Genomic DNA, 72089 nt, shown 5'->3' on the forward strand with positions numbered 1-72089 from the left:
TCTCCCGCCCCGGACACACAAGCACGCGGTTTGATTGGCTAGCGCTTGTACTGGCATATGATTTGATTGGCTGGCGCTTCCGTCGACGCTTGAAAAGTTGAACTTTTTTAACTTTTTTTTTATTCAAAGTGACGCGACGGAACCACAATGCAGTTCGGCAAAGTGTGACGTCACCCCATTCAAAGTGAATGGGAAGCGTCTCCGTTGAAGCACACAACGCTGCCGTGTGGACGTTGTAAGAAATTAAAATCAATGTTGATATGGCATAATTTAAATTAAATATAGGATTTTAATTTTAGTTTTATTCGGAAAAAAACGGAAGTTCACACTAACTATTAACTTAACACTTATTCTGAAAATTCTTCATTTCCGGTTAGCATTGTGGCTAACGTTTTCAAACCGTGAATTAAAGTTGAAATGACGTGATGTTGTACCCTAAACACACTGGGTTTAACACTCATGTATCGACGCTGAAATCACGTTTATTAGGGAATGTTTAAATAACCACAGACACCGGAATGATGTAATTTAGCAACAGAAAAAGGTAGGAATTTCATTGGACCCGCCCCCCGAGGACGCCAGCCAATAGGAGAAGACCTCGGATGACCACAGGAAGGGCAAGCCAAGAATCGATCTCTTTTCCCTGACCTCGGCTGACCGGACGCATGGGGAGAGAGCCTGCGCTTGCAATTTCATTTGTACACCACCGCATCTTTTGTTTAATTAAATGCTGTTAACTTTTAGAAGCTTCTCTTGACTCTTTTCAGTCTGTCCTGCTCTCAGGGTTCAAGAATTACTAACAACGTACCGTAACAGTGGAGGATAGGAGGTAAAGAAAGGTGAACTATTCACATCTCACACTGCACTGTAACTTTTATTCATGTACCCGTGTTATTCATGTTTCTAATGTGTTTTATGCTTTTAATGTCTTTCATTTTTGTAAAGCACTTTGAATTGCCTTAAGGGTTATATCAATGAACTTGTCTTGTATGTGGATAAAAGACAAGAATAGAAAGATAAGAGGAAGTTTCTGAGACTCTGCGATCGATGGAGACACAACAGCAGAACATGCAACACACTCAGGGAAGAGACCCTGACAGAATAAATGGATTAGCTCGACATGACCGGACAGGAAGTCAATGTGAGAATGAAACACCCGAGGTGAAGTCTTGATCAGGCCGTCTGTTGTCACTCCGGATAATCCCAATCCCCCAGACTGCAGGGCATTACAAGCAAACAGCCAATTGAATGTCCCGCAGGATTAACCTTTCAGTCCTGGTTTAGGAAGCCTTTGGGGCAAAATTAAAAACAAGTAGGATTCGTTGTGACGGTCAAATGTTGTGCTTTTTCTTGGGTTTAAATCTTCAGAAATGTGTGTTGGGAAAATACTGAATGTACTCTTCCAATCTCAGAGTAACATGATAACAAAGGTATCCCAACTGTAGCTTTGAACATGACAGGATGTGTGATTACCTAGAAGAGCATCAGGACTGTTTGAGGCATATGATAGCTCTGTGATTAACATGATGATTCAGCCTCTATGGAGAGAGACATATGACAAGCATGATCATTTCTGACGTGGAGCTAATCTGAAGTAAACATTGAATACTGCTTTCTATTCCTCCATCTTGTGACTGTGGAACTCCCTCTCTTGGATATCAGCATGTGAAGGACACTGTTCAGGAACTAGTTGATGCTCTGTATGTGATGACTACTTCCATTCTGGAGAGGATCACAGATACATGGATCCTGAGATTCAAGCTCAAGCCGGAGACCAGGGATTATTAACATTTTTAAGTATTCAGAAAAAGTAAGAATTTTGAGAAAAAGTAAGAATTTTAAGGAAAAGTCAGAATTTTGAGAAAAAGTCAGAATTTTAAGGAAAAGTAAGAATTTTAAGGAAAAGTAAGAATTTTGAGAAAAAGTAAGAATTTTAAGGAAAAGTAAGAATTTTAAGGAAAAGTAAGAATTTTAAGGAAAAGTAAGAATTTTGAGAAAAAGTCAGAATTTTTTAGAAAAAGCCAGAATTTTGAGATTTTGAGAAAAAGTCAGAATTTCTAGATTTTGAAAAAAAGGTCAGAATTTTGAGGAAAAGTAAGAATTTTGAGAAAAAGTAAGAATTTTGAGATTTTGAGAAAAAGTAAGAATTTTGAGAAAAAGTAAGAATTTTGAGGAAAAAGTAAGAATTTTGAGAAAAAATAAGAATTTTGAGGAAAAAGTAAGAATTTTGAGAAAGAGTCAGAATTTCTAGATTTTGAAAAAAAGGTCAGAATTTTGAGGAAAAGTAAGAATTTTGAGAAAAAGTAAGAATTTTGAGATTTTGAGAAAAAGTAAGAATTTTGAGAAAAAGTAAGAATTTTGAGGAAAAAGTAAGAATTTTGAGAAAAAGTAAGAATTTTGAGGAAAAAGTAAGAATTTTGAGGAAAAAGTAAGAATTTTAAGAAAAAGTAAGAATTTTAAGAAAAAGTCAGAATTTTGAGAAAAAGTAAGAATTTTGAGATTTTGAGAAAAAGTAAGAATTTTGAGAAAAAGTAAGAATTTTGAGGAAAAAGTAAGAATTTTGAGAAAAAGTAAGAATTTTGAGGAAAAAGTAAGAATTTTGAGGAAAAAGTAAGAATTTTAAGAAAAAGTAAGAATTTTAAGAAAAAGTCAGAATTTTGAGAAAAAGTCAGAATTTTGCACATGACAGGATGATTACTAGCTGCATCTTGAGACTGTGTAACTCCCTCTCTTGGATATCAGCATGTGAAGGACACTGTTCAGGAACTAGTTGATGCTCTGTATGTGATGACTCCTTCCATTCTGGAGAGGATCACAGATACATGGATCCTGAGATTCAAGCTCAAGCCGGGGACCAGGGAGAGTTTTCTAACACAGGTATACAATCTGTGCAATCAGCTTTGGCTAAACCTGGCACATTTACATGATCAAGTTCTCATAATTAAGTGCATTGATCGTTCTTAAAGGGGTCCTATTCTGCTCATCGTCAGGTTCATTTTAGTATGCATCTCCTCTACTGTGACATGTCTCCATGCTGTAATGTTCAAAAAGCTCTTCTCATACTGTTGGAGCGCTAGCCAATAGGAGCGCAAGTGTAACATTGTGGTGTCCGAAGTAAACAAAGAAGTCTAATGGAGGTGATTTCAGCCTTTTGCAATCCATTTACACACACATAATAATAGGCCCAAATCATCTGTGTTCTCTGAATGCACTTCTAGTAACGTCGTGTTTTTATCCATTCCCACGGTTACCCTCCAAGCTATCAGGCAACGACCCAGTCGAACCATCAGTGTTTGTTCTTTACGGGACTCCACGTAGTCTCTGTTTTGTTTTTGTTAACCTTACATTTCTGCCTCATGTTGTTACTGTATTCTTGTTTATGTGGTCTTCATTTTAACTGTTGTTCTTTCTTGTGAGGCTCTACTAAATAAACGTAATATTATTATTCATAGACCAACTGGGGTTAAGTGTCTCGCCGAAGGACATGTAGACGGGAGGCAGCGCTGCAATTAGTGGACAATCTGCTGAGCAACAGCCACCAGCAACAACAAGCCATGTTGGTGGTGCATTTAAAGAGAAGAGACACCAGTTTAGGGCTGTACCCGAATATCCGAATATTCGTTCGTTGAAGAACTATTCAGGTTTCAATTTCGTTGTTTTTTTTTTTTGGTTTATGGAAAACTCCAATATCAACGTAAGAGCTTGTGTCTCTTTGGGCGGTGCTAACACTTAACCATAAACTTCATTGTTTACTTTCTCCGTCTTTATATGTAGATATGACTTTTCTCCGTTAATCTCTGTCAAGTTGTTTCCATAGCAACAACAACTTCCTGTCAACAGCGCTAACTCTCCTTCAAAATAAAAGCATGTCCATACAAAATAGGAAGCCAAGCCAAATTACACTTAAGACATATACAACTACAACGAAAGTAACAAACACAATGCGATATCCTTTTTGATTTCAAAGAACACAAATTGGGTTGTATACATTAACAAATAACAATAAAACAACGATATCCTTTCCGAATATTCGCTGCCGATTACCGAATATCGAAAAATGGTATTCGGGACAGCCCTACATCAGTTAATGTGCTTCCTTCTCCGTCTTTTTTTTTGTGTCGTCTACCCGTCTACTGTGTCCTGGTTTGACCGTTTATAACTTTACTTTAATTGTATGGACAATAAATTTAAATTTGCGTACAGTTATAGCTTAGTTTTGAATTAAAAAAGGTAAACATTTGAGGTATTTTTTCCTATAAGACGAACATTTCTTAATGGATAATGAGTATACGTTTAGTGAGGACACTGTTTTAAAACCATTTCTAATATGTAATGGCAGCACATAAGGACACCAGATGCTATTCATTAAACAAAACAGACAATTTGATGATAATTATCTTGATTTTTTTGTCAATTTGATGAAATAAACCTCTATTCTGACATAAAAACACTTCTAAATGGATTAGATTTGACCCAAAGAGAGTAGGAAGGTTAAAAGGTCAGAATCATGTTATATGATATAATGTCTGCGTCTCTGGCTCATACGCCTCTTTTTAAGCCACATACAGCCTTGGTTTGATTCCTTTGAGGGAAACACTGATCGATTTCTACATGTTTGACTGACGAGCATCGAGAAATGCGATGACGCAAAACAAAAAATCCTTTCTATTGAGAAATTAAAACAGCAATTGGCGACTATCAATTCCCCTGATTGACGTGCCGCCAAAATAAAACTCCTTCCATGTTATAAAAACAAATGCAAGAACAGCTTGTATTCAACGCTTCCATTTTACTCCAGACAAGATAGCATATCAGTGTTTCACCAGCATCATTCCACACACACACACACACACACACACACACACACACACACACACACACACACACACACACACACACACACACACACACACACACACACACACACACACACACACACACACACACACACACACACACACACACACACACACACACACACACACACACACACACACACACACACACACACACACACACACACACACACACACACACACACACACACACACACACACACACACACACACACACACACACACACACACACACACATAAATCTCCATAACAGCGTAGAGATAACAAACAGAGAAGGGAATGTGTGTGGACAGTGTGTGTGTGTGTGTGTGTGTGTGTGTGTGTGTGTGACGTATTAAAGGGCCAGAAGATCGTAATGATAGCTCACAAATGCAATTACTGGGGGCTTCACTTTAATGGGCAGGTGGACGAGTGAGTCAAAGAGACAGAGGAAACACGAGAATACACACAGGAGAAAAGATCAAAGCCTTCACGGCCAATCAAACATGGGATATTCATTTATTTAATAAACGTGAACAGAAAAAAAAAAAGCACAGAATACAGAGGGTTTTTCAAGGTGTCCGTGCTGGTGTGTCTGTATTTGTAAAAAAGCACGGGGTGATTAATTGGATTATTAGTGCTAACAGGAAAGTGACAGGTGCAGCACGAGGTGCGCCATTATTCTTGTTTAGAAAAATTGACTAGGCTAATGGAATTATGCAAATGAGTGTGTGTACCTGAGCAGGAGTGTGTAAAAGCATAAGTGAGAAAACACAGAGAAGGAAAAGGCATTTTAATTTCCATGAAAACAGAATTAGGAAGAGTGGCGGCCATTATGCTAGTTATACGTTTAGTCCAGCAGGATCAGCTCCACATATTAACAGCACTTTATGATTTCTGAACTAAATAGCTAACGTTGGGCTATAAAGGAACTACAGCACGGTCACATGACTTCACGTCACCACCGCTAAGCTAAAGGTGGCTAATGTTGGGCTATAAAGGAACTACAGCACGGTCACATGACTTCACGTCACCACCGCTAAGCTAAAGGAGGCTAATGTTGGGCTACAAAGGAACTACAGCACGGTCACATGACTTCACGTTGCCACCGCTAAGCTAAAGGTGGCTAATGTTGGGCTACAAAGGAACTACAGCACGGTCACATGACTTCACGTCACCACCGCTAAGCTAAAGGAGGCTAATGTTGGGCTACAAAGGAACTACAGCCCGGTCACATGACTTCACGTCACCACCGCTAAGCTAAAGGAGGCTAATGTTGGGCTATAAAGGAACTACAGCCCGGTCACATGACTTCACGTCACCTCCGCTAAGCTAAAGGTGGCTAATGTTGGGCTATAAAGGAACTACAGCAAGGTCACATGACTTCATGTCACCACCGCTAAGCTAAAGGTGGCTAATGTTGGGCTATAAAGGAACTACAGCACGGTCACATGACTTCACGTCACCACCACTAAGCTAAAGGTGGCTAATGTTGGGCTACAAAGGAACTACAGCACGGTCACATGACTTCACGTCACCACCGCTAAGCTAAAGGAGGCTAATGTTGGGCTATAAAAGAACTACAGCACGGTCACATGACTTCACGTCACCTCCGCTAAGCTAAAGGTGGCTAATGTTGGGCTACAAAGGAACTACAGCACGGTCACATGACTTCACGTCACCAGCGCTAAGCTAAAGGAGGCTAATGTTGGGCTACAAAGGAACTACAGCACGGTCACATGACTTCAGGTCACCACCGCTAAGCTAAAGGTGGCTAATGTTGGGCTATAAAGGAACTACAGCACGGTCACATGACTTCACGTCACCACCGCTAAGCTAAAGGTGGCTAATGTTGGGCTACAAAGGAACTACAGCCCGGTCACATGACTTCACGTTGCCACCGCTAAGCTAAAGGCGGCTAATGTTGGGCTATAAAGGAACTACAGCACGGTCACATGACTTCACGTCACCACCGCTAAGCTAAAGGTGGCTAATGTTGGGCTATAAAGGAACTACAGCACGGTCACATGACTTCACGTCACCACCGCTAAGCTAAAGGAGGCTAATGTTGGGCTATAAAGGAACTACAGAACGGTCACATGACTTCACGTCACCACCGCTAAGCTAAAGGAGGCTAATGTTGGGCTATAAAGGAACTACAGCCCGGTCACATGACTTCACGTCACCACCGCTAAGCTAAAGGCGGCTAATGTTGGGCTATAAAGGAACTACAGCACGGTCACATGACTTCACGTTGCCACCACTAAGCTAAAGGCGGCTAATGTTGGGCTATAAAGGAACTACAGCAAGGTCACATGACTTCATGTCACCACCGCTAAGCTAAAGGTGGCTAATGTTGGGCTATAAAGGAACTACAGCACGGTCACATGACTTCACGTCACCACCACTAAGCTAAAGGTGGCTAATGTTGGGCTACAAAGGAACTACAGCACGGTCACATGACTTCACGTCACCACCGCTAAGCTAAAGGAGGCTAATGTTGGGCTATAAAAGAACTACAGCACGGTCACATGACTTCACGTCACCTCCGCTAAGCTAAAGGTGGCTAATGTTGGGCTACAAAGGAACTACAGCACGGTCACATGACTTCACGTCACCAGCGCTAAGCTAAAGGAGGCTAATGTTGGGCTACAAAGGAACTACAGCACGGTCACATGACTTCAGGTCACCACCGCTAAGCTAAAGGTGGCTAATGTTGGGCTATAAAGGAACTACAGCACGGTCTCATGACTTCACGTCACCACCGCTAAGCTAAAGGTGGCTAATGTTGGGCTACAAAGGAACTACAGCCCGGTCACATGACTTCACGTTGCCACCGCTAAGCTAAAGGCGGCTAATGTTGGGCTATAAAGGAACTACAGCACGGTCACATGACTTCACGTCACCACCGCTAAGCTAAAGGTGGCTAATGTTGGGCTATAAAGGAACTACAGCACGGTCACATGACTTCACGTCACCACCGCTAAGCTAAAGGAGGCTAATGTTGGGCTATAAAGGAACTACAGAACGGTCACATGACTTCACGTCACCACCGCTAAGCTAAAGGAGGCTAATGTTGGGCTATAAAGGAACTACAGCACGGTCACATGACTTCACGTTGCCACCACTAAGCTAAAGGCGGCTAATGTTGGGCGTGATGACGTTTAGTTGTCTCATTCCCCCTTGAAAACAACTCTAAGATCGCTGTCTATGTTTCCTGCCTTGCCTCTCTAAACTCAAGACAGTTACCTCTCTATTAACACAGCAAAGAGTCAAGAAAATCACTTATGAGGCGATGTTTGGAGTTAATCCAAACATGTGTGATAACCTGTGACCTGAAGGGAGTAATCTATGTAGAGCTCCAGGATTTTTAGCATACTTGTTATTTCCCTTACTGACTCCATCGCTCTCCTGTCTCCCATTAGACATGGAATCGCTGACACTGGGGATCTTGAAGCGTGATAGATAAGGTTTTCTCAGAACACACTGCAGCTATATCAGAACGGCTGATGTCTCCGGTTAAAATAGGTCAAAATATATTAAGTCAAACGGTGATATGATAATGAAGCATATGCAATGTGATGAGCTCTGTTCTTCCTACAGCCTTGAAGTATCACAAGTGTTTGCATAATTTACACGAGGTGCCCAGTGGCAATGAAACTTGTTACAGCTTAAGAGCCTTCCTTTGCACACAGACAGAAAGTCACAAAGAAGCAACGATTATTATGTATAAAAAAAAATGGAATAATTGGACGCAGCTGCATTTTCCTATTTTTGAAGTTTTTGATGTCCTAGTTTGGCTGCTGTCTGTTCAAAACAACATCAAAATAGTCGATTCAGCTTGATGCAGAATCAAAAAGGACTTCACTCAATAATGTAGTACACTAGTTTCTTGTTTTTCTGCATTGCTTGGCTCTTTACGAAGGATATGAAGCCAGGTACCACTGTGGGACTTCCATAGAAAACCCAACAGCATCGGTTGATTCAGCAAAGAAACATATTTTTACTTTCAAGTCACAAATCCCTCGAGTGGCAGTGGACATTATGAATCTGGAGCAACATATTAAATAGTTTCTCTTTGTTATAGAGCCACAAAGTCAGGAGAAGCATGTCATGTTTTCCAGTTTGGTGTGTTTGCTACGAGGATAACTGTCCTGATGTATGAATATAGTGGAAAGGGCAAAGAAAGAACCGAATAAATGTGGGAATTGAGCCAAATCAGTGCAGATACACCATTTTTGTATACGTATCGTTACGGTTTGTGCTTTCTGAGTGCAGTAATGGTTTGATTATGATTTCTGTGTAAATGTAGCTGCTATTTCAGATCTCCTTTGATACATCTTGGTTGTTAAGCTGTTTCAAGACACCGGAGACATGCACTTGGGTCCCTCTGCTACAGCCATTTTACTATTTTCAATTTAAACTTGTATGTAGTACGTCTACATTGGTTTTCCTTTCTGATCTGATTGGACCCATTTACCAACAAGAGGCTAATGAGGCTACTAAAGTAAAGTAGACTAAAACTAAACTTCATCACCGAACATTAGCTGCCTTTAGCTTAGCAGTGGTGACGTGAAGTCAACCTGGACCACCGTTTTGTTCCAGGTTTGCAGACATTTACATGTATTTGGTGTAAAAGCATAATTCCTGTTCAAGTGTACATGGGATCGAGGAAGTTCTTTGATCACTACTCGTTTATTTGCTCAAAGATTTTGGTTACAAGCCTAAAATAAGGTCTGTGGTTAAAACAAGCCTGAAGAAATTTAGTTCAACGGCATCAAATATGTCAGTAAATACAAAACTACGATTTTCATCGACATAACTACACTGTAGCTATTGAGGCTGTACCCGAATATCCGAATATTCGTTCGTTGGAGTACTATTCGGGTTTTAAATTTTTCTTTTTTTTGCACTGCGGCTCCCAAATTGAATTTATTGAAAACTCCAATATCAACGTAAGAGCTTGTGCCTCTTCGGGGGGTGCTAACACTTAACCATAAACGTTATCGTTTACTTTCTCCGTCTTTATATGTAGATATGACTTTTTCTCCGTTAATCTCTGTCACGTTGTTTCCATAGCAATAACAACTTCCTGTCAACAGCGCTAACTCTCCTTCAAAATAAAAGCATGTCCATACAAAATAGGAAGCCAAGCCAAATTACACTTAAGACATATACAACCGCAACGAAAGTAACAAACACAATGCGATATCCTTTTCAATTTCAAAGAACACAAATTGGGTTACATTAACAAATAACTATAAAATAACAATACTGTAGAATAACAAAAAGAATGCCGTGAATAAACCCAAATACACGTGTTGACGCGGTTCGCTGCTGATTACTATGCACCCCCCCCCCCCGGGCCGAATATTCGCTGCTGATTACTACCGAATATCCGGAGCCCGAAAAAGGGTATTCGGGACAGCCCTAGTAGCTATGTACGTGTGACAAATAAAAGCCTTGAACCCCAAAGAGCATAATGTGGCCTTGTTAAGCAATATATACAATAACCGGCAGAGACAGATTGTTAATAATGGTACAGAATATAATTTCAAATCTGTTACAGGGCGCAGACGTTGGACTTCTACACAAACCACCTTCCAATCTAACACCTTATCATTTGAAATCCTTACTTTTTTTTTTACCCTTTTCATCAGAACACTACTTTGTGTAATGGCACCGAACCTTAGCATTGACAACTTTTGCATTATATATAACCTACACGTGTTTCTTTATGCTTCACCAATGCCCCGAAAAAAGACAAGAGGTGTCACAGAGCAGATGTTGTTGTTGGGCTTAATGGTGAAATGGTCAACCAACCTAAAAGTGTGTTCAGACAGAACGAGAGACCAATTTTGGAGATGGTGCAATTGCAAAGTCAATGGGGCAATTGTTGCATCATATTTCTCTCATTTCCTGTCTCCCTTTTACATGTCTAATATTGAACACAAAATGTATCTTTAAGAAGAACAAGAAGACAGGCTTTAAAAAACGTCCCTCACGTAAAACAAGCTCTGACCTTCAAAATACCAGACTAGAAAAAATACATAATTCGTTGTCGTAGTTAATCACGTTCTGTAACATATTAAAATACCCACGAAAGACTTGATTCAATTCCCCTGTCTCAGATCATCTCCATCAATCAAAGCCCAGTGCAACGTAACAAGGTTGAAAGGGTGTGTCAATCACAGCTAGGTGTTAAAACAATTAATAAAAAAAAAAACATAATTGCTTCATTATGCATCCATATAGCAGCGTGCAGTAAATAAGCTGATTATATCCAAACTAGGATGCCAAGGGGATTTAATAAAACCAGCTAAACTCATCGCAAGGCTGATAGTGTGTTGTCGGATTAAGAATTGAGAAAAAGCAACAAGGAAAAGTAAATGTGGGCAATGTTTGTTCAGCATTTGTTTCCAAATTATGTTTGAAACAACCCAACAAAGAGTGTGTTTATTTACAGTTTCCCAGAAGGCTTTGCTTCCATTTAAGCCAGACGTGCTTCAATGGGCCTCAAATAAGAACTTTTAAAGTCCTCATCAAACACAAACATGCTCTTGCTTCAAAGGGATTTGAACACATTTGTCCAACACACAGTATATAATACAGTATAATGACATGGGCGACTACACACACTCTGGACCTGGCAGATAAAGAAAGCCTCTCTCTCTGAACTGCATGGTCCGATGGTTTGAATAGACATTTGCTCAACTCAGCACGGACCCTGGCCTCAGTTATGGAGTCCTGCTGACCAGCTGATATGAGGATAGAGAAATGAGTGTCCTGATGTTAGAAAAGCAAGGCAGGAGAGACAACGACAACAGTCCTCGAGTCGCCTGCCTGACGATTGAATAGGGAATGACAAGAGGTTTTGTCATTTCTTCCTAGGTAATTGAAATAGGTGATCGAAAAGACAGAAAGATACATTGGTAAACAACACATTTGATCAAAGATGAGAGCAACCCATCCAGGTACTTTCCCTCTACGTCACATGTGTCGAACTCAAGGCCCAGGGGCCAAATCAGGCCCTTGGTGGATTTAATTTCGGCCCGCAGGATAATTTCTAATTCCTATTAGATCTGGCCCTCCGGTATATTGCACCTTGACTCCATCCTGAGGGTCTCCTCAGCTCAGAGCCTGAGCCCAAACATTGATGACCTTGCACCCAAGATGAGATGCCAAGTATCTGAGCTAGCATCACAGAGCAGCACACTGAGTTTAATGGATGTTTCCTTCTGCACTTTCTCTCTCACGACAACAGGGCATGTTTGGTTTCTCTTTGAGGGAAATAGTTTTGTTGAAGCTGTTGATGGCCTGTGGGAAAATGTACTCATAAGAAATGACTCTGGAAAAGCTGCAGATAGAGCCATAAGAAATGAATGAACTGATTATTTAATGTTTAATGTTGTTTTTATAGACAATCATTTAATCTTTGTTAGTTCCAGGTTTAATATGTGCAATAAGTTCATTTCAATAAGTTCTGCAATAAACCTTGAACCAGTCCGGCCCTCCACTAGTACCCATTTTTAAATGTTGGCCCCCTGTGTGATTGAGTTTGACACCCGTCATGGCAGCACCCCTTTTTGATGGGTGGTAAATACAGATTCAGAGGTCTTTACAAATCACATTAACAACAATTGAGAAGAACATGCATGTTTAAATCTACAAGGACCTTTACAACAAGATAACTACCTTCTGCTATGGCACAAAACCTGAAGACGATAATTAAATAATGCTTAAATCTATATGTTCGTGTCCTGTATCTCTAGTATGAACTTCATTTTATTCACCTGTGCAGTTAAAGCAAGTGATTTAAAAGGTAGCAAAGTTTAAGCTTCTAAAAAACATTCTGTTGGTTTAAGTCGAGGTGTTAAACGGTTGAGTCTCTTCCCTGGTAACCATGACTAACCATCCCAGTCCTTCACTGCTGTGAGGCCTCCATTCAGCAGACATGGTAAACAGTAAAGATGTCATGTGTTTGCCGTGCTCTGGTCATTGTACTGCTGTCCGTTTGGATAAGTATCTCCGGTAAAGTGTGGACAGGAAACTCAGACCTGGTGATATATACTGTATAACAAGATGCAACACTTCCCTCGATCACTATTTGTTGTTATGGTGATGCTCGTGGGCTACAGAGAGATAATAAGGTGAGAAAAAATAGCATTGTGTTTCAAATCGAGTGCGAGCCGACACTCGGCGAGTACGGGCAATCTTCACGGGTATTATCAGAGGAAAACAAGGGAGAGTTTGAATAGATCTCTAGAGTAGTGATTTACTGGCCTTCAGTATTCATGCTTCTCAAGAACCAGTTATCCACAAGACTTTACACACACACACACACACACTTCATTGGTTCCTCAGCAATACACCCACCAAGTGTAAAGTCTGACACACTCGGATAAGTGGAACTCACCGTTTCGTTAATTTGTTCAATTTTCTCCCCAGCATCCACTATTTCTATCTCTTTCTCCATCTGTCCTTCCAAGAAATAGCACTCTTGCTTCCTAAAAAACACTTAAACCTGAAATAGCTTTGCCTCTTATCATCTGTCCTCTCAATAATTGGTATCCTCTTCCTGATAATTGTTTGCAAAGTCGAGTGCTCTCGAGACCAGATCCAGATTAGTTTTCAACAAGTAAAGTAAAATGGTCAGAGCCATAACTTTCCCCCCTGGGTTGAGTGTCCCAGTAGAGTAGCTTTGTTGATGTCAGAGTATTTTAGATTGAGGTTCCTTTAACAGTTTGGTGTGTCTGTTCTGAGCTACTGGTGCAACATGACTCTATGAAGACGTCCTGCTCCACATGTAGAGATATATCAGATCATTAGCCGACAGAAAACACAAAATTGTCGATTTCAGGTGGTTTTACACGAGTGAAAACATAGTTACATCGACATGCTTTGCTACTAGTACAGATGTAGCACGTCATTTCAGACGCCTACCTGTGCGGGTCCGTGATCTGCACGGGGTGGGCCCATACATGCCAACCTTGAGACCTCAGAAATCGGGAGCATTTCAAAATGCAAAATGGGGGGGGGGGGGGGGGTGCTAGTGGATCACCGGAGCTGTTAGAACTACCATATAAGCATGTTAATGTTAATCTAAGTGCAATGCCTTGCGGCCTGTAGCACCGTCCTTGATGGAGCATATGTGTGGGCAGGAAAGGAGTGAGCAGAGAGTAGAGTAGTTGTCGATTCTTGTTCTGTTTTCTGTGACTATCTTCCTCACCCTCTCAGACTTTCAGTTGCACGCGCTACTAAAGAGACGTGTTACCATGGAAACCAAACAATGGTGTAGCTGTATTAAAGTCCGAGTGGAAACAGTCCTGAGTAAATCTGATTTTGTCAGAAATCCGGAGAAATACGACCCCGGGAGGAAACCGGGAGAGGGCAATGAAATCGGGAGTCTCCCGCGAAAATCGGGAGGGTTGACAAGTATGGGGGGGCCCCTGCTGAAAAGGAAAACCCCCCCGCAGGACTTGATACGCCCCCTTGATAAATAAATGTAATTTGAATGAAACCAGCTGCAATGGATCATGGATCCACCAGGGGGAGCCGTGAAAAGCTGCCACACTGGAACCCATGTGAAATAAACAGCTGATAGATCTACAGGTGTCTGATATAGCGGATATTTGTTAAGATCCATATGTCACGGATAGGATCATATTCTGTGCTAAATAAGAGAAATGTAATCGTTTACAAAACATCACCATGTTTTTATTTAACTAAATAATGTTGTTTAATTCACGTAGGTGTAAGTACAAAACCATCGCTATGTTTCTTCATCAGGAAATGCAGCCCGGCTCAAACAAACGATTTTGAATCATCATCCTCACGATCATTTCATGTATAGGTTCGTGAATTGAAATGAATGCACTAATACATGTAGTTTAATCCACGTGAGTTTACAACAACAAAAATAATCGCTTTGTTTTTATAATCACATCCTGTAGATGCCCCTTAATACCACACACTAGCTCTTTATGTAAATTAAATATAAATTAAATATTAAATCAGTCGGTCATTCTTTAGGGACTTGGCTTGGGAACTGAAGGTCCCAATCTGATGCATGCTTTTGTATGTAAATATGTTGTTAGTCCTAATATGAAAAGATCCTGTGAATGACTGTGCATTATAATATGTATATTTAATAGCAGACAGAACTACATGTCCCCTAGGGCAGGGGTGTCAAACTCAAATTCATCACGGGCCACATCAGCATTTTGGTTGCGCTCAAAGGGCCGGTTGTGACTTTTAGACTATATGAAAATACATATGTAAATATTTAATATAAAATAATGTATTATATGATATTATTGCTTCTGCATTGGAGCATTATCGGATAGGGTAATAACTTCACAATTAACTACGTCTGAAAGCAGAAGTCTAGGGAAAATCATTGGAAGTCTCTTCAGTGAGAATGTCACAAAATGATTTTTTTTTTTTTTTTTAAAAAAGCCAAATTCTGGGAAAAAAAAGTGAAAATGTAAAAAAAGTGAAATTTTGAAGAAAAGTCAAATTCTGGAAATAAATCGGCATGTAACCGTATAATAAACTTATTATTTTCTTTCAGAGCTTTTGTGGGGCCGCATCAAATGAAGTCGTGGGCCGGATTTGGCCCCCGGGCCTTGAGTTTGACACCCCGGCCCTAGGGGATTAATAAAGTGTCTCCTTCTTCCTAATCCCCCTAATATGTTAAACCTGCAAACAGGAAGTGGAAAGTGTATTTCAAAGCGATTTTTTCACTCAAAAACACAGCTAAAATCAACACTGAGATCAAATAGAGTAAGGCTGCAATACGACAGCTAAACAATAAACTGAAACTCACCATGACGCTCTGTAAAGCCAAGAGCTGCATATCCATAACTATAACACTGTGTGTTCATAAGTGTGTGGCGTGTGGCGCAGTGGATAGAGTCTTGGTGTTCGGATCAGGTTCAAACCCCACTGCAGTCGGGGGACATCTTACTTCTTCCTTCTCTCTGTCTATACCTGTGTACTCTCATGTTCCGATTAACCCAGCTTCCCCAAATGTCTTTCTTTTTGGTGTCTATATACGCCGGGATCCGGAGTCATGGATGATCCTGCGGTCCTGTGTCATGGATCGCGAGTCCTGGATCTTGAGTCGTGGCTGTGGTCCTGGATCATAAGTCCTGGATGGATATCCTCGTGGATTCATCTTCCTATTATACACACATGCATTTCCAAACATTTGGACTACCTATGTTGCAAATGTATTATCTTTTCAATTTACACACGGCATCTATTGCACGTCTGTCCGTCCTGGGAGAGGGATCCCTCCTCTGTTGCTCTCCCTGAGGTTTCTCCCATGTTTCCCTTTAAACTGTGGGTTTCTCTGGAAGTGTTTCCTTGTACGATGTGAGGGTCAAAGGACAGAGGGTCTAAGGACAGAGGGTCTAAGGACAGAGGGTCTAAGGACAGAGGGTGTCGTATCGTCATACTGATATTCTGTACAAACTGTGAAGTCCACTGAGAGAAATGTAACATTTGTGATATTGGGCTATATAAATAAACATTAATTGATTGACCGCAGTCAGCATGTCGTTGTGTCCCTGAGACACTTTGCTCCTGATTGCCCACAGTATTGAGTATGGAAGTCGCTTTAGATAAAAGCGTGCAACATGTAATAAGTACGTCTCTCACAATTGTTGTATTGGAGTTGTATTTATTAGAAGTGTAAGAGAGACAGAACGTGGTGGGAGTTCCTGGTATATGAACACCATTATAAAATAAATCAATGGAAAAACATTGGAGCATATTTGCCGTGTTATCAACGTGCACCATGTATATACATAATGTCCCTAGTTAGAGAAGCTGGTCTTTATAATGAGTGAATAAAACAAGGGCCGACAGTATTGAGGATAAGTGGGTGCATTGTGCCGAGTGCCATGAAGAGACATGACCCTCATTATGGTTTTCTATGAATCTCTGAGAGCAGATATGATGAGGACTGATTGTTTGGTACACTGTGCATCTCTTGTTATCTTCTCCTACTTGAACCAATCGCTGAACAATTACATTGCAGGTGAGAAGGGCTTCCAATATTCCAGCTCACATTCAGATGTTGTCTTTGGGAAATCTCATACATATGTAAAATAGGGTGGTCCTTGGTGACATGTAGATTTTCAAATTGATTTATGTTAAGCTCCAACAACCGGAATTTGTTATGATAGACAAGAAAACTCTCCTGGTGAATTTTATTCAAATTCCAGCAACATGTTCCCCCCCCCCCCCCTCGTCAACCTTGAAGTTCAGCCTCACCTAGGGTGGTCTAAGCTCCAACCCCCAGAATTCTTTCTATGAGAAGACTCTCCTGGTGAATGTTTTCCTCAATCTGACATCATGTACCCCCCCCCTCATGCCACACCAGCAACTGCAACTGAGGCTAAACTTCAAGGTTGATGAGGGGGGGGGGGTAAACGATGTCAAATTGAGGAAGACATTCACCAGGAGAGGTTTCTTGACTAATAGAAAGAATTCTGGGGGTTGGAGCTTAGACTTTCTGACTTCATGTACCCCCCCCCCTCATGCCACACCAGCAACTGCAACTGAGGCTAAACTTCAAGGTCGATGAGGGGGGGGGGGGGGGGGGTAAAGGATGTCAGATTAAGGAAGACATTCACCAGGAGAGGTTTCTTGACTAATAGAAAGAATTCTGGGGGTTGGAGCTTAGACTTTCTGACTTCATGGGGGGGGGGTTAACGAGGGGGGGGTAAACTTTCAATTTTAAGGACCACCCTAATGTAAAATTAATTGATTGCCATTTTCTACATTACATCTACATTACAATGTTATTAGAACACCATCATACCCCCCCCCTATTAAACCGTAATTACACCCGTATTACATCATTATTATACCAAAGCTACCCCCATGATTACACTGTTATTGTACTCATATTATACCCATATTACTACCATTATAACACCCTTATTATACCCATATTACTACCATTTTACACAGTTATTACACCCATATAACACCCAAATTATACCCTTATTGCTCAGTTATTACAACCATTGTACACATGGACACAGCCTTTAAAATGACTATAGTATACATAGACCATTAAGGGGTTAACCTGCATCACATGGTTCCAATACAAAACTCAATCTACAGTTTTACGGCCCTTTAGATTTCCTTCTTGTACGAACAGATAGAGGTGTGGGAAGAAAGAGGGCCATTGCAGTGGTGATAAAATGTCTTATTGGAGCCATTACACAGTGTCATGGTAACTTGGTTTTTTCATCACCAAGCTGGGAGTTTCCCCTCGCTCAGCTTCTCTTGTGTCCGTTATCATATCGCTTTCAATCTTACTCCCTCCCTCCCATCTTCCTTCTGCATTCGTTCTTCCCATTCAGTTCCAGTGTTTGTTAAGGAGCCAGTAAAAGTGGCACCAGCAGCTGTCCAAACACTGATGACCCCCCGCTGTGTGTGGAAGACCCCCCTATGGTCCCGGTTGATTTCTTGCTATTATAACAGCTTGACGTTTGATTTTTTTTAAAACACGACTGTCACCATGGCACCAAGGAATGGAAAGGGCAGAAGAAGTGGAAGATGGTGGAAGAAGAAGGTGGCAAATTAGGAGATATCTAAAGAAAGCGTGCTGTAAAATAACTAGAAGATAAAACTAAAAGCGAGAGGATGAGTAATGTAGTCAGAATTTAAACTAAAATAAATGACATTCAAAGGATAAGTGGCTCCTTATTTTCATCTAACGTAATAGACAGAGAATCAGCACTTTTGAAACAGGGATGAAACAGAGGGGATTATGGGTAATGCTGCAATGATCTGTTTGGTGTTTCAGCCAATCAGAGACAGGCTCTGGATATATCTGAGACCTGTGATATATTGATGAGAAACAGTATAACAGGAGACCTTAAGGATAAAAACACAAGAATGTGAGTAAAGAAAAACAGTAGTGAAGTTATTCATCAGCTAGCTCTCAAACAAAGCTAGCGTCAATGAAACGGTGAAGTATGTTCCCACAGCTTCTTCTCACTTAGGATGTGAACTAACGATTATCCAATTATAGCTAACAAAAAAGCATTGAGTCACAGCAATGTTGAGGCAAAGGACACCAAGAAAGTATGGAAGCAAGAGTGAATGAAAATATATAAAATACAGAAGAAGTAGTCTCAATATTCAGGAAGTGTATTTGGCAGACTGATACCAAGAGGAGATACGATTCAGACAAGCATCTCGAACGCAGAAAAGTCTAAACGGAAACTATTAAAACTATATTTCAAGACTTGTCATCACCAAGTTTCTGGACTTGTAATGAATGGGTGCTTACTATTTAGGGTTATTAAACATGTGGCGAACAACTCCCCATTGTTTATGGAACTAGATGGTGGACATTATGCAAGAACAACTCAAGCTAATAACATCCCTCCTTTAAGACATTGTATTCATTATTCTCTCTTGGGTGAGATGGCCTTGTGGTCGCGAACACTTAAGGCACGGACACACCAGGCCGATTATCGGCGTCGCTGGTCTTCAGGCCGACGATGAGCGTCGACACGCCCTACTCAGATTGGTGTGTCCCGCACCGTCGGGTCTTTCAGCCGTGCCGATGCCTTTCCGGCCGAAAACTCAGTCGGCAAAAGAAATCACTCTGATTGGCTGTTCAGCTTAGCTAATCAGTGCATGAGAAGCGAAACGGAAGTGAGGGACCCAAACAAACTATTAAGAAGGCAAATGTGAGATTTCCTTTAACTCCAGCTCTCGACACAGGTTGGGGAAAGCCCCATGAGCTTCTCGCTGTAGAGTGAAAATGGAACACGCTATTTGTTGTTTGTTAATATCTCTCGGTGTATCACACAGTCTGTCTTCCGGTTGTTGAATGACGAATACACACTACCGCCGCCTGCTGGTGAGGAGAGTTATTGCCACTCACGCATCTCGCGCAGCTCGTACGTGCTTCTTGGCCGTCGGCTGAAGTCTTTGCGGAGAGCGGTGTGTGTTTTTGCAGACCAGAGAGTGGTTCTTTTTTGGTATTTTTAGAATGTATTTAATAAAACAAATGTCCTATTCTGCCCCGCCAGTTATGAACGCTTGTTATTAAGGAACTGGGTCAAGAAAACAAGATTGCATCAAGGGTAAGGTGAGGTTAAGTCCTTATCTGCCATTATAACTGACGATTACAAGCCAATACACAAAATAAGACAATGGAAATAAAGGGGACAGTTCAGTAGGAAATGGACTATATAGAAGATACAAATAGTATCCAGATTTTGTAGTAAAAAGTGTTAAAATCCTAAAAAGTGAATTCAGTTTTTGATGACATCGCTAACCACATCTGCACCTCGTTGTCTTGGTGCTTGTTCTCTGTGTAAAGACAATACAGTTACATCTAATCAGAAGGTACAATTCATACAAAAGGTACAATTCGTACAAAAGGTACAATTCGTACAAAAGGTACAATTCGTACAAAAACTACGTATTGCTGAAATGTTCCAACTCCGACGGGCCAATTTAAAATAGATCTTCGCATCACTTGCAACCATTTCTCAAGGTCCAATCCCCAAAAGAAATTATGCTAATCAAACAAAAGCGATACAAATGCAAATGAAGTCTTGCAGGTGAGTGCAATTTGCCCTTTCTTTGCTTATCTGATGGAAATGATCCATGTGGTAAAGTATACAGGAAGCAGAACAATGTACAAATATCGTTTTCAGACTTGGTCGTAAACCGACTTGTTGCAGAGGTATTCCTCAAAAGTAAAAGGATTTAACTTCGACAGAGAATAAACTTCTAATTTAATATCCCAGTCTCTCAGAGCTCTCGTTGTTTTGAAACGAGCACCCTCAGGCTATAAGAGTCGAGCTGGGATACCACCAACTCCTCAAAGACCATGTCCATTAGCGCTGATCTTCGTGAATTGGACCGTTTTTCCAACGAGACTCATTTACATACAAATAGGGAATTTCCTCAGCAATTGTATTCATATTCTCTTATTACAATTCAAATTGAACAGGAGCACTGAGGCAATATTAGCTTGGCAGGAGTCAGGGATTCATCGAGCATTACACGTTTCTTTCTAGTCTTAGTGTTCTCAAAGTCAGTATCTTTTCACAGAGTTGATCGTGATAAGTTTAAGTATATGATCCTTTTGAAGGAAACGTCCTCACCTTAAGGGAAATATAATAATTCCTTACATTTATTATTGCGCTTTCCCAGATGCTTTACAAATACACATTACACAAATATCATACATGTAAAGTCTGTCACATTGACTTCTACACATTCACATGGGTTAAAAGACTGATAACTGAGAATAAGTACTTGAGTTTGAACTACTGCTACACCTTTTACAGTGTAGTAGTCTGGCACTCTGGGGTGTAATGATATGTTATCCAAAAAACATCATAATCAGCCTCCAAAATCTTAGCTTGTGCTGTAATTAAGGATGGGTACCGAGAACCGGTACTAAGTCAATACCGGTACCTGATTGGACGGTATCGGTATACCGTTAAGCCGCTGGACAAACGGTGCTGCTATCGGTATATCTGTTACGTCTACTTCCTTAGTTTAACTTTAAACCATTCTGGTTGGTTGGGAACCCTCATCCCGTGTGATGTATCCGGTTTGAGACCCCTCTGATTGGCCACTGTAAATGCCACTCCTCATGTCTCTCAACAGCGCTCTTATTATTGTTGTGAGACTCCCGCAGGCATGGCGGACAGAGCGAAGCGATCGAAGGTCTGGGCGCACTTTTAAAAAATGTAGTGGCGATAGTGTAAGGTGCAATCTATGTACTCAATTAGTTGCTTGTAAAGGGGGTGACACAAGCAACTTAATGAAGCATTTGCAACCGAGACACTCATTGAATCTTAAACGGTGCTAGCGATACTGCTAGTGCTAATAGTGCTAGCGGGCTTCAGCCGCGCCGTGTGTAAATGTGACCTGAGCGAAGGCTCGCAGGCAGGTTAGCTGCTGCGCACGGGGAATATGTTTTGTTTACCTGGGTGCAGTCTTGCAGGCACATCGCCTTGTCTTTTTTTTGTTTATTAACACAAAATTATTGAAAAGTATCGATAAGAGTATCGAAAAATACCGATACCGATAAGCAGTACCGATACAGGTATCGATAAAATCCTAACGATACCCATCCCTAGCTGTAATTAATTAAGATTGAACTGTAGGGCATGACCTTTAGCACTGGACTTTTCGAAGAGGAGCCGATGACCTTTTTACATACTCTAAATGTAAATGTTTTGATACACAAGTCATCAAGTTTCTCTTTAATCTCAATTCTCTTGAACTCTGAGGTATTTCTTTTATTTTCAAAGAAGCCATTTTATGCTTTTTTGGGTTTGAGAAATGGAAGGAGAGAGATAGAAAGAAAGAGAGATAAAGACAGAAATGGACATACTGTAGAGACAGAAATGTCCAAAGAGAGAGAGAGAGAAATGGACAGAATGGACATAATTGGAATCAGAGCAGTAGAGGTACACCCTGCTTTCTTTCGTACGTGTGCACCAGCTTGTTTATGTCCGTATAGATGGGATGTATCATCGTCTTCCTTCACTCTACATCCTCCTCAGTGTGTATTTATAAGAGTGTGTGTCATCTTGTACGAGTGTGAATGGCAGCCATGCTTTGGCCGCTCCTTCAGATGTAATTTGTGTCATCGCTGCCGTTATGGTGTGACTTCAAGAGCTTAAGGCAACAGCTGTTCTCTGATGCTCTGACTCTAGTGGCTGCATCACATTTACGTCTGTCTCAGTTCCTCGCTGTCTCTTCCTGTCTCTTTCTCTGTCTCTATGTCCATGTTCTGTCTCTTCCTGTCTGTTTCTCTGTCTATGTCCATGTTCTGTCTCTATGTTCATTTCTCTGTCTCTTCCTGTCTGTTTCTCTGTCTATGTCCATGTTCTGTCTCTATGTTCATTTCTCTGTCTCTATGGTCATTTCTCTGTCTCTATGTTCATTTCTCTGTCTCTATGGTCATTTCTCTGTCTCTTCCTGTCTGTTTCTCTGTCTATGTCCATGTTCTGTCTCTATGGTCATTTCTCTGTCTCTTCCTGTCGATTTCTCTGTCTCTATGTCCATGTTCTGTCTCTATGTCCATGTTCTGTCTCTATGTTCATTTCTCTGTCTCTTCCTGTCTGTTTCTCTGTCTCTATGTCCATGTTCTGTCTCTTCCTGTCTGTTTCTCTGTCTATGTCCATGTTCTGTCTCTATGTTCATTTCTCTGTCTCTTCCTGTCTGTTTCTCTGTCTATGTCCATGTTCTGTCTCTATGTTCATTTCTCTGTCTCTATGTCCATGCTCTGTCTCTATGTTCATTTCTCTGTCTCTATGTCCATGCTCTGTCTCTATGTCCATTTCTCTGTCTCTATGTCCATGTTCCGTCCATTTCTCTGTCTCTATGTCCATGTTCTGTCTCTTCCTGTCTGTTTCTCTGTCTATGTCCATGTTCTGTCTCTATGTTCATTTCTCTGTCTCTTCCTGTCTGTTTCTCTGTCTATGTCCATGTTCTGTCTCTATGTTCATTTCTCTGTCTCTATGTCCATGCTCTATGTCCATTTTCTGTCTCTTTCTGTCCATTTCTGTTTTTCCCTCTCTTGATTTCTATATTTGTACGATCCATTTCTGTTTCTCTCTGTCAATTTTTTTCTTTGTTTCTTTATTCATTTCCATCTCTTTATTTACACGTCTGTCTCACTGTCCACCGCTCACTGTTCTACTCCATTTTTTGCCTCTATGTCCTTGTTACGTCTTTCTACATCCACTTGGTGAGGACATCCATTTCTCCATTTCTGTTTCTTTCTTTCCATTTCTGTCTTTCTTTTTATTTCTGTCCATTGATATCCTTCCTTGTCCATTTATGTCCTTCCCTCCATCCATGTTTGTCTCTCTCCGTCCATCACTGTCTCTGTCTATCAATTTTCTGTCTCTTTCTGCGCCTTTCTGTCTCTGCGTCCATTTCCCAAACTCAAAAAGAAAGCCTAGTAGGGCTTCTTTCAAATAAAATAAAAAACAAATCATTAAAAACTGACTTGGAGAACTTGTGAATTAAACCAATGGAAGCATTTAAAAATATGGAGAATGTTAAAACTCTAATCTGCTCGGCTTCAAAACTAAAATAATTATGACCTTTCCAACTGGTTCAGTATTATTTTACATTACATTACATTTATCCAAGTCCAGTGCCTAAGAGGCAACTTTAATTAATTACAACACATGCTAAATTGAAAATGGTAGATTTTGGAGGCTTATGATATTTTTTGGACAACTTTTAATAAAAAAACACCACAAAGACAATCAAGTAAAACATTAACGAGACCACTACGCTCGTTAAAAGCTTCAAACTCAGGTCGTTTCTCAAGCTTTCTGTCTTTCTAACGCGTGTAGAAGTCAACGTGACAATCCGACACAAGAACCCATAATTCACCATGACAGCTTTTATATTAATCATATAGTGTCTGGATCTCTAATTGCCTAATATTTGCAGAGGAAGTTTCATGTGATTAGACTTATCACGATCAAATCTGTGAAAAAATATGGATTTCAAGAGAAACTCTAATTAGAGTTAAAAGTAGAAAAGCATGAGATCATTTTGACAGAAAACAGAGAGGGGGATTTCTTAATTCATCCAATTATAAGTTAATAATCTGCCGTTCGTTTCAAGTCATTTTTCACTAATTAAAAGCTTGTTTTGATCTTTATAATTAATACGTTTCATCGTCTGCAATTAGTAAGAAAGAAATGAACATGCAGAACATGTTTCTTCTAATTAAACATGTGGTTACTAATGAATAAATGAGTTATTATGCAACGGTGATCCCTCCATCTGGGTTGAATGGGCTCAAAATAATGAGATGACACCCGGACAATTTCCTCTAGTTTTTAGGTGAGCTTGAATTCTGTTTCCTGTTATTGTGTCTGTTTTATGTCACTGTGTGCCTGTGCATATATCAAACACACACACACACACACACACTCTTCCCTGCAGAATACACTGTGTGTGTGAGAGGTTTCCTACCAGAAGGGGCATGGCGAGGTCAGCGAAGTAGACGAACGCCGCTCCGAGTGTGAACCCCACCGCCACAGGGACGAAGGCAAACGAGCCGTATTTCCCAGAATCCTCGGCCATACCGATCGCCGGCGCCAGCAACGACCAATAAGAAGCAGCCAGCATCACCTGAGAGATGAGAGGAAAGAGAGAAATTAGATAAGATGAAAACATTGTGTGTGTGTGTTGTGTCCATCTTTCTATACATGTGCTATGTCTTTCTTTCAGCTTCATGTATGCACACAGTGAATCTTCAGCGTCTGTTGTTCATCACTGAAAGTAGCTTCCTGCCAATCTTGAGTCTGATTGGGTTCAGCACCTACACACACACACACACACACACACACACACACACACACACACACACACACACACACACACACACACACACACACACACACACACACACACACACACACACACACACACACACACACACACACACACACACACACACACACACACACACACACACACACACACACACACACACACACACACACACACACACACACACACACACACACACACACACACACACACACACACACACACACACACACACACACACACACACACACACACACACACACTGTCAGTCTGCAGAAGGGATGCACTGCGAGAAGCAGAGACACAGAGTATGATTGCAACTCAGAAACTGGATCTTTGGAAGCGGAAAACTTGTGAATTATGTAAAAACTCTAAAGTTTAGAAGTCGAATCACCAACGTCTGGTGGCAATCACATCCTCGCCATGATTGCAGGGAATTGATACCGTCCTGTTTTCCATCGACCTACAGTGTATGTGATGCACATCTAGCTGTTCCCAATGCATAATGTCAGGCTGATTGCACATAGCAATAAGAAAGTGTAGGAAACAAAATAAGCTTTGCATTTCCATCTTGTTACAACAACAGAAGCAAGGCGATGATATTGAAGAAAAGCTAAAAGCAACTTAAAACAAACTGAACTAACTAAGAGGGTGCGTTCACATCAGCCTTGTTTAGTCCGGTTGAATCGAACCCTGGTGCGTTTAGCCGCTTGGTGCGGTTCGTTTGGGTCGGTGTGAACACAGTCCGAGACCTCTGAAGAGAACTAAACAACCGGACTCTGGTCCACTAAAATAGGTGGTCTCGGAGCGCTTGCTAGTGAACTCTGGAGCGGTTCATCGCTGGTGTGAACGCAGTCCGCACCGAAACATAGGAAGCGTAGTATTTACGTGTCACAAGAACGCGGATATCTTCAAAATCTTTAGCGAAAGAGTCTTTCAAGACATCAGTGTTGTTTAGTTAAAGAGTGAAGCAGAATGAAGTGTTGAACAGTGTCGTGTAAAGTACAAATTCTCCGTCAGCTACATAAAAGTCAGAGCCACCTGTCGTCGGGGAAACCTCCTCCTGACTGCAGAACGTCTCATGTGTTATAATGTTTGATCTGATGATATAATCATATGCGCCGCTAGTGTCTGTTGATCTCCAGATTAACAGCAGCATGAGAATAACCTGCCGATGCTCCATGGCGGAGCCTCCGGTAGAGGGATTTGCCCCCTTAATGTCTGACCAATGGGTGATCAGCATTTCCGTGGACATGACTTGCGTTTAAAGTTTATAGTCCATTTGAGTTTTCCCCGTGTGAACGCAAACCGAACCTTCTGAGAAATGAAAGAATGGAACAAACTGTCATCTGGCGCGCACCAGAAAACTGACTGTTAGGTGTGAATGAGACCTATTAGAGATGTTTTAAGTATCAGCGTTATAAAATGGGGCAGGAATTAGTCCTAAACCTAAAAATGAGTCTTCTTTCTAATTTGAGCAATCCTGTCTTTCCTCATGTTTTCAGTTTTATGTTTCAAGTTTGCTTTTAGTGTTAAAAGTTACTATTGAGTGTTTCATATTTACTTACGTTGGGATTTTAACACATTTTTTAACCTGTATATGTAACATCTTGGAGTACCAAGTAATTCATGAATCAATATCTTATTTATTTATTTTCAAGTTGAGTACAATCCAATTCAAACAAATGAGTTATTCGATTTAATTATTGATATTAATATGTTTGCTTATATTTCTAATCATATTATCCGCCTCTCTTGTGCAACGTTTTAGTAAACAGACTGGATTTTGACGTGTACTGAAGATGCAGTCAGTATTTCCTCTAAGGCTGGACTTTTCAACAACCTTTGCAGAAAGAAAGGAAATATAATGTTCCCGTTTGCACAATTAAATTAAACTTCTCCAGACGACCCCCCGTGCATTTTCCTTCACCTGCAGCAATTTCCCCTTAACTCATTCTTCAATAGCGCACTGCTGGAACCCACTTAAGGGCAGCTCTGTTTACAAAGGCCTCGTTACGGCACTGAAGCAGCAGCCTGGTTAATAATTGAAGAGCTGGTTTGCATTCTATACTTATTCACTTCACTTCCAATTACCCACGAAGGGAGCGGTTCCAGCCTTATGAGATTCCAAGTAAAGTTTTATGCTCGCTATACATGGTTATATGTCATTTTCTCACCCCTTCCTGCACTAACACCTACTCCATAATCACACAGAAGGATTCTTGAGGGGATTATTTGTATCTTCCTCACCAGCTTTTCTACGTACTCCCTCTCTCCGTGGTCTAGAGAACATTCCGGAGAACATTGTGTACTTCTGTGCGAATTGAGTGACGGTGGGGAGCCGTTGAATCTTTAACGAACAACAATTCAGAGCACACATAAGAAGAACACTTCTCTGGAAACTGCCATGCCTCGGAGGTGAAGAAAAAAACTTAAACGAATATAAATTAAAGGTCCCATGTCATGGCCATTTCTACTGATCACAATTCCATCGTTGAGGTCTACTAGAATAGATTTATATTGTGCAATGTTCCAAACTCACATTGGTTTCTCACAGCATCTCTGTATAGCATGTGTTTTTTTTGTTGTTTCATTTCTTTCCTGTAATTAATATGAAGTCAAAAAATACACTGAAAAAAAAAAACAGTAGGCAAATGGAAATTAAGCACAGCCCACCGGTACGCTTTTTCACAACAGGCTATTGTTTTGTTTGCAAAATAATACAATACTAATCAAATGTGGTTTAGAAATAAGGAAAATATGGGGCGCTTAGCGTGGGGTTCAAAGCATAAATGGGCAATCTCACCTGCTGACTGTTACAAATGGCCGAGAGGAATCACAGGTTGAGATATTTTAAATCCAATTGGCAGGAACAACAGATCACTTAACCCTACAGAGAACCTCACATCCATTATGCAAATAAGTGAAATAAGAGGCCAACGGGAGACAGGAATCTCATTTCTGAGCCCAGCTTCCAGTAAACAAAGCACTCAATGGCTGCTATTCAAAAAGGCAATGGGATTATTCCATTGGATTTTGGGTTATTGCAGAAAATAACAAACATTCATTATACTTTCATGTTTGGTTCAGCAGGATAATCGCCACATATTAACATCACTTTATGATTTATATGAAGTAAAAAGCTAATGTTGGGCTATAAAGGAACTACAGCACGGTCACATGACTTCACGTCACCACCGCTAAGCTAAAGGTGGCTAATGTTGGGCTATAAAAGGAACTACAGCACGGTCACATGACTTCACATCACCACCGCTAAGCTAAAAGTGGCTAATGTTGGGCTATAGAGGAACTACAGCACGGTCACATGACTTCACATCACCACCGCTAAGCTAAAGGTGGCTAATGTTGGGCTATAGAGGAACTACAGCACGGTCACATGACTTCACATCACCACCGCTAAGCTAAAGGTGGCTAATGTTGGGCTATAGAGGAACTACAGCACGGTCACATGACTTCACGTCACCACCGCTAAGCTAAAGGCGGCTAATGTTGGGCTATAAAGGAACTACAGCACGGTCACATGACTTCACGTCACCACCTCTAAGCTAAAGGTGGCTAATGTTGGGCTATAAAGGAACTACAGCACGGTCACATGACTTCACGTCACCACCGCTAAGCTAAAGGCGGCTAATGTTGGGCTATAAAGGAACTACAGCACGGTCACATGACTTCACGTCACCACCGCTAAGCTAAAGGCGGCTAATGTTGGGCTATAAAGGAACTACAGCACGGTCACATGACTTCACGTCACCACCGCTAAGCTAAAGGCGGCTAATGTTGGGCTATAAAGGAACTACAGCACGGTCACATGACTTCACGTCACCACCGCTAAGCTAAAGGTGGCTAATGTTGGGCTATAGAGGAACTACAGCACGGTCACATGACTTCACATCACCACCGCTAAGCTAAAGGCGGCTAATGTTGGGCTACAAAGGAACTATAGCACGGTCACATGACTTCACATCACCACCGCTAAGCTAAAGGTGGCTAATGTTGGGCTACAAAGGAACTACAGCACGGTCACATGACTTCACGTCTCCACCGCTAAGCTAAAGGTGGCTAATGTTGGGCTACAAAGGAACTACAGCACGGTCACATGACTTCACATCACCACCGCTAAGCTAAAGGTGGCTAATGTTGGGCTACAAAGGAACTACAGCACGGTCACATGACTTCACGTCTCCACCGCTAAGCTAAAGGTGGCTAATGTTGGGCTACAAAGGAACTACAGCACGGTCACATGACTTCACGTCACCACCGCTAAGCTAAAGGAGGCTAATGTTGGGCTATAAAAGGAACTACAGCACGGTCACATGACTTCACGTCACCACCGCTAAGCTAAAGGAGGCTAATGTTGGGCTATAAAGGAACTACAGCACGGTCACATGACTTCACGTCACCACCGCTAAGCTAAAGGAGGCTAATGTTGGGCTATAAAAGGAACTACAGCACGGTCACATGACTTCACGTCACCACCGCTAAGCTAAAGGAGGCTAATGTTGGGCTATAAAGGAATTACAGCACGGTCACATGCCTTCACGTCACCACCGCTAAGCTAAAGGTGGCTAATGTTGTGCTATAAAGGAACTACAGCACGGTCACATGACTTCACGTCACCACCGCTAAGCTAAAGGTGGCTAATGTTGGGCTATAAAGGAACTACAGCACGGTCACATGACTTCACGTCACCACCGCTAAGCTAAACGCGGCTAATGTTGGGCGTGATGACGTTTATTCTTCAAATTTAGACACAGTTTTTAAATCCACCAGTGTGATATTTACTGATATGTTTTATCTAGCAGAACAATCTTTTCAGCTTAACCACAGACCTTATTTCAGGCGTCTGACTAAATGTATTTGAGGAATTTAATTAAGGACATCAAATTAAAGCTTTTGAGATTACCGGGGGGGAAACTTCAATTTGCTTCGAACTATACCTTCCTTTGAATTCCCAAACAATATAATTGCTCCTCCATTTGATTAGCCGTTTAATTTGTTTGCCCTTCCGTTATTGTGACTTGCTTTAATTTGCGTTGGCAGCCGATACACTCCAGGTTATATCCACTATCTCCAGTCTTGCTAATTAAGTCTCAACAGAGTTTCAAGGCTATTGGAACAACTGTCTGAGACAAATGCCAGAACCCAATTACTGCTGTTCTTCTTTTGACTCAGGGCCAAAGAATAATCCATATGTGACTAGTTTAAGACGGAAATATGGATTACCGTGTCCTAGAAATATCCCTGTTAACATGCAGAGCTGGAATCCTAATGTATGCATAGGGATATGTAAAAGAAGGAAATTGCCTGAGTGAACTACAACTCTTCCTAGCCTGAAAAAATAAGATGTACAGGCCCTAGCAAAGGTAGCTCAAGCCATAAATGATATTTAGAGCGAAACACAGGATCTTCCTCTGGACTGTTGAACTGTATATCTACCAAATGTACGATGGAGAGTCATGGAGGAAAAGTCTTTAACTATTTTTAACCACACTAATAGTGACTGTTGGTGGCTCCATTTTGGTCCATACTGAAATATTTAAGGAGCTGTACACTCATGAATACATAACACAAATTGAAACTAAGGAAAAGTCAACAAACAAAAACAGTTCTCCAATATCGGAAACATGCAGCTGACTTCAAAATTACCATTTAAATTAAAGTGTAATCACTGATAAGTTATATTAATTCATTTTGATTATACTACATCCATTCTAGCCATAACACGGGAAGCTTTTAGTAGATTTTGTCACAGGTTTCATATTTTCCACTGCCAAGGACGTTTTGTTTTTGGTTCCGTTTGCTTTTGCCAGTTTGTAAAGGGAATAACCAGAAAAAGATTGTCCCTATGTTAATGAAATGTGATGGAGGGCCAATGATAAACCAATTACATTTTTGGAGCTGAACGATAACTTTGAAACATTTTGTGTCGTCAGAATAATTAGCAAATTTGTTTCCAGAAGATGAAAATCCTGAGAAACAGTTATCAATGTGTTCTTTACACCCCGTGAGAGATGTAATAACATCTTCAATGCCCATGAGAATTTTAAAAAAGCAGCACATTGTCTTTTTAAATTGGATTATTGTTTGCAGAGTGTGGAATTTTGGGTACTGATTTAGATTTTAGACAAGATTTTTTTAGTGAGTGTTTTTTCTTCAATACCTCAGTCATTCAATGTGTTGTTGAAACGTTGTGTATACGTGATGGACCACACGTAAAATCTCAGGATAGAGAATTGGCTGGCACCCTTAAACAAAAGTTAAATAGGCTAACGTTAGGCTATATAAGAACTACAGCACGGTCACATCCCTTCACGTCACCACCGCTAAGCTAAAGGTGGCTAATGTTGGGCTATAAAGGAACTACAGCACGGTCACATGACTACACGTCACCACCCACCACTAAGCTAAAGGTGGCTAATGTTGGGCTATAAAGGAACTACAGCACGGTCACATGACTTCACGTCACCACCGCTAAGCTAAAGGTGGCTAACGTTGGGCTATAAAGGAACTACAGCACGGTCACATGACTTCACGTCACCACCGCTAAGCTAAAGGTGGCTAACGTTGGGCTATAAAGGAACTACAGCACGGTCACATGACTTCACGTCACCACCGCTAAGCTAAAGGAGGCTAATGTTGGGCTATAAAGGAACTACAGCACGGTCACATGACTACACGTCACCACCCACCACTAAGCTAAAGGTGGCTAATGTTGGGCTATAAAGGAACTACAGCACGGTCACATCCCTTCACGTCACCACCGCTAAGCTAAAGGTGGCTAACGTTGGGCTATAAAGGAACTACAGCACGGTCACATGACTTCACGTCACCACCGCTGAGCTAAAGGTGGCTAACGTTGGGCTATAAAGGAACTACAGCACGGTCACATGACTTCACGTCACCACCCACCGCTAAGCTAAAGGTGGCTAATGTTGGGCTATAAAGGAACTACAGCACGGTCACATCCCTTCACGTCACCACCGCTAAGCTAAAGGTGGCTAACGTTGGGCTATAAAGGAACTACAGCACGGTCACATGACTACACGTCACCACCCACCGCTAAGCTAAAGGAGGCTAATGTTGGGCTATACATTTACTACAGCACGGTCACATGACTTCACATCACCACCCACCGCTAAGCTAAAGGTGGCTAATGTTGGGCTATAAAGGAACTACAGCACGGTCACATGACTTCACGTCACCACCGCTAAGCTAAAGGAGGCTAATGTTGGGCTATAAAGGAAATACAGCACGGTCACATGACTTCACGTCACCACCGCTAAGCTAAAGGAGGCTAATGTTGGGCTATAAAGGAACTACAGCACGGTCACATTACTTCACGTCACCACCGCTAAGCTAAAGGTGGCTAATGTTGGGCTATAAAGGAACTACAGCACGGTCACATGACTTCACGTCACCACCCACCGCTAAGCTAAACGCGGCTAATGTTGGGCGTGATGACGTTTATTCTTCTCATTTAGACACTTGTTAGCAACTGCTGTTTTTAAACTATCATAAAACCCAAATATTGGCCCATTGGAGGGGCATTTGAATGCATCATTGGCTTTGACAGAGGTTTGTAGCCTTCAAGTGCAATACTTTGCTTTATTGACAGCCACCAATGGCTATGAGTGGCGTGTAACGCATTCCATTAGCTGAAATTGATTTAAAATGATGTTGTTTTTTTGCAGCTATTCCTGAATGATATAGATTTGGCGTACCAATAAGGTCACGTTGGGTCAATTTGCAACGAGTTTCAGCAAGACTTTTTCCAATATCTATTCCTCTTTGACACAAACATAATTGATAAATGTTCCATGTCATTAACCTCAAATAAGAAAGCTAAATTGTCACGAAAAATCTGTACGCAGAGAAAAGCATGTTTCGGGCATTCATTCGAGATGTGGTTGTCTTGATTATATGAATCATAAATGACATGGTTTATTTACAGGAGGTTCACTCATTGAGAATGAGCTTGGAAATTGTGAGCTATATTCCTTAAAATAAATACAAATAAATAAATACAGCCAAAGTCTTTTGAAACTTCCATTTCACTAAATATCTTCAGTGTTTTTCTCCACCCTCAGGACTGATGTTTTCGTCACAATTTATTTCCACAACATACAATTCCAATAACTAATTATCCTGCCAAAATGGATTTCAAATACTCTTGTTGTTTTTGCAATTTTTTTACGATGTATATAGATTTAGGGTACCAATAAGGCAACGTTGGGTATTCATCATTCTTAAGACAGAAAATTCATAAGGACTTTTGCCATTATCCACAAACATTAATAATTACTGTTCAAGTGTAAATAACCTTGTTTAAGGAAAGTTGTATTCTTATCAAAATGCTCTCTACAAAATCTCAAAATGCTCTTGAGGACCCTCTGATCATACAACGCTTCAGAGTCATCATCTCTGTCAATCCTCCAATCAGTGAGTGTCCTGCTGAGTTTGGAGACGCCATAAAGGTCAATATAAGAAACCAGCAGGGAGTCATATAAGGATTTTTTCAATATCTATATATACAGTAGTTACACATTGAGTGGGTCCCTTTGTCGGAAGGCTACAGACTTTGTTGGAAGCCTGTGAGTATATTCCTGCTTTTTTAAAATGTAAACAGAGATTTTTTTAAATAGCAAAGACCTTCCTGGAGATGCTACCTTCAGCAGAAATGCTAATTATGATGAGTAACACAAAAGGAACTGAGATACTAAAGATTTGATGTAAGGTCAAAATATTCTGATTTACCTTGAAACAAATTGAATATTTTAGTCCTTTTTTAGAACATGGGGGAGATATGCACATTAGGCAACATTTAATTTATTAAAATGTGACTTTTTCTCACCTGGTAATGTTTGTTTTTCAATATTTACAGGCAAAAAAGTTACCAAATAGAGTAAGTAAGTAAAACTGTATTTATAGCACCCTTCTAAACACGGATGTACAAAGTGCCTTACAGTGCAGTACACAGGACACAATTCAAAGTACAACTATACAATGTAGAATAAAAAGGCATAAAACAGCAGCAGGTAACACATAGGATAAAACACCAATAAAAGAAAGCTACTAACTCTCCTCCCCCGACGACCCAAAGGCCTGTCGGAAAAGGTGGGTCTTTAACTGCCCCTTAAAAATCTCTATTGAGGCCGAGGTTTTTATTATCTGGGGGAGTTTGTTCCAAAGCCTTGGGGCCATCGCCTCAAAGACACGGTCCCCCTTAATCTTTAGCCTGGTTCGGGGCACCCTTAGGAGGCCTTGCTCAGAGGACCTCAGGGCCCGGTTTGTGATGTGAGGGTGGATCAGGTCATTGATGTAGACGGGGGCTTGGCCATGGACAGCTCTAGATGTGAAGACCAATACTTTGAATTGCGTTCTGAGATACACAGGGACCCAGTGCAGGGCAGAAAGGATCGGAGTGATGTGGCATGTTTTTTTGGACCGAGTGAGTAATCTGGCTGCAGCATTTTGGACCTGTTGTAACCGGTTTGTTGAGGCAGGAGAACAGAGCATTACAATAATCAAGCCGGGATGAAATAAAGGCGTGGACAGCCATCTCCATTTCTGCGTTGGATAGAAAGCCCCTGAGCTTGGCAATGTTCCTGAGATGGAAAAACAGGTACGGGTCAGGAGTTTTATGTGTTTGTCTAGTAGCATAGACTGATCGAAAGTTACACTCAGGTTTTTTATATTTGCCCTTATGTTACCACTGAATGAACCCAGGTGGCTTGCTACCTTAGAGGCGATGTTATCAGCCGCTAAGATCAAGACTTCCGTTTTCGATGCATTGAGCTGTAGGAAGTTGCTTGACCTCCACTCCTGAATTGCAGACAGACATGTGATGAGGGTGTTTATTTTTTTCCATTTTGACAGGTTTGAAGGAGAAGTATATCTGGATATCATCTGCGTAGCAGTGATACGAGACACCCTCAAATTGGCTAATTAAGCGGCCCAATGGGAGCATGTACAGGGCAAAAAGAAGGGGGACTAAAACAGAACCCTGGGGCAGGCCGCAGGATAGGGGAGTGCTATGTGATGAGAACGGGCCCACCGCCACGGAGAAACTTCTCCCACGGAGGTACGACGCAAACCACTGGAGGGCAGACCCTGAGGTGCCAACCCACTCCCTGAGTCTATCAAGCATGATGGCACGGTCCACTGTGTCAAACGCTGCACTCAGGTCCAACAACACCAGAGCCACGCAATCGCCTGCATCCGATGCCATCATGAGGTCATTGGAGACCCTGAGGAGAGCTGATTCTGTGGAGCGGTGTTTTCTGAAACCTGATTGGAATTTGTCATGGATTTTATTGTCATTCAGAAATGTATTGAGTTGATTAGCAACAACTTTTTCTAAAACTTTTGACACAAATGGGAGCTTTGAGATGGGCCTGTAATTATTCGGGAGGGAGGGATCTAGATTGCAGAGCAGGTTTAAGTCATCAGATGTTATGATCAGATAGTTTTATTGTAAAGTAATAGTTCTGCTATCTTTTAGTCATTGATTGATTGCAAGAGTACTAAGCACATTAAGGGGCGGATCTACCGGGGTGGCAGAGGATGGCAACTGCCACCCTAACAAATTGCCTTGCCACCCCAGTTGGCAGCTTTGAAAGAAAAGTTGAGGCTCATCAGACATTTATGAGAGTAAATCTCTAATGTCCGAGTGCAAGTGAATGCAGCACAAGACGCGAGCCTTGTAACCCCTCCCCCGGCACTGGCGCGAGCGTGGAAATATGATTGGCGGCAATTTCATTTGAACGGGACGGCGCAAATCGAGAAGCATTCGGACCCAAATAACTAAATAAAAAAACTGTTAAGATGATGACCTTGTATTTGTGTATATATATTGCTTTCTTTGTGGGGGGGGGGGTGGCAAAAAAACGTTTTAAGTCCTGAGCAAGTCAAATAAGACTGTGTGTAAAACTAGTTCAAAAAGAGTTTGATTTAACTCGGCCAGTAGGTAAGGATTTCCACTGGATAATAACTGCTGTTATTGTTCAGTTAAAAATCATTCAATTATGTCTGCAACCTTATATATATATATTTCTATTTGAGGCTTTACTGATGTGCCACAATAATGTCACCTAATGTTATTGAGTTAAAATATCAATAGCGTGGCTTTCCAAGTTAACATTGATTGATATGACTGCGTAGCATATACCTTCTGGCAGGGGATGCTAGATCCGCCCCTGAGCACATTGTTTAAATACTTAATGGTTTCACTGTCTGTGTGGAATATAAAGAGCAGATGTGTTTATGATTAGTTCAATGTTTATTCTGGGCTGATAAAGTAAAATACATGATTTATTTACAGGAAGTGCACTCATGGAGAACGAGCTTGAGGGTGGTGATTTCTATCCCATACCAAAATATAAATAAATAGAGCATTAGACATCCCTGAGGACTTGTTATTGCCTTTTGAATGCATCCATTTTCTAAAACAACTTGTATTTTATCGCCCGCCTTCTTTAGAGACTCTATAATCTAATCACAGCCTATGGCAGCTGGAGAAATAAGATGGATAGATATATTGATTGATTGCACGGATAAAAACAACTTGATAAAAACCCTGCACAAAATAAACTGGCTCAAATGTGTTCCTAAATCATGAGCAAGAAATGTAATCATGCATTTTTCACCTTATCTATAAAAGGCCTGCATCTCACTAGTTTCCTCGATTAAGGTTTCCCCCCCGAGGGAATCTGCTTATCGATTCCTCTCACCATGTGTATGTTCCCAAATTCATCACTCTGTTTTAATGGACTGTATCCCCCTGCCAGAGCAAACTCTCTCGTTAAAAGACAAGATGCCTCCAATTCATTTTCACTCCACGATCAATTCACCTTCCCTTGTTGACAACTCTCCGATCCATCCATCTCGCCTCAGTCCATCGATGAGCTAATAACGTCCAAAGCTGTCCACCTTCTCCTATTTCATCTCTCTCTTCCAGAGCTTAATAGATCTTAGTCCCATCGGTTCATGCCTCCATCTGTCACCATCTTTCCTCTAATCCCTCTCATGCTGCAACACCACCAGCGTTTTATTTAAGTGCTGCACTCAAGAGTCCTATTTCTTTGTGGGCAGTCATCATGGGAAGAAGAAAATAATCACACGAAGCTAGTTTGGATCATATTTATCCGGAGAAATGTCAACCATTTACAAGGCAGGCACAGGAATATACACTTACTCTTACTTAACACACTCACACTGAGGGTAGGAGATCATTTGCAATGTAATTAACATCCGTAAGTATGAAGTAAAACTACATCAATTCAGCATCAGAGAAGATAACCATTACGCTTTAGGCTAAATGCTAACGTCACATGCTAACTGACAATTTTGAGTCGTTGTTTATCCAGTAAAAAGTCCAAATAGTGATGGTTGAAGAAATGTCACATAAGTATGCCTGTAGTTAAAAGGGAAACCCACTTCTGTAGATAGGAAATAAGATGCCATGTATTTAATAACTAATAATTATGCAGTAAAATTACATATATTCAGCATTAGAGAAGATTTCAACATGCTAATGGCTCTTTCACGCTAAATGCTAACGTAAGATGCTAACTATGACCATTTGGAGTTGTTGTTTATCCAGTAAAAGGTCCAAATAGTGATGGAGGGAGAGATTTCACATAAGTATGCCTGTAGTTAAAGGAAAACCCACTATTATAGATCGGAAATAAGATGCCATTTATTTAATAACTATAATTATGTAGTAAAACGACTTCTATGCAGCAATTCCCTGAAATATGTTTTAGCAAAGACTTTCATTGTGAATATTTAAAACATTAAAAGACTGTAATCCAAGTCTGAGATAAAAAAAAATTAAGACTTTAGAGAAAATATCCGCCACGCTAACGGCCTTCTGAGGCTAAATGCTAACGTCAGCATGCTAACAATGACAATTTTAAATGTACGTTCATAAAGGTAAACATATCAAATAGAGTTGATTGTAGAAATGTCACCACGTCTTACTGTCAACAATTAAACACCAATTCAGGTCTGTGATGTATAAAATGAAAAATACCGCCAATGAAAATATCCACTGAGCTAACGGCTGTTTTAGGCTAAATGCTAACGTCAGAATGCTAACAATAACAATATAATGTACGTTTTAATTTTAATGGTGTTGGGTGGAATTCAGTTACAGAAGATATCACTTGGAGTTATTACAACACTACAACAAATAGAACAAAGTCTGTTATAAATAAAACGAAAAAGAGAACAGACCCGTTATGCTAAATGCTAACGTCACATGCTAACAAGGAGCATTTTGATGTAAGTAGACCAAAACGTGTAATTTGAGAGTTTCGCTGGGGGAAAGATATATTGTGATGGGATATATTTTTACATGATTAATCAAAAATATAACTAATAGTAATTAGGAGATCCCAATACAGTGTAACATTTAAATAATGTTTTTCCCGTGCATTAATATATTCCTATCAGAAAGAGCTACCTATATTATTTAGATTGATTCTGATATTTGTGAATATATTGCAATATGTCACTATGGGGTATCTTAACCCAGCATCTGCAGCCACTTCAAAGTGCATTAAAATGTCATTTGTTGTTATTTATCAAACAAACACCGATATAATGCCAAGCTGCAGGATTGGAGCGTAATCAAGAACACTGAACATCACATGTGTGCTCTCATACAATATGGATCTCATGGGCTTTTCCATATAGAGCTGAACATGTATGTATGTGAGGAGGGAATTGAAGTGTGTACAAATCCCCTCTGAGCCTGATTTATCACTGGATTGAACACTCGGGTGCAAATCTGAGAAGAACAGGTAAAATCTGCAGCTGTGTTTTATAAAAAACACTTACAAGAGGAAGAAAGGGATACATCATGATACAAGACAAAAGCCAATACAAGAGCAGAGCGCGAGACAATTGTTAAAAATTAGCAGCCGTTCATTATTATAATTCAAAACACACAGTGGTTTCTGCAAGGCGCTGGAGCTTAATAGGCAAAAGAAAATAGAAGCCAATGTCATTGGAGCCCTGGGAGACTTCCAATAATAGAGATTAAATTCTGCTCAAATCAAATCATGGAGGCATCAAAGCCTCGTCGTTCCAAATAAAAGATTTGAAGGCACAAAAACAAGCGTGGAAACATTGACAGGAGGAATCAGATGTCTCTCGTTTGTTGAGATGCAGATCAAATGAAGCGTCTCCCTAATGAGAGTGCAGGGAAAACAGGAAGTGCTGTTTACTCGGCATGCTAATTCTCATTCAGGAGGAAAACGCACTGCAGCGCTACGAGGCAGATGTAGAATCAAATGTATCAGATCAATCCAAATATGCAAAATGTATGATGTGAAGGGACGATAAACATGCATTAAGAGAGGAGTTATAATGCCAATAAATGCTCGTTTGTTAAAGTAAAGAAGTATATTTAATTAAGTACAACTTGGAGGTGCTTTTACTTAAGTATTTTTCATTTTATGCTACGTTATCATTCTTTCATTACTATATTTAAAAAGCTAATTTTGTACTTTTTACTCCACAGCTTTAGTTAATTAAAATAATAGGACACCAATAAATACATTGAGATAGCATTAGCATATCAAGTAATTTAAATTAGCTCTATGTTTAGCAGCTGGGAACACATTACTGTTCGGCATAAAAGGAATAGGCTTTGGTGTATGATAGTGAGTTAAGTTCCAAAGATTGAGTGAATATAGAACTATAAAAACAAAATACATAAATATCAATAATTACAAAAAGCTTATAATATAAAAAATTATAAAAAGAAATTAAAACAATTATCCATCCACCCATCTTCTCCCGCTTCTCCGTGGTCGGGTCGCGGGGGTATCAGTTCCAGCAGAGAGCCCCAAACGTTCCTTTCCCTGGCCACATCAACCAGCTCTGACAGGGGGGTCCCAAGGCGCTCCCAGGCCAGAGAAGAGATATAATCCCTCCGTCCAGGGGCCTCATTTATAAACGGTGCGTACCAGTCGTGTAGTGGCGATTATTTTACTGAGTGGACGGGGTGGTGTGGACGGGAGACACTATGGACGCGCTCGTGAACTGTCAACGGCAACTTACATGATGCAGTTTAGACAATATAATAATAAAGAGCGGTGCCGGCTGTCAGCGAACCGATCCGGCCTTTCTGCGTGACTATCACTCAAATGCGGGACATAGTCTCAATGTGTGGGACGCGGGACAAATAATAAAAATGCTGTGTGTGCAGTCCCGCACAGTGCGGGACACCTGGTCACCCTACACACACGTTTCTGCCCCTCACACACACACACGCTTCAAATCAAGTTGCATAAATGCTTGAGCTACGTTTTTATTATAATTACTGTGAAATCTGCCTATTATGTTTTCGTCATTATTACAACAAACACACACTTGCAACTGATAACACTGGCAATGATGTTAGATGTATTAGACTATTAAAAAAAGAAATCATGCTTCAAATAAGTGGGGGTACGGCGTACCTCCGCGTCCAACGCCCACTACACCACTGGTGCGTTCGCTCAAAAGATGGCATACGCCAGTTTCTACGCAATGTTTGCGATTTATAAAAAACAAACTTGACGGGAAAATATTCGGTCCTCCACGCAAACTCTAACCCATGCGTACGCACAAAAACGGGAGAGACGAGAAACTGCGACACCGTTGGGAGAAGGAAGAATGGAGAGAAGTGGAAATAATACCATAAATAAAACGTTACCTCTCATTTATCATATATGAAGAATTCATTTTCACAAATTGATTAAAGCCAATCTTAAAATGATTTAACAAACGCCTGTTTGAGACTCCTCAGTGCACACAAACACATAACTTGGAGAAATAAATAAATACGGATATGTTATTGAAAACCACCTCGAATATGTTGTGTTAATGTTATGAAATGATTTCTCATAAATGATGCGGTAAGCAGGAGGACAGAATTACGTCCAAACTGAGGCCGTTTTGCATTTCTATAGGTTGTAGATACGAGCATGGTTTTATATACTAACATGTTTAATCATGTTTTATGCCGTTTGCTAAGACTTGATAAGCCGCTCATAAAACACAGGAGGTATGGAAACTAAGAGCACCATATGTTTGGTAGATTTGGCAGCTGATACGACTGAACACATTAGTTGTATTTCCTTTAACTGGTGGATATAGAGTTGCTGCGGGGGGGTTGAGACGCACAGGCTGTAGTGGAGACGCTGCGCACAGCTGATCGACAGCTGAAACACAAACCACCAAATACAAAAATAAACATTAATTGCACAGGGATCCCCCGATCTTACAGTGTCTCATCATGGGGGGGTCTCCTGTCCTCGGCACAAACACAATGACACACTGCCTGAGGAAGGTTATGTGTATTTTGTCATTAACTTTTTTCGGACCACTTATTTATTTATTTTGGTGACGATCCGACCTCCATGCTGCTACTCTGGTTCAAACTGAATCCACCAAACAATATGATGTATCTCCACCTCCCCAAAATAACCAAAATCTGACACGGTGTGAGATGTCTTTTTTAGCTGTTCTGCCGTCATTTCCTGCGATCTTCTTCATGCAGTCAGTCAAAATGAATATTAATATTTATAGGCAAATATGGGCGTTACGCGAAGCCCGCGAAAGCTGCGCCGTATTTCGAGTTGATTGTGATTTATAAAAAAGGGAAACCGGCGTAGGACGTGCCGCACACAAGTCCTACGCCGGTACGCAGTGTTTTATGAATCGGAAAATGTCTGTCCGTATTTATTTGCTTTGTCCTACATAAGCAACCTTCCCACGTGAATCCTACGCAAGGCTTTATATGTGAAAAAATAAATAAAATCAATACAATTATGCAAATCTCCTCGTGAAATGAATGAATAACTTAAAGAAAAATAAAGCATATTGATTGACCCATAAAATAAGAATATGATTACACACATCGATGTTGTATCTGTAAAGTTCCTTTTTTAATATCAGGATGACGACAACTGGCATATAATCACAATCAACCTCCTTATTTCCCTCAATTATATTATTCCACTACATGGTGTTCGCAAATATAGCATTATTAAATCAGACAATACGCCTTAATGGTCTATTACAGTTGTGTGACCTCAATTAGTTTAGCATTGTGACTTTCTAAACCTCAATTCAGAGCTTTTTCCTCCTCCTATTGTACTCAGTGTTGGCTTTCAGCTCAACGAATGTAAATGTATTTGATCCGGAGGACGTTTTACGCGACCTTTCCGGTTAAAAGACAAGTCAGAGGGTGGAAACTGAAAACATGCAGCAGCATATGTTTCCTCTCTGAAGGTGAGAGACAAATATCATTACCTTGTTTGGGTAATTAAGTATTCTCTATACGCAGCTCTGAAACATTTACATAATACAGACTAATACTGTTAGCTCGCTTAGTGGTGGAAGAAGAACTCAAATATGATCCTTAACTAAAAGTCATTCAATCCAAATCTTACTTAAAGAGGCCCTTTTACACTTTATTAATGAATACTGATATACACCTGAACATCAGCAGGAGAGGACTCTTTAAAGTAGAGACACTACATACTGATACACACCTGAACATCAGCAGGAGAGGACTCTTTAAAGTAGAGACACTACATACTGATACACACCTGAACATCAGCAGGAGAGGACTCTTTAAAGTAGAGACACTACATACTGATACACACCTGAACATCAGCAGGAGAGGACTCTTTAAAGTAGAGACACTACATACTGATACACACCTGAACATCAGCAAGAGAGGACTCTTTAAAGTAGAGACACTACATACTGATATACACCTGAACATCAGCAAGAGAGGACTCTTTAAAGCAGAGACACTACATACTGATACACACCTGAACATCAGCAAGAGAGGACTCTTTAAAGCAGAGACACTACATACTGATATACACCTGAACATCAGCAAGAGAGGACTCTTTAAAGCAGAGACACTACATACTGATATACACCTGAACATCAGCAAGAGAGGACTCTTTAAAGTAGAGACACTACATACTGATATACACCTGAACATCAGCAAGAGAGGACTCTTTAAAGCAGAGACACTACATACTGATACACACCTGAACATCAGCAAGAGAGGACTCTTTAAAGCAGAGACACTACATACTGATATACCTCTGAACACCAGCAGGAGAGGACTCTTTAAAGTAGAGACACTACATACTGATATACACCTGAACATCAGCAGGAGACGACTCTTTAAAGTAGAGACACTACATACTGATATACACCTGAACATCAGCAGGAGAGGACTCTTTAAAGTAGGGACACTACATACTGATATACACCTGGACATCAGCAGGAGAGGACTCTTTAAAGTAGGGACACTACATACTGATATACACCTGGACATCAGCAGGAGAGGACTCTTTAAAGTAGGGACACTACATACTGATATACACCTGAACATTAGCAGGAGAGGACTCTTTAAAGTAGAGACACTACACACTGATATACACCTGAACATCAGCAGGAGAGGACTCTTTAAAGTAGAGACACTACATACTGATATACACCTGAACATCAGCAGGAGAGGACTCTTTAAAGTAGAGACACTACATACTGATATACACCTGAACATCAGCAGGAGAGGACTCTTTAAAGTAGAGACACTACATACTGATATGCACCTGAACATCAGCAGGAGAGGACTCTTTAAAGTAGAGACACTACATACTGATGTACACCTGATCATCAGCAGAACACGGCCCCTTAAATGCTGTCATAGGCTTTTTACACCGTGTGTAAAAGGTGTTTACATTTAGAGTACAACCTTTTTTTTCCAGACATGTGAAAGCTGTACAGAGTTTGCAGTCCTGTTCACAGGCAACAAGAGCAAAGAGAGAAGCCTCTAGAAGTTTCACTGCCATTCCTAAAGCCATGTTCTCTACAAATTAAAGTCAAACATGGCGGATCTATCTCTGAATATTAATTTAATTCAGCCAATGATCCAGTTACATGTGAGAATGCAGGGTAGAGGTAAACACATCTCAGAGTAAACAGTGTTTACATAATTTATGTCACATTTTGTGCAGGATTTCATTAGTTTGACTTGCAGTCGGCCATGTAAGGAAATACACAGATGCTGCTCGTTCAGTGATGGGAATGTTTTATGCAAAAAAAATTGAAATGACACAGTTTGACTTCATGGTTATTTATCAGTGACAGAAAAAAACAGGTTGCATCTGTTTCTTTCAACTGTATGAAACTAAAATGCACTAATGTCTTCTTGGTCAGTCGGTTATATTACACAGATGAACCATCTCTATAGTATTACATTTACAGATATTTACTTATTTTTGGAATTATTAGATTAGTAACTGCATGTGAGATTATCAAAATGTTTGATTTTATTTATTTTTTTTGTTTATATTGATCTTTTGAAATGTATTCATCACGAAGTTTGTAGTTATTTTGCCGTATATTTGATGTCTTGGAGCAATTAGACTTCAATTGGTTAACCCCCGGGGAGGTTATTTTGTAAGCATGCTTTCTCCCTTCCTTTTCTTCTACCTTTACTGCATGTATTATATTAAACAAGTTCAAAATGAAACAAATCATTCTCCTCACTTTAGGAATACAGGAAGAAAAGCAAGTAAACATAATTTGCACGTACGGCAACAGGCTGTGAGGATAATAAGCATTTTCAACCCTGTGATTTCTACTCCATACTGCTTTAAGTCTACGTGTGAAGCACGCTGCACATATGAAAAACAACAGGTATGCTTTTAACAACCTCCTGCACACGGCCTCCCACTCTGTGCATGTTCTTTGAGAGTCTGCCATTAAAACATTCCCGTGTTCATGCATTCCTTCCATCTTCAGCACGTACATGTCCTCAAAGACCCTCAAACACAGCTAGCTGACAGCGACTGGTACATTTGATGCAGACACACACACGTGATGGAAAGGTGAAAGGATGGCTTGGAAAGGCACCCAGAGAGGATGAGCTGGACCTGGATACTTCAAACTGAAGGAGCCTTACTCATGCTCAGGACATTTTGAAGTATTCTGTATAAAAAGAGGATTTTGTAAAAGTGCAAATGTCAACCTTGCTGTAAAGGTGTAGAAATTAGTCATAACATGGACATTTGTTAGATTTTAGGCATCTTTTGCCTGGAAGTCAATGGCTTATTTTGAACGTGTTTTTGTTTGTTAGCCTGAAATAAGATCTGTGGTTAACACAAGCTGAAGAAATGTTTATTTTACGACATAAAAATACGTCTGTAAATACCCCTCTGATGAATTTAAAAACAGCGGTTATTAAACAAGTGTCTAAAAGAAACAATTAAATGTCATCACGCCCAAGATTAGCCGCCTTTAGCTTAGCGGTGCTGACGTGAAGTCATGTGACCGTGCTGTAGTTCCTTTATAGCCCAACATTAGCCTCCTTTAGCTTAGCGGTGGTGAAGTCATGTGACCGTGCTGTAGTTCCTTTATAGCCCAACATTAGCCTCCTTTAGCTTAGCGGTGGTGACGTGAAGTCATGTGACCGTGCTGTAGTTCTTTTATAGCCCAACATTAGCCACCTTTAGCTTAGCGGTGGTGACTTGAAGTCATGTGACCGTGCTGTAGTTCCTTTATAGCCCAACATTAGCCGCCTTTAGCTTAGCGGTGGTGACGTGAAGTCATGTGACCGTGCTGTAGTTCCTTTATAGCCCAACATTAGCCTCCTTTAGCTTAGCGGTGGTGACGTGAAGTCATGTGACCGTGCTGTAGTTTCTTTATAGCCCAACATTAGCCACCTTTAGCTTAGCGGTGCTGACGTGAAGTCATGTGACCGTGCTGTAGTTCTTTTATAGCCCAACATTAGCCACCTTTAGCTTAGCGGTGGTGACTTGAAGTCATGTGACCGTGCTGTAGTTTCTTTATAGCCCAACATTAGCCACCTTTAGCTTAGCGGTGCTGACGTGAAGTCATGTGACCGTGCTGTAGTTCTTTTATAGCCCAACATTAGCCACCTTTAGCTTAGCGGTGGTGACTTGAAGTCATGTGACCGTGCTGTAGTTCCTTTATAGCTCAACATTAGCTGCCTTTAGCTTAGCGGTGGTGACGTGAAGTCATGTGACCGTGCTGTAGTTCCTTTATAGCCCAACATTAGCCTCCTTTAGCTTAGCGGTGGTGACGTGAAGTCATGTGACCGTGCTGTAGTTCCTTTATAGCCCAACATTAGCCTCCTTTAGCTTAGCGGTGGTGACGTGAAGTCATGTGACCGTGCTGTAGTTCCTTTATAGCCCTACATTAGCCTCCTTTAGCTTAGCGGTGCTGACGTGAAGTCATGTGACCGTGCTGTAGTTCCTTTATAGCCCAACATTAGCCGCCTTTAGCTTAGCGGTGGTGACGTGAAGTCATGTGACCGTGCTGTAGTTCCTTTATAGCCCAACATTAGCCGCCTTTAGCTTAGCGGTGGTGACGTGAAGTCATGTGACCGTGCTTTAGTTCCTTTATAGCTCAACATTAGCCGCCTTTAGCTTAGCGGTGGTGACGTGAAGTCATGTGACCGTGCTGTAGTTCCTTTATAGCCCAACATTAGCCGCCTTTAGCTTAGCGGTGCTGACGTGAAGTCATGTGACCGTGCTGTAGTTCCTTTATAGCCCAACATTTACTTTTTACTTCAAAAACCATAAAGCCATGTTAATATGTGAAGGTGCTGAACAACACGTGTACGTATCAGTTTGTAAATAGAGCCTAAAAAAATACATCATATCTGCAGCACTCTATTGAAAGAATATCAAAATAACATCCCAAATACTACAACCAAATATTGATATTCTGCGTGCATCCACGTCGCCATAACAGGCGGAAAAACCACACGGCCTCTTATGAAGTATTCCTGACAGGTAGTGCCTCAGGAAACTCATTCCCATCACGGAGACTCACAACACGCATCTGGCAGCAGCATGGCAACATAACTGATGCCCATATGTCTACGGCTTCTTCTTCTTCTTCTCCCTCAGGCTGATATTCAACCCGTGCACACAAGGCTCAAAACCACAGAAGAGCCTGTTGGAGACCAATGTGGGCTGTGGAATATAACACCCTTAAAAAAATCCACACGGTGCAATTACAGAAAATGCTGTTTATTGGACGCTCCTTCGCATTGGCTCACTGAGCATAACAACTGCCAATTGTTTTTGTTCCTACACATGTATTACATTTATAACTAGAAAGAAACACCTCATGTCAACTGGTTTCCATGGTAGAGGGATAATAAGTGTAACCGTACTGCAACTTCATTCTTATTTGGTCCAGGAATTTTTCTATAATCCTGTTTGACAAGTCAGACAAAAAACAACGGGAAAGGAAAAGATATCTGTTGAATGAGAATGGCAATCATTATGAGGGCTCACAAAAGGAAACTGGACAATGTGTTTTGCAGGAATGAGAAGCTTTCGTTGGGTACATTGGCTGAGATGTTCCCATTCCTCGTCTTTTCTTCCAGGTATCGATGGACTCGACTAAAAAGGTGAATGTATTTTTTTACTGGCAGACACATTTCTTAGGTTTTTAGCTTCATTCCTGGTTGAGGAAGCTGGTGTTAGATTAAACATTTTACACTGGTATGTGTTTGCAACAACAACAAACACATTGATGATGAGCGTGTTTCCTATGATTGAAATAGTAAATAAAATATCAAATGAGCACAGCTTTAAAAAACTGCTTTGTCCCGGCTCCTTAGAGAGGCCCTATTCAGTTTAGTATAAGTAGATATTTCTCTGGATTTCATTCAACATTTTCGACACTGCAGTCAACATGTCGTTCTTGGGTAAAACACTTCACCCTAAATTGCTCCTGTGGGTATTGTCGACAGTATTCATGTTTGTATTACATGTCTAATTGTTGGGAAAATACTGAATGTCCTCTTCCAACATGGGAGTCACATGATAACAAAGGTATCAACTGTAGCTGTGAACATGACAGGATGTGTGATTACCTAGAAGAGCATCAGGACTGTTTGAGGCATATGATAGCTATGTGATTAACATGATGATTCAGCCTCTATGGAGAGAGACATATGACAAGCATGATCATTTCTGACGTGGAGCTAATCTGAAGTAAACATTGAATACTGCTTTCTATTCCTCCATCTTGTGACTGTGGAACTCCCTCTCTTGGATATCAGCATGTGAAGGACACTGTTCAGGAACTAGTTGATGCTCTGTATGTGATGACTACTTCCATTCTGGAGAGGATCACAGATACATGGATCCTGAGGTTGAAGCTCAAGCCAGGGACCAGTGAGATTTAACGTTTTTGAAGTATTCGGAAAAAGTGAGAATTTTTGGATTTTTAGAAAAAGTGGGAAATTTGAGTTTTTTTAGAAAAAGTGAGCATTTTGAGATATTGGGAAAAGTCCAGATTTTGAGAAAAAGTGAGAATTTTTAGAAAAGTAAGAATTTAGAGATTTTGAGAAAAAAGTGAGAATTTAGAGAAAAAGTTGAGAAAAGCCAACATTTTTAGAAAGAACTCAGTATTTTGTAAATGACAACCGGTATTCCTCCATGTTGTGACTGTGTGACTCCCTCTCTTGGATATCAGCATGTGAAGGACACTGTTCAGGAACTAGTTGATGCTCTGTATGTGATGACTCCTTCCATTCTGGAGAGGACCACAGATACATGGATCCTGAGATTCAAGCTCAAGCCGGGGACCAGAGAGATTTTTCTAACACAGGTATACAATCTGTGCAATCGGCTTTGGCTAAACCTGGCACATTTACCTGATCAAGTTCTGATAATTAAGTGCATTGATCGTTCTTAAAGGGGTCCTATTCTGCTCATTGTCAGGTTCATTTTAGTATGTATCTCCTCTACTGGGACATGTCTCCATGCTGTAATGTTCAAAAAGCTCTTCTCATACTGTTGGAGCGCTAGCCAATAGGAGCGCAAGTGCAACATCGTGGTGTCCGAAGTAAACAAAAGGAGTCTAACACATGGATCCGAATTTTGAGATTTTGAGACAAGGTCTGACTTTTGAGATGTATTTCTGTATGTGATGACTACTTCCATTCTTGAGAGGATCACAAATACATGGATCCTGAGATTGAAGCTCAAGCCGGGGACCAGTGACATTTTTCTAACACTAAAATATGTAACATGTAATGGAAAGCCCTTTGAGCACCAATCACGCATGCATTACCAGTTACCACTAACACGTGTTAAGATTCTGATTTAAACCAATATAAACTCCCCACTAATGAGACAATCATTATATTTATGCAACTGTTTATGACACTGACAAGAAAACAGCTGATTTGTTATATCGCATGGCAGGAAAGTTATCCAGTATGTGGTACGATGGGCTATAAACAAACAGTGGTGACATCTCATCACCATTTCTGTCTTTCTGGGTGCACATTAAAACAAATGACAAAAACACATTTTCAAGGTTCTCTGTGGATGTATACGGACTGAGAAATCCTATTATAGGGTCTAAATGGAGAAAAATATGGCAACCGAGAGCACAAGGACTACAGCAAGACATAAGTATAGGAACAAAGGACCGTAGAACTTATTTTTTGTTATGAATACTACATTTGTGTCAAAGAAACCCTGGTATTAGCTGTGTTCGCCCACATTACGTTGACTGGCAACAGCCTGTTCCACTGTGACGTTACCACACAGCAGGGAAACGTATTCAGACAATTAAAATAGTTTCTACATGATTGTAATTGGTGAAAGACAGCTGGAGCCGCCTTCATAAACTGTCAGTGGAGGAATTACTGTCCTGTTATATCCACTTAGCCCTGACCAGTAAGAAAACTTTATTTAAATTGTTCCTGGAAAATAACCTAAAGAAATAAGAGGACTGAGATTAAATGTCGCACATCAACGTCAATTGTTTAACAGCTTTCTGTAACACTTGTGTCCAAGAATTCAAACAGCAAAGAGACGTAGGTTGGATAGAAGAGATACATAGATGGGGTTTCAAAGCAAATTAATTATCTTCAATGGCTGAAGAAATGCTATTCTTGGCCAATAATGACAGCTGAGGGAAGCTGGGACATGACGTGATTTTCTGCTGTGACAAGGACTGTATGGCATGTGTGTGTGTGTGTGTGTGTGTGTGTGTGTGTGTGTGTGTGTGTGTGTGTGTGTGTGTGTGTGTGTGTGTGTGTGTGTGTGTGTGTGTGTGAGACATACAGGTTGTGAGATTAAAGGTGGCAGCAGATGTAAAGCATGGGAACAGGATCTGAATCACATGAGATGAAAAAAAGAAAGACAAGTGCACCCACCGAGTGCTTGATAGATAATTGCAAAAAGATATTATCTGTAAAAACGTTGAAGATGATTCCAGGTTTTGATCAGCAAGTCACATGACTTCACGTCACCACCGCTAAGCTAAAGGAGGCTAATGTTGGGCTATAAAGGAACTACAGCACGGTCACATGACTTCACGTCACCACCGCTAAGCTAAAGGCGGCTAATGTTGGGCTATAAAGGAACTACAGCACGGTCACATGACTTCACGTCACCTCCGCTAAGCTAAAGGTGGCTAATGTTGGGCTATAAAGGAACTACAGCACGTTCACATGACTTCACGTCACCACCGCTAAGCTAAAGGCGGCTAATGTTGGGCTATAAAGGAACTACAGCACGGTCACATGACTTCACGTCACCACCGCTAAGCTAAAGGCGGCTAATGTTGGGCTATAAAGGAACTACAGCACGGTCACATGACTTCACGTCACCACCGCTAAGCTAAAGGCGGCTAATGTTGGGCTATAAAGGAACTACAGCACGGTCACATGACTTCACCTCACCACCGCTAAGCTAAAGGTGGTTAATGTTGAGCTATAAAGGAACTACAGCACGGTCACATGACTTCACCTCACCACCGCTAAGCTAAAGGTGGCTAATGTTGAGCTATAAAGGAACTACAGCACGGTCACATGACTTCACGTCACCACCGCTAAGCTAAAGGAGGCTAATGTTGAGCTATAAAGGAACTACAGCACGGTCACATGACTTCACGTCACCACTGCTAAGCTAAAGGTATCAAGGCACTTGATAGCAACTGCCGTTTTTAAATTCACCAGTGGGGTACTTATGACATATTTAATGTCATAGATTAAAAATCTCATCAGCTTGTGTTAACCACAGATCTTACAAGAGCTAAAGTGCTGACTCATTCCTACACAGCCCTATAGGGTCATTGACTGTCTTTCACTCTTCTTCTACAATCCCAATGGTAGTCAGGAAAGTATTCTATAAAAACAAAAACACCAATCTACTTTTTCCTCTCCCTATCACCACTCAACACCCTCAGGTATCTTAATTTACAGAAACTAATATACTTTTTAATTAATTTGTCCTAAATGAATGCCATATGGAGCAGTGATCCTATACAATGAAATACATTGGCTACCTCGTGTGTCCTCTATTAGTTCTGCTTATTCAGGTAAACAAATTAAAATGTGTTCTCTTAATTATTGCACAACCTGTCCTCTACCTCAGGAGTCTGGAAGCCCTGAGCTTTTGATTGAAAGTAGACCCTTACAGTAATAAAAGCCATCTGGAGCAACATTTAAATCAGGGAAAGTATTTCTACCAAGCATACATTTGCATATTCTGCTCTGCAACCAGCTACTAATAACTTAGAATACCTAAAGGATTATCACAGCCGCAAAATCTCATCTGTAATATGAAAGGAACAGAATGAAAAATTAAGTTTCACATTAAAATGTCATTGCGATTAAAAGCAAGTTATGCCAACGGGAGGCTGGAGAAATTGAGATACTCTGGAAATAAGTGTAAATAATTCACAGTGTTCATGCCGAGTGGCGAAGTTCATCCAAAATATATTTCAGAAAGACGAGCGTCTCGCAAAATTGGAAAGACGCTAAGCAAATGTTTGACAGGAACACCCCTCAGCTCTTATCAGTGCTTCTCCTATCAGAGGAAGGCATCAGCAGAGCCTCAGACGTGATTGAAAAGCTGTGGAGATGAAGGAGATAATTCAGATAAGAGCTATTTATTTTCTGCCATTCGCTTTCTCAAGGAAGCCTGGATAAACTCCTCAGGCCTTTAATTATCACCAATGTCCATCAGACACACACTCACACACACACACACACACACACACACACACACACACACACACACACACCTTGCCTCCACTGGACTCCTTTGTTTACTTCTGAACATCACTATGTAACACTCACGCTTCTATTGGCTAGTGCTCCAACACTTTGTACATGATAGGCTAAGGGGTCTCTTAGCGGTGGACAACCAGCTAGTAATTCAGAATTTAACTTTTTTCTCATAAATCAGACTTTTTTTCAGAATTTAAAAAGAAAATCTCAGAATATAAAAAATATATATCAGAATTCAATTGTACTTAAAAAGGTCCCATGTCATGGCCATTTCTACTGATCATAATTCCATTGTTGAGGTCTACTAGAATAGATTTAAATTGTTCAATGTTCCAAACTGGTTTCTCATACAGCATCTCTGTATAGTGTGTGTATTCACTCTCTGTCCTACACGGCTTGTTGGAGCTCCTGCCCCCCCCCTCCCTGTGAGCCCAGTGGCCGTCTTGCGAGACACATCAAAACCCAGCCCGAACACACACACACCTGCAGCCTGGCTGTGAGTCGGTGTGTGTGATCACACACCGACTCACTGCCTCGCTGCGTCCCGCCGTCTCGGAGGAGAATTCGGCGGAGCTGCAGCTGAGAAAAGATTGAGTGTGTGAGGAAGTCCGTGGATTGGTAAAAGGTTCATTTCTTATGGCTCTATCTGCAGCTTCTCCAGAGTCATTTTTTATGATTACTTTTTCCCACAGGCCAACAACAGCTTCAACAAAACTATTTCCCTCAAAGAGAAACCAAACATGCTCTGTTGTCGTGAGAGAGAAAGTGCAGAAGGAAACATCCATTAAACTCAGTGTGCTGCTCTGTGATGCTAGCTCAGATACTTGGCATCTCATCTTGGGTGCAAGGTCATCAATGTTTGGGCTCAGGCTCTGAGCTGAGGAGACCCTCAGGATGGAGTGAAGGTGCAATATACCGGCGGGCCAGATCTAATAGGAATTAGAAATTATCCTGCGGGCCGAAATTAAATCCACCAAGGGCCTGATTTGGCCCCCGGGCCTTGAGTTTGACACATGTGCTTTAAACAAATATTTAATCGTTTGAATTCATTTTTCAATGGTAATGAGAATTGTGATGCAGAAATAATCACTTTTACCATTATCCCGAATCATATTGCAAGACAGTTAAATAATCACAACTATCTATTTGAAACGTGCAGCCCTAGTTTGTTCTGTGAATGGCAACATTATTAGGGATTCATATATTATAGAATGAAATATATACAATTGAAAAGATAACATTTACATTTTAAATTAAATTAATATCTTTGACGAAAGCTGGGAAAATCGGGTGACACAAAATATTACTAAATGTACTTCGGATTAGACGATTAATATACTAATAAGTATTAATGATGTTAATTATAGTTAATTTTTCTTTTCCTTATCTTGATTGTTTTTATAGTTTAACTGTCATTTATTTTGTTGTGTATGCCTTGTAAAGATCTCATTTAAAAAAAAAAGTGTCTGTGTGTCCGTCTGTCTGTCTGTCTGTCTGTCTATCCATCTATCTGTCTGTCCATCCGTCCGTCCGTCCGTCCGTCTGTCCGTCTGTCCGTCTGTGTTTGTCAAATCATTTTCTATTTAACAAGTCAAATATCTTTGCAGCGCTCTGAAATCCCAGCAGAAATAAACACTAGATAACTCTCATGGATTTAAAAAAGCTTTAAAAGTAATTACACCTTTTTCAATAGGCGTCACTCTGAGCTTTAACACTTCTGTGCCAGATTAGATTTGTTACCGATTCCCTTCTCTATGACAAAATAAATATAAAAATAAATATCCGCCGTCAACTGCTTCCCCCTGAGGAAATTAATGACTGTAATGGTAAGAGTCAGATAGTGGTGATACCTCTTCAGATATGAGAAGGCCAAGAATTCCTTCAGGGGAAAGATTATCCCAAAATGTTATGAAATAATGTGGCATCTGGAAGTGTCAGGAGTTGTCTGTGTCAGAGGAGGCTGACACAGTGGTTGGTGTGTGTGTGTGTGTCTGTGTGTGTGTGTGTGTGTGTGTGTGTGATAAATAAAATGGATAAAGAAAGGCCAATACTACAATAAGGACAGAAACATAAACACTTGAGATATAAAAACAAGCTTCTTTTGTGTGTGTGTGTGTGTGTGTGTGTGTGTGTGTGTGTGTGTGTGTGTGTGTGTCAGTGTCATAACACTCGTTAGGATCTCTGTATTCTCACTCACGTCTCTGAGTAGACCACGTCTCCATAGAAACGTCATTTAAAATCAATAGTCCTCCTGTGGAGTCGCGGACAAAATCACCTTTAATGCATGCAACCAATATCAATGAAGACAAAGCAGTGAGTGCTAATTGCTCCAATACTCTGAGAGCCGTCTCGTTAGTGGTGTACACCTGCATTATTATCAGACAGGTGACATCATTTCAGTCTCAGTCTGAAACACAACAACATTTCTGCAGGATTTGTTTTTGCAGTAAAGGTTATTGGTGTGTGTGTGTGTGTGTGTGTGTGTGTGTGTGTGTGTGTCAGAAATCGTACTCACCCCAGCTGCAAATCCTAAACTTCCATCCAAGATGCGCTTCTGCAAAGGGAAGGCATGAAGAGGGCGTCATTATAATCTAAAGAGTGGTTCAGTAATTAAATGTTTTTGTCGGCCGACACTGCCTTGTCAATCCCAACGTTTCCACATGTTAACACCACTTTATGCTACACACTTAGCCTACAGCAGCATTTGAAGTCTCCTGGTCAACGTGCCCAGAAAGAATACAATGTCCCGGACAAGTGGGGGAAATTCTTGTCAAATATTATCTGCGTTTATTATTAAGTATCAGTGTTTCCGCCAGACCAGGGCTGAGAGGGCGGCCACCCTAAAGGGGAAGGGGTTTTGAATTTTGCCTTGAGCCGTCCCTTAAAGATACTGTCTATTTACGTTAGTGAGCCGGATCGTTTGGCTCGGCTCTCTTAAAGCGCCGGCTCTTTCGGCTCCCAAACGGCTCTTCATGTTACCACAGTTTACCACGGAGCCTCAGTTTCGCCGCCGCGAGGCTCCGGTGCTCGCAGTAGGGGTGGGCGGATCGATCCCAAAATATCAATACTACGTTACGTTTCAAAATATCGATACTAGAGCCAATAGGATCGATACTTTTATACTTTTTTTCCCCCCGTCTCCTCTACTCGTCAATTTCTTCAAAAAACTATGTGCAGACGAACACAAGTATATGCTCTTTTCTTCTCTCTCCACTGCTGTCCTCCTCCCCTCCTCCCCAACTCGAGGCCTGAACGTCGATTATCAAGCTGACTGACAGCAACCGGCAGGACAGCAGCAGCCGGCAGCTCGCGAGTGCAACACACACACGCACATGATGGCTGAGAGAAAGAGCAGCGTTGTGTGTGGAGCAATTTCACAACTGGCAATTCAAACTTAGCGAACTGGCCACTTTGTATTGTTATTTTTCATGTTTGCACTTTAAATTTGCAAAAGTAAAATGTTTATTTGTCTATAAAAACTGTCCTGTCTTTATTCATGAAAATTAATTCAGATTTATTCTACTTATGATGCTTTCAGCTCAAAAACCATGTCAAGCAGCTCCCCCCTATATGAAAGTACATAAGACGCTTTTCATTAAAAAAAAAAGTATCGGTATCGGCCCTGAAATACTTGGTATCGGATCAAATCCAGATGTTGTGGTATCGCCCACCCCTAGCTCGCAGCTCACGTGCGCGCTCCACTAAAACCTCCCCGCTCATCGCGTCCAAATCGCGCAGGTTCCGTGTTGTCCTGTAGCACCGCCGATGTCGGGGAAACGATCTTCAATACTCCGACAGCGGGATGTCCTTGTCCTTTTTCCTTTTCGTCATTTCAAGCGATAAAAACTCTCCATCTTCTCTCGAATTATTAATATTTTTGGACGCCCTCGGCTCGAGTTCAGGTCAAATGACGGCAAGACGCCCCCCTGGCGGAAACGCTGTTAAGTATAATATAAGATTGGTAGGAAGCAGCCTCTCGTTGCTTTTGGCATTGATGAGGGGCTGGTGTCAAGCCGTCTATTCATCCTACATTTAATCCACTTTGAATTGTGTTTAGGGGACATGATGACAGGATAGATCTTTATTTCTAAGCCCTGAACAAATGTTTTGGGTCAAAGTCCGGTAAATGCTAGCTGACAGAGCAGATGTGGGATTGCCATGTTCTCACCCCTCCCCTCTAAGACACTAGCTAAGCTTTTTTTTTACCAAATTACCAACTATTCCTTTAAGATGGTTTCGTTTTTTTACGCTCTTTATGGATGTGTGTGTTCTGAGTTCTTATGTCACCTGTCTGCTGGAGAAGATGAACACCAGAGCGGCTCCAGCGGCGGTGAGTCCCCACGTGAAGAGGGTCCCCAGCAGGGCCTGGGTCACAGGACTGTAGCCTTCCAGCATGGTGCCACACCTGCACACACACACACATATAAACTCAGAACTTTCATTTTGACTTAATTTGAAGAATGAAATAATTTTCCAAGATTTTAACTTTTTTCAGAATTTCCAATTTTTTTTAATCATAATTTTGAGAAATCAAATCTGAATTCATCTTCAACTTAAATTTGACTTTTTCTAAGAATTTGTACGTTTTTATCAGGATTGAGGAAATTAATGAGCTGAAGAGAAATACTAGCTAAAAAATCATATTCTACACACTAAACAAAAACATTATTTGATACCGTTCCTTTAAAAGTATTGCAATCATTTGAATTTGTTTTGAACCACACCTGCACACAAACTCAGAATAATCACATTATTTAGCAACCAAAGAACACTACTGAGATCAATTAATCTTTCTATAGGTATGCGTTTGAGACAAAATACATTTATTTGTTTGGATGTGGCAGATAAAACCTGATTATTTCATTCCTAAAAACACAAAATTGCTGCATTAAAATCTTTCGGTAACTGCCCTACATTTAAAAACACTTCAATAAGACCCAAGTAAGTACTGTCCCCATGTGAGCCCCAAAAAATGTACATGTTCAAGCAAAAACACGTATGTACACTTTATGTACGTTTATATATTTGTTTTCGAACAACGTGACGAGAGAACACCAAGAACTCACAACTGTTTTCTAGTTATACTCGACTTCCCGCCCTTTATTTGTCAGAACTGTCAAAAATATTCTGACTTTTCTCTCCAGATATTCCACATTGCAGATCTCACAACAGGGCTAATGCTGAGTCATGTTAAGTGTGTATGTGTATGTGTATGTGTATGTGTGTGTGTGTGTGTGTGTGTGTGTGTGTGTGTCTTTAAGTCCTCTCATTAGTAGTATGTCACACACCCTGAACAAATGAGCCAAATCCTGTTTGCTCTTTGAATATCCTGGAATTTTAACATTTACGCAGTCAAACCTGTATTACGCAGCCTGATAACTACTACTGCAAAAACATTCAGACTTTGTTTCTTTAAATGTAATTATTGTTTACCTATTTAAGAGGTATACATTCATGTAAACAAACTTGCCGTCCACATTATGTTTTTTTTTTCTTTAAGGTTGCTTCAATGTGTGTTTTGTTAAAGAAAAGTACTGGATAATTTTAAGTGTTTAACTGTGTGTGTGTGTGTGTGTGTGTGTGTGTGTGTGTGTGTGTGTGTGTGTGTGTGTGTGTGTGTGTGTGTGTGTGTGTGTGTGTGTGTGTGTGTGTACGTGTGTTTTAGTGACTGCAATACGGTTTTAACCATGCAAAATATAGTCAGGAGATTTTAAAGAGTGAGTTAAGATCAAGATAATTGCAGAGTTTGAAGATTGGTGTTGTCAAAGCTCCAAAGAAATGCAGGTATGACACACACACACACACACACACACACACACACACACACACACACACACACACACACACACACACACACACACACACACACACACACACACACACACACACACACACACACACACACACACACACACACACACACACACACACACACACACACACACACACACACACACACACACACACACACACACACACACACACACCTTTTTAAAGCATAGGTCAAGATAAATGTTTTTAATGCTGTCAAAGTACGTTGCACAAACTGCTTTAATGATAATCTATAACACTGCGTGTGTGGTATAACTAGTTGCCGTGTAATCGATATAAAAACAGACATAAAGCCCATAATATATGCAGGTATTAAACGTGAATCACCTGTAACTGACAGAAAACCGGATAACTTTGAATGGTTTAGTGCCTTATTTTATACAATTACGCTTTTACATTTCACTCAAACTTTCTTTGTGGCATTATTATACAATATTCATTCATTCGGCTTAGTTTCAAGTCGCTTTAAATGTCATTTTAAGGTATTTTGGGGCATTAGTTTGAGGTTTACTCACTTCTTTCCAGTAGCACCACGAATCCTCTGTATTTATTTCCTACTTCCCGTACACGTGTTTATGACAGCGTAAGTCCCGCCCCTACTCGCTTCCTATTGGTCAGTTTGTTTGACAGGAGCAGAAGAGGCAGCAGTGACTTTTTAATACAGGAAAATAACATTTCTTATTATAAGCACACAAAAAATAAGTGATATTTCAAATACAATATGTTTATTTTATTTGAATAATAAATAAAACACAGTTTTCTTGATTTTCAGTCATCCATCTCTTCCTATGAATGTTGAATTTTCCCATAAATAAAATTAAGAGTACACACATATGCATATTTTCTATCCTATCACTTTTGAAATATATATCTTTATCCTGAAGTTGTAATGTTAGCCCAGCTTTTCTTTTTAAATACTGTTTAACAGCTGTTCTGGCATACAGCAATTTTAAGCGCTTTGAGCACCAGGTAAAACGCTATATAAATACCATATATTAATATTATTTATTATTAATAGAACAGATCAAAAGTACTTGTTCTAATTTACAGAAAATATTATATAGATAGATAGATGGGTGGACAGACAGGCAGACAGACAGATAGATAGATAGATTTCAAGACACAATAAATAAACAGTCCAAAATATTTCTGAAATAGCAGGATATTATTGGGCAAGAAATGCATTATTCAATATTAAATTTAACATAAATGTACAGTGGGAGTTTAAGTCCAGTTATTAAGAGAAGCTATGGAGCAGAGAGATCTCTTCTTATTACTTATCAAATACACTTTTCAACATGACCTACTGTCCTGTACTAATAGCTGTGTACTTGTACACCGTGTCTCACTCTGTGTACATGTGTGCTGCATGTGTGGGCTGTCAGGGATCAGATTCTGGAGATGTTGTTTGGGAATTTCCTCTTCCCAGTTGAAGTTTCCATGATTTCTGCTCTCGTTCACCTCCCAGTTGTAGTTCCTCAGCATGTTGACATTTGACCTGTAGACCCAATATTCAGTAACTGATTCATCTCGTCCACTAAACTCTTATATCCTGTTTCCGATACTATAAAACCAGGATTTTTCTGCATAATCCACAACGACGACAAAAATTCCTGTAAACCTGTGAGGCAATACTGTTTGAAACGACGATGTCACATTAATTAGAAATGGTATAATCTGCATAAAATACCCCCAAAAATACCATATTTCCACACAAATATTTTCCACATGTATATATATATATATTTGTAACTTTTTAATGCTATTTTATTTCAGAAATATTTTTGGACTGTTTATTTCTAGTGTCTAATTTCTCTTATGTACATCCCCTTTGTTTTTTATGCTGCTGCAACGCAAACATCTCCCAAATTGGGATCAATAAAATACTTCTTATCTTTCTATCTCTCTATCCATCTATCTATCTATCATAAAACAATATTCACCCATTTTGTGCCACAGCAGACCATTTATCATCCCTCTTGAATGGATGTGTGTATTTGCAGGATAATTATACAGCTGTGCACAATAGTAGCTCAAGAAAAGAAACACATACTCTTTGATTCAGATAAATGAACTGATGTTTACCTCTGATGTGCAAGATCACACTCCTGCTGTTTCAGTAATATTATAATTTCAACTCCGGCATTTGGAACATTTCCCTACATGACATCTTTGGAGATATTTCTGCATCATAATCAGAGGCGGAAGAAGTAGGCCTACTTGGGTCTTTCAAGCTGCTATTAAAATACTTTATTGCAAGTAAAAGTACTGAATTCAAACGTTCACTTAAGTAAAAGCACCAAAGTATTATACAAAAGTGTAAATTGGCTCTCTTCACAGGACCATATGATCATAAAATAATATATTAATCTGTGTTTTTCACTAACTAATACATGCAAGTTCATTTTAACCTTGTATTTTTAAAAAGTGGAGCCAATTTTAGACACGTTTGATATTGCTAGGACAACACTTAACCATAAAAACAGCATATCATGCACTTTAATATATAAAAAGGAGTGTTAAATAAGCAAAATGGAGGAACAAGTATAGTTGCCTCTGAAATGTGGGGGAGAACATTTTTACATCTCATTTTATGTATAAATGTCAGGACCTCGACACAAACTGATGAACCAAAATGCAGGTAGGTGGAGGAAATAACAAAAGGCGCTCACAAGGAGGAAAAAACTAGCATCACAAAAAGAGGACTTAATAAAAACTTAAAAGGTAGGGTAGGTAATTTGAGAAACCAGCTTGAGTGCGCTAGAATTTGAAAATACACAACCGGAAAAAAATCTGCCACTTCCTCACAGAGCCCCTCCTCCAACACACACGAACGCGCACATGACCAATGAGGGCAAGAGATAAGTTTGTGCCCCGATGGTTGGCTGACAGGCAGGTAGGCCATCCAGTTACTTTAGCCGGGCCGGCTCAGATGATTGGTCGTGCTTTTTACAGCACCACGGCTTCCACAGATGATATTTTTTTTAATGTATTTATTGTCAAAGCATTTAATTCATTGCTATTGGGATGTTAAGAGCATTCCATGGAATATAACAAAGTGTTTCTGAAGTGAATTACATACCCGGGTCATTCTACAGAAAAGGTGGAAGTACTGTCACTTACTTTTGCAGACACCAAAATAAATGACGTTGACCTAATACTCACATGCATTATATATGTTGAATAAATAGAGATTGTCTTTGCAATGGTACTAAATTAAAAACATTTAAAAAATGGTTTTATACATAAATTGCAATTTATTTAAAATGCCAAGTTCTAGGAACTGCCTTGTCACTTTGATCATACATGGAAGTGGAGCCTATAGTTTTCATTTAAAAAAAAATGTTTTCAACAAATAAATCTCATTCATATTTACATAACATATTATTATTGGCAAGAACATCTACAAGAGATTGTACAGTGCAATCAGAGAGATACAGTATGTCCACGTTTTTGAGCAAGTCCGCGAATCCAGTCTTTGTCAAGTCAGTCAGCATGCACCTTCGCGCAGCTGCTGGCGCCACTTCGTCCGGTCCTCCACCAGCCAGCCTGTCCCAGTTGTCCCAGTTGTGGTGTTACCGTCACTGGTGTTACTATTCTTCCTGGTAACACGTAACACCAGTGACGTTCCTATATAAATAAGCTTAGTATAATGTATAACAATAATAAAAATAATAAAAATAGTTTAAGCTGTACTTGTTGTGGATTCATCAAGTTAAGAGTTAGTTATTGCTATTTAACAGGTTTTAGATGTGTTTAGAAGGAATATATTTCAGCGGATTTGTATCACCCAGATTCCACCTTTTCTGTAGAATGACTAAAAATAACCAAAATAACAAAACCTGACATGAGTGAAAAGCGATCCTTTCTTTGATGAGGCTTGGCACGACCATTCGGGGAAACAAACAAGACCAAGGTGAGAGACAGGACTATTTAAACATGAGGAGAGTGGGAACAGGTGGAAACAATCAGGGGCGGGGCAGACGCTGACGATGGCGAAAACAACACACAGGGGTAGGAAGAAACAGGGCCTGAAATGAAAGACAAGAGGTAAGCACAAAATAAAACAGTAAATGACAGACAAAATACATCAACATAGCTAACACATTTGACGAGACACAACGATCAAGTAGCATAAAAGCGCAATTTTGTCAAAATAAATGATTGTACTTGAGTAAAAGTACTTACAACACTGATCATACTGTAATAAAAAAAACAATATATCAACGGCGGTAAAATGCCCGGAGCCTTTTTCTTTTTGCATTTTTGATTATTTGTTTAAACAGGTTTGTAAATAATTGCTGAACGCATTATGTTAACACACAATACATCCGTCCACTGATATATTTAGATTATACAACGACATGTCCCCTTTGTCATTAATAAACCACAGATGTTATCGTGCAGATGGGATTGTTGTTCTGCCAACATCCCCTTAGATATTTTACATTCCTATGTTGCAATTGCAAAAATGTGTGATTTGTTTTACGCAGTGTTGCTGGGGAGCATGAAGACGAAAATAAGCTAATACCAAGAAACAAGATTAAAGGATTTGTGGGGTTTCCAGATGTCTAATGTGTCGTCGTCTCACTTCCAAGAATGCTTAAAGTATTTAGAGCAGCATGCCTTTCCATATTTATCATCATTTACTGAAAATACATTGTTATGAAACGTGTTTTTTCCAAAATAACACAGTCTGATTCACATTTAACTGTCATTATTGTGTTGCATGCAGGCAGCAGATGGTTCTGTGTTTGTTTTTGTCTTATAAACATTATTAGATTACAACAACATTTCAACAGAAACAAAAATTCCTTCGTTTTGCCATCATGTTACCGGCATACAGATTGATTTAATTTCCATTCCTCTATGACTGGAAATGAAGGACTTGGTAGTCGCCCAAACACTTTTTCCCCAGAATGTAATATCTTAAAAATCTATTGGATGTATTGCCATGAAAATTGGTACAGCCATTCATGATCCCCAGAGGATACATGCTACTAAAGTTGGTGATACCTGGACCTTTCCTGTAGTGCCATCATGAGTTTGAAACTAGTGGGAAAGAGTGACAATTTTGACAACTATTGGTCAAAGTGGTCATGACATGTTACTTGTTAGACGCTTTAATCCAAAGTGACTTACATACTCAATACTGTGGACAATCCCCACAGGAGCAATTTGGGGTGAAGTGTCTCAGGGACACAACGACATGCTGACTGCAGTGGGGTTTGAACCTGTGACACCCTGATCCGAACACATACGCACAACCCACTGCGCCACACAACGTCTTTTGCGATAAAATCCTAAAAACTGTGGTAATTCTTAGACTTTGAAGCTCGAAACAAAAGGCAGATAAACTGTCTTTGTCAGTGAAAAATCCACTTTTTTCTACAGACTTTCATGGTCCCCGGAGGTTCAAACCTACTGACATTTGGGATCCACTGATGTGTCCTCAAGTACCATCAGAAGGATGAGAATTACCACAGATATCCATGGTCCCTTAAGGATGAATCCCTGAGACCTTGGTTATCATCTGACTTTTACTCTACAAATATCAGCAGGACAACATTCTTATTTAGTGAAAAATCGGTACCACTTTACAATAAGATAATTAGGTTATGAATTAGGTTGTAAACACTTTATTAATCATTAAGAACCATTTATAAACCAGTTCTAAAGTTGTCATACATCAACACAGGCTCACTATTTGGCAAGATGACTAAGCCTTATATTGGCTACTTAGCGAGAATCAAGTCAGTGAACAACAGATACCAAGGATGCTGGCTGATGAAGGAGACGAAGTAAGCTAGCCAATATAAGGCTTAGCAGTACAGATACATGTGGGCTCACTATTTGGCAAGCAACCGGTCACAGTCGCCCTGTGTATCTCATGTCTTATAAAAGCTTATTAATGATTTATAAAGTGTTCACAACCTGATTAATAAATGAATTACAAACTATTCGTAAACCCTTTATAAGAGTCTTATTGTAAAGTGGTACCGAAAAATCTGATAGGGTTGCACATATTTTTAACAGACATTCATGGTCCCTGGAGGACGATTACCGCAAAAAATGGTGACCCCCGTGACATTTCCTCTTGTCCCACCATGAGGTTGAAGTTATTTTCCTGTCTAGTGAAATGTCTTAACAGCTATTGGAAGAATTGAAAGGACATTTGCGTCAGATATTCATGGTCCCTTGAGGATGAATCTTTGGTTATAGTGTGACGTTTAATCTAAAAACAGAAGCAGGTCAAGACTCTTATTGAGCAGGAAATCAGATGCACTGGCACATTACATTACATTGCATTTAGCTGACGCTTTAGATATTCATGGTCCCTGGAGGGTGAATCCTACTGATTTTGACGACCCTTTGACCTTTCCTCTAGTACAGGGGTGTCAAACGCAATTTCATCACGGGCCACATCAGCATTTTGGTTGCGCTCAAAGGGCCGGTTGTGACTTTTAGACTATATGTAAATATATATGTAAATATTTAATATAAACGTATACATTATATGACATTATTGCCTCTGCATTGGATCATTATCGGATAGGGTAATAACTTCACAATTAACTACGTCTGAAAGCAGAAGTCTAGGGCAAATCATTGGAAGTCTCTTCAGTGAGAATGTCACAAAATCTTCTTTTTTTTCCTTTTTTTTTTAAAGCCAAATTTCTGGAAAAAAAAGTGAAAATGTAAAAAAAAAGTGACATTTTGAAGAAAAATCTAATTCTGAAAAAAGCCAAATTCTGGAAAAAAGTCCAATTGTGAAAAAAAAAATCATATTTCAGATGCATTGTGGGACATGTAGTTTATGTGCAACGTGCTTCTGTGAATCGGCATGTAACCGTATAATAAATATATTATATTTTTTCAGAGCTCTCGTGGGGCCACATTAAATGAAGTCGTGGGCCGGATTTGGCCCCCGGGCCTTGAGTTTGACACCCCTGTACCATCATAAGCTTGATGTTTGTCTCTTCTAGTGAAATATCTTAACAATTGAATGTATTGCCGTGACATTTGCGTCAGATATTCATGGACCCTTGAGGATGAATCCCAAACACTTTGATTACCATGTGACTTTTATTCTACAAACACCATCAGATTGATATTTTTCTTTTATAGTGAAATATCTGAACAACTATTTAATTTACTACATGACATTTGCTGCAGATACTCATGGTCCCTGAGGATACATACATTTGTCATCTTCTGATTTGAACTCTAGTCCTACCAGCAGATACCATTTTTCATTTACTCAGTAAATCATTTTAAATCTACTGGACAGATTTCCTGGACAATATGTCCCACTCCCTCCAGGACACCCTGTCCTCACTGTGCAGCTCCTTCAGCGACAGGCCGCTGCACCCCACCTGTCACACGGAGAGATACTGCAGGTCCTTCCTTCCTGCAGCAATCAGACTTTACAACCAGCACTGCCCCTAGTAGACCCTCCTACACACACCACAACACACACTATAACACCCCTTGCTGCCAAATACAAACCAACTTTGTGCAATATGTGCTATATGTGCAATATATATACATGCCATTAATAACTGTGTAATGTATACCTGGCTGCTAAACCCTTGTTACTGTTACAAGGTATGTATCTTGTATTTTGTAGATTGTGTAACTTGCTGTTAAATACCGTCAAACTATATGCAATATATACTTTATATACATATGCCATCTTTAATAACTGTAATATATACCGGGCTGCTAAATCCTAAGAACTGCTACAGGATTTGATTTGTAGATTTGATTTGATCTGTATTTTTGAAAATTATGTAACTTTTTTAGTTTTTATCTTTTTTTAGCATATTGTTTATTATATTATAACTTAGTACTTTTTTTTAACCCATGTAAGATATGCAACACTAAGCTGTATGTGGCTCTTTCCTCTGTGGGACTAATAAAGGTATTCTGATTCTGATTCTGAACATAATGATAGATTTAATCTCATGCATGGTCTCCAGGGCCAAGAGGATGGACCCAATTGAATTTGTTGATCTGACGTTTTGTCAAGAACCAAAGTTGTAATATTGGGTTTCAGGCGCTCATCACCTCACGTGATCCCTACAAGACAAGAATAGGCATTTATTTCTAAAGCATAAAACCTGCTTCTGGTCTTCACTAAAAAAGCAGAACAAAGGTCAAAGCTACAGCTGTCGAACAATGGAAAAATAACTGATGGTGGTGAAAAAGAAAGGACAGTCAGGGCACCTTAAGAACTGGATACTTCTTAAAGTGAATTTCCTGATATAGTACCCTTTATCTCTTTGAGTTTTGGGATGTGAAACATGTCATTGGTTTGATGGCTTGTCCTTGTCACGATCTGTTTGTGTTGTGTTTTGTCTTGTCTTTTTCTGTCTTTGGTTTCATGTTTTATTTTGAAAATCCTCCCCCCCCTTTTCTTGCCTGTTGCTGTCTGTCTGTTTTCCCTCCTACCTAATTACCCCATTGTGTTCACCTGGTGCCCCTGTGTTTTCTCCTCCCTCCTCACCTGTGTCTGGTTTGTGTGTATTTAAGTTCTGGTTTTTCTGTCTGTCATTGTTGGTTCATTGTTTGTCTTTGACTGTGTTCTTGTTTTAGTGTTCTGTTTGTGCCTCTAGACCTTGAAATAGGGGTGCAACAACTAATCGACTTAATCGATTACCAAATTAGTTGCCTAGTAGCTCTGTAGCCCCATCCACGAGTAACGTTTCCACGTCAGGTGTTATGTATGCTAGCAGCAACACACGGAGTTAACTCAATTATACAAAAATGGGTTAATGATTAGAGGTAACTGAGTTATTTATTTTGTTAAAGTTTCAGCTATTCTGTTTACAGTTCTGTCATCAGATTATTTAATACGATTTGTTAAAACACTATTGTTTCTTTTGATGTGAAATATTATTTATTTTATTTAAATAAAAAGCAATGTTAGTTTTGTTCAAAATGTGTTTAGTTAATTTAATAATATATGTAATTTTGAATCAAGTATTCATATTTATTGTCTTCATTGTTAGTTTCCACATGTTTAAAACAACCTCAAGCTAAATCTAAAAGTTGATGGCTAAATACGAGCGTTTGAGAAATTGTGCAAGGCACACAGTAGTAGTCCGAATAGTCGATTAATCGTTTCATTAATCGATAGATTAATCGATTATCAAATTAGTCGTTTGTTGCAGCCCTGCCTTGAAATAAAGGTATTTTTTCAGTTTATTCTGCATTTGGGTCCTGCCTGCTTCACTCACAGTCCTCTTACAGCACGTGGATGTGGATGCCTGCATGTCTGTCTCAACACCACTGGAAATACTGCCCGTGAAATACGAAGCTGTCAAACGTCTCCAAATTTAGCACCATGAAACCGTGTTTCCAGTGAAGTTTTTACAAGGGGCTGGGGACGGGGTGGAGAGGTGGGTCTCTAGGGGGAAGTTAAGCCACAACCTAATCAGGAGTTTAGACTACAAAGGCATTTTTCCCGGTTAATTGAAACCAGTTAAAAGGGGAAGGTATGTCTCGAGGTATCTCCAAGGAAATCTATGACATCTGATGAATGAGCTCTGGATAGGGTCTTTGCAATTAGAAAAAAAAATCACTGTACGGTTTGGAAGAATTCTTTTTGTTAGCTTTCCTTTGCCGTGTGGATGGCGCAATACACAGGAGGTTTTTTTGGAAGGACGTTCCCGGGGTATTCCAGCAATGCGTGTCAGAGCGGCAACAGGACGGAGGTCATCGCTCATCCAGAGTCTTTAATCTTGCAAACCCTCCTCCCCTTTCTCCTCATCAGTTTCCTCCTTTTCCACTCTGCTGTCGTCTCCTTTCCACCTCTCGCTTTTTCCCTTTTTCCTCCTTTTGTGGCGTAAGACAAACAAGGTAGAATGGAAGGAGTGAAAACAGAACATCTCATGGTCAAAAAGTCAAAAAACAAAAGCCCTGAAACAACACACAGCAGACATCTCTTTCCTGTGGGGTAGATTTACTCAGTCTGGGGTTGTAAAGGTGGGTGGCCCCCGGACAACAAGATAGAGTTCCTATCTATGTGTGTGTGTTTAGGTTTTAGTTGTATGACCCCCCACTGAACTGAGACAAAATGGATGGTGAGGAGGGGGGGGGGGGGATAAAAAATAAACAGAAGAAGAAAGAATGGAGAGAAACAGTTATGAAAAAAAAAGTATATTAGCAGATGGGGCCAGGCTTTACCTTGGAGACGGTGTTACGGCACAGGAACTGGGGGGGGGGGGGGGGGGGCATTGAGGAGGAGTTTATCACAATCTCTGGAGACAAATCGGGGAGGGGGGTCCACACACACTCCTCACACACACTGTGGGGGGAAGACATATAAAGGAGCTCCCAGGGAGAAAGAGTGTTCAGTGGCAATCCTGGTCATTTCAAATTGAGTGTGTTAGTGGCTCCTAAGTGTGCTCAAGGGAACCAGAAAGAAGCGTGCACACTTGGAGTAATGCAGGTGCTTTTCTTTTTCTCAAGATAAAAGGATTGACTTCATGGGGCCAATTGAAGAGTTGCTGAAGCCTGGCTGCTCTTGAACCTTGAAAACACTGTTTGATTTTCAGCTTTTTCAGATGAGTTGTTGAACTTTTTACTTCCACCAACGAGCGTCAAGAGCCGAGCTGCTTTCCAGGGAATTCAAACAGCATTTCTGTGTTTCTTTTCTGATCAATCATTCCAGGCACAATGGACCCCCCATTCGTTTCCGATATATACTCCAACACCACCTTTGTGGATGATCATTTATTATACAAGGACGATGTTGATGGTTTTCGCATCACCATGGCTATACTGTACTTGGTGGTCTGCATCCTGGGACTCGCCGGGAACTCCCTCGTCGTTATTGCCATTTTGAAATTGGACAAACTCTCATCTTCCACCACGGTTTACATCTTCAACCTGGCGCTCGCTGACGGACTCTTCATGGTGGGTCTTCCCTTCATCGTGAGCCAGAACTTCCAGAATAAGTGGATGTTTGGCGACATAGCGTGCAAAGTGGTGATGGTTCTGGACGGCCTCAACCAGTTCACCAGCATCTTCTGTCTCACAGCGATGAGTATCGACCGCTACATGGCGTTGGCCGATCCTCTGAAGTTCGCCCGTTGGAGAACGCCTCGTTGGGCAAAGATCGTCTCGGCGTTCCTTTGGCTGTTCTCTCTTCTGACCATCCTACCCATGGCGCTTCACTTCTCCTCCGATCGAGGTTTGTGCATACCGGACCTCGATTCGGACGCCTGGTGGCTCGGAGTTCTTTCCTACACCTTCGTCATGGGGTTTGCTTTGCCTTTTACCGTCATGACGGCTTCCTACGCGGCGCTTCTGCTAACAATGAGGTCCCAACGGATCCGGATGACGACAACGACAACGCCGAACTTTGAGACCCACCGTGTGGAGTCACAGGTCACAAAAATGGTGGTTGCAGTCGTGGTGGTTTTCGGGATATGCTGGCTACCGTTTTACACCTTGAACTTCTACGCTCTGTACCAAACGGGCTTGTATTTGACCTTCGCCAGAGCCTTTGAGTTCATAGTGCTGCTGTCGTACTCGTGGAGCTGTGCCAACCCCATCCTCTACGCATGCTTTTCCGAAACCTTTCGGAGATACTTCCGGACCCTCCTCTGCCCCGCCGCCAAATCACCTCCCAGCATGCAATGCAACACTGAACGGTATGACTTAAATGACGCAAGTTTGACCATTCTGGCATAGAGAGACGGTTAAAAACGCACTCAATATCCGGTCACTGCATGATACGTCTTCCAACTTATTTAAAAAGACATTTAGATATGTGATACATTCTGATTTTTTACTTTTCTTGACTTTGAATACATTGTTGTACCTAATTTCTTTGATTTTACTTGTCCTATGTTATCAGATTTGCAACATTTTGTTGAATTTTGTTCGTGAATTCCCTCTCATGATGCACTGCAGATACTTCTTCAGATTTATGTGATGGTTTGTGGATACATTTATTTAGTTTTTTAACCTTGACTTGGAATATATTGAGGCTGTACATATCTTTTGAGCTCTCTTGACCGATGTGATCTGAATTTTGAGGTAATATTGTCTAAAATATAGGTGTTTCATCAAGTGTATGTAGAGATTGAGATGTTTTTTTATCAGAAAGGTGTTGGTTCAGAGTTCAAGTACCGACTGGCTGCGCGGCTGAAACAAATCACTGTAATATCCCGGTGCGAATGGAAAAAGACACCCTTTTACTTTTCAATTCCAGAGAGTCTCTTGCCTCAAAGGCAGCAAAATGCTCATCAAACAGCACACTTCAATTGGATATGCTATTACACAAATCCCCGTTCTTGACAGAGTACCTCATGCTCTATCTGACTCAGACCTTTTGTACAATTTATCTTCTAATAACTCCGACTGCTGAGCCGAGACGCTCCACTGCATCTCCTGCCTTTCATCAGAACTAATGAAATGAGGCACAAGAGGGATGAAGTGTGGACAGGTGGAGTGTAAACAGAAAAACACCAGCACAAAGCTCCTGGACTCCCAGAGCTGGATTATGCACCGGTGGCTTTAAGATCAGATGAATATTTGGTACATCTGTTTGAAGATTTGTCCTAAATTCACCAAAAGCCAGCATCACATTATGCCTCATATGTTCATTTAAACATAACTTGTCGGAAAACTCGTAATGCAAAATGTAATTGTCTTAATGTCAGTAAGGAACAGGAAACATTTCATAGTGATATCTATTAGTTACATTTTTTACCCTATCGATCATTTCTGAATTTCACAATCCATATTTGTTCTCAAAAATAGGTTTTTCTCTTCCTTTCTTCAGCAGATATCTCCTCTTCAGTAGCACTTACACACACACAACTGTCCAGCTTCATTCCTGTCTATATTCTGAAGCTTTTTACAGGAGGGGTAGCATTCACACACCATTTACGACCGGATTTATGGTACAATTATTCATAAAACATGTCGAAAAAGGGTTGTTTTTTAATGACTGCTTACAAAATATCATGATTTAGGCTTCACAGATCAGGAAAACTCGAACAATGTAATCCTAAAACTATGGCAAACATGTATTTGTATGGCTGTTGTCAGCACTTTCTAATTACAAATGGCCCTTTGTAAAAACCTTAAGAGATATGCCAACAATATTCAAACATTTTGAACCTGGCTTTATCCAATGTTGACATTCGTCTTCTGTAAATACATGCACATTAGCATAAACCTTACATTCGTTTGATTAATTTGAGTTATGCTTTGATGCCCAATGACAGACTTTACATGCTTTTCAAATTGTATTAGTTTCATGCTTCTTTCGTCTTGAAATAATCATGCATCAATAATGAAATAATATACTGCCAAAATTAACTAAATCATAACATGTAGATAATTAAACAACAGGAAATAGATGTGTGCAAACATGTGTCAAAAAGCAAAGGGTCAGATGGATTTTGATGCTGTCAATTATCTGTTATATAAATATGTATAAATGAAAAGATAATGTGTGCGTGACAATCTGTATCGTGATGACTGAAACATAAATGTGAGGATGTATCCCAGAGTGCCTTCATTTAATACTCAATGTAAGAGGCCCTTAATAGTAAACATATAGTCACTTTACTGTATATAGCAGCATGTTACACTCTGTTGCTTTATGACTGTAAATAAACAAAAGGTGCTTTTGTTTCATGTGGAATAAAACTCGTACGTTCTCCCAAACGCTCAGCTTTTCTTGTATGGATGCGAGGAAATGTTATCAATGGTTTTGTACATCAGCGTGGTGGGAAGTTACTTCGGAAAATCTCCACATATCAGCAGGACATATTGTACTTTTTACGCCACTGCATTTTATGGACCACCATAGTCATTGGTTACTTCTCAGAGAAAGATTTTACATTTTAAAACTAAGTACTAAGTAACTAAGTACTTATCTATGGTACTTCATTTCAATTTTGAGGTG

At 40.4% G+C, this 72089-nt stretch overlaps 2 protein-coding genes across 2 annotated transcripts; one reads left to right on the plus strand and one right to left on the minus strand.

Annotated features, from left to right (window-relative positions):
- Positions 1-24756: 24756 nt before the first annotated feature.
- On the minus strand, positions 24757-58769 carry LOC307024377 (zinc transporter ZIP11-like; the record flags this gene model as incomplete). The annotated part of the gene is made up of 4 exons (XM_079658442.1): positions 58672-58769; positions 56612-56729; positions 54840-54878; positions 24757-25005 (listed from the first exon to the last, which is right to left on the minus strand). The coding sequence occupies exons 2-4, from the start codon at positions 56717-56719 to the stop codon at positions 24757-24759; spliced, it is 396 nt and encodes a 131-aa protein (XP_079514568.1). The 5' UTR covers positions 56720-56729; positions 58672-58769.
- Positions 58770-68576: 9807 nt separating this feature from the next.
- On the plus strand, positions 68577-69880 carry LOC307025250 (somatostatin receptor type 2). The gene has a single exon (XM_079659890.1). The coding sequence runs from the start codon at positions 68840-68842 to the stop codon at positions 69857-69859; it is 1020 nt and encodes a 339-aa protein (XP_079516016.1). The 5' UTR covers positions 68577-68839; the 3' UTR covers positions 69860-69880.
- The last annotated feature ends 2209 nt before the right edge of the window (positions 69881-72089 follow it).

Source organism: Notothenia rossii (assembly GCF_949606895.1).
Source record: "Notothenia rossii genome assembly, chromosome: 11".
Classification (NCBI taxonomy): Eukaryota; Metazoa; Chordata; class Actinopteri; order Perciformes; family Nototheniidae; genus Notothenia; species Notothenia rossii.

Coding starts and splice junctions, on each gene's coding strand:
- LOC307025250 (XM_079659890.1), top strand. CDS start 68,840: ATGGACCCCCCATTCGTTTCCGATATATACTCCAACACCACCTTTGTG.